The sequence below is a fragment of the Triticum aestivum genome, chromosome 7A (genome assembly GCF_018294505.1).
Source record: "Triticum aestivum cultivar Chinese Spring chromosome 7A, IWGSC CS RefSeq v2.1, whole genome shotgun sequence".
Lineage (NCBI taxonomy): Eukaryota > Viridiplantae > Streptophyta > Magnoliopsida > Poales > Poaceae > Triticum > Triticum aestivum.
The window spans coordinates 621817991-621890079 of NC_057812.1; the positions used below are offsets into that span (position 1 = coordinate 621817991).

The 72089-nt window shown below is 46.1% G+C and overlaps 1 protein-coding gene, 2 non-coding genes and 2 pseudogenes across 3 annotated transcripts; 1 reads left to right on the plus strand and 4 right to left on the minus strand.

Annotated features, from left to right (window-relative positions):
• Positions 1-17754: 17754 nt before the first annotated feature.
• LOC123148718 (uncharacterized) lies at positions 17755-25114 on the plus strand (annotated as a pseudogene).
• A 4290-nt stretch (positions 25115-29404) lies between these two features.
• Positions 29405-29477, minus strand: TRNAE-CUC (transfer RNA glutamic acid (anticodon CUC)). Its single transcript has one exon. It is a non-coding gene; the product is annotated as a tRNA-Glu (tRNA).
• Positions 29478-31008: 1531 nt separating this feature from the next.
• On the minus strand, positions 31009-31081 carry TRNAE-CUC (transfer RNA glutamic acid (anticodon CUC)). The gene has a single exon. It is a non-coding gene; the product is annotated as a tRNA-Glu (tRNA).
• A 4417-nt stretch (positions 31082-35498) lies between these two features.
• On the minus strand, positions 35499-38557 carry LOC123153584 (disease resistance protein RPM1-like; annotated as a pseudogene).
• Positions 38558-40255: 1698 nt separating this feature from the next.
• LOC123148719 (uncharacterized) lies at positions 40256-42259 on the minus strand. The gene has a single exon (XM_044568211.1). It carries the CDS (start codon positions 41828-41830, stop codon positions 40952-40954), a length of 879 nt encoding a protein of 292 aa, XP_044424146.1. The 5' UTR covers positions 41831-42259; the 3' UTR covers positions 40256-40951.
• Between the last annotated feature and the right edge of the window lie 29830 nt (positions 42260-72089).

Sequence of the window (72089 nt, forward strand, 5' to 3'; positions counted from 1 at the left end):
TAAAGATTTGTATATATGAAGTCCAGTTTCGGCCACCGGGAAAGTTTCGGGGTCATCGGTATTGTACCGGGACCACCGGAAGGGTCCCGGGGGTCCACCGGGTGGGGCCACCTCTCCCGGAGGGGCCCCATGGGCTTAAGTAGGAAGGGAACCAGCCCCTGGTGGGCTGGTGCGCCCCCATGGGCCTCCTCCTGTGCCTAGGGTTGGAAACCCTGGGGGTGGGGGGCGCCCCCCCAAACTTGGGGGGCAAGTTCCCCCCCCCTTGGCCGCCGCCCCTCCCTAGATGGGATCTACAAGGGGGCCGACGCCCCCCTGGCCCCTATATATAGTGGAGGGGAGGGAGGGCAGCCGCACCCAAGTCCCTGGCGCCTCCCTCCCTCCCGTGACACCTCTTCCTCCCCGCTTGCGCTTGGCGAAGCCCTGCCGGGATCCCGCTACTTCCACCTGAAGGAAATATGCCCTAGAGGCAATAATAAAGTTATTATTTATTTCCTTATAATCATGATAAATGTTTATTATTCATGCTAGAATTGTATTAACCGGAAACATAACACATGTGTGAATACATAGACAAACTTAGTGTCACTAGTATGCCTCTACTTGACTAGCTCGTTAATCAAAGATGGTTATGTTTCCTAACCATGAACAAAGTGTTGTTATTTGATTAACGGGATCACATCATTAAGAGAATGATCTGATTGACATGACCCATTCCATTAGCTTAGCACCCGATCGTTTAGTATGTTGCTATTGCTTTCTTCATGACATATACATGTTCCTATGACTATGAGATTATGCAACTCCCGTTTGCCGGAGGAACACTTTGGGTGCTACCAAACGTCACAACGTAACTGGGTGATTATAAAGGAGCATTACAGGTGTCTCCAAAGGTAGATGTTGGGTTGGCATATTTCGAGATTAGGATTTGTCACTCCGATTGTCGGAGAGGTATCTCTGGGCCCTCTCGGTAATGCACATCACATAAGCCTTGCAAGCATTGCAACTAATGAGTTAGTTGCGGGATGATGTATTACAGAACGAGTAAAGAGACTTGCCGCTAATGAGATTGAACTAGGTATTGGATACCGACGATCGAATCTCGGGCAAGTAACATACCGATGACAAAGGGAACAACGTATGTTGTTATGCGGTCTGACCGATAAAGATCTTCGTAGAATATGTAGGAGCCAATATGGGCATCCAGATCCCGCTATTGGTTATTGACCGGAGACATGTCTCGGTCATGTCTACATTGATCTCGAACCCGTAGGGTCCGCACGCTTAAGGTTACGATGACAATTATATTATGAGTTTATGCATTTTGATGTACCGAAGGTTGTTCGGAGTCCCGGATGTGATCACGGACATGACGAGGAGTCTCGAAATGGTCGAGACGTAAAGATTGATATATTGGAAGCCTATGTTTGGATATCGGAAGTGTTCCGGGTGAAATCGGGATTTTACCGGAGTACCGGCAAGGTTACCGGAACCCCCTGGGAGCTAAATGGGCCATGATGGGCCTTAGTGGAAAAGAGAAGAGGCAGCCCTACATGGGCTGCGCACCTCCCCCTTCCCCTAGTCCTATTAGGACTAGGAGAGGTGGCCGGCCCCCTCTCTCTCTTTTCCCCCTCCGCGAATCCTATTCCAACTAGGATTGGGGGGGATCCTACTCCCAGAGGGAGTAGGACTCTCCTGGCGCGCCTCCTATGGCCGGCCAGCCTCCCCCCTTTGGTCCTTTATATACTGAGGCAGAGGCACCCCAGAAACAAACAAGTTGATCCACGTGATCTATTCCTTAGCCGTGTGCGGTGCCCCCAGCCACCATAGTCCTCGATAATACTGTAGCGGAGTTTAGGCGAAGCCCTGCTGCTGTAGTGCATCAAGATCGTCACCACGCCGTCGTGCTGATGGAACTCTTCCCCGACACTTTGCTGGATCGGAGTCAGGGGATCGTCATCGAGCTGAACGTGTGCTCGAACTCGGAGGTGCCGTAGTTTCGGTGCTTGATCGGTTGGATCGTGAAGACGTACGACTACTTCCTCTACGTTGCGTCAACGCTTCCGCAGTCGGTCTGCGTGGGTACGTAGATAACACTCTCCCATCTCGTTGCTATGCATCACATGATCTTGTGTGAGCGTAGGAATTTTTTTGAAATTACTACGAAACCCAACAGTGGCATCCGAGCCTAGGTTATTTATGTTGATGTTATATGCACGAGTAGAACACAAGTGAGTTGTGGGCGATATAAGTCATACTGCCTACCAGCATGTCATACTTTGGTTCGGCGGCATTGTTGGACGAGACAACCCGGACCAACATTACGTGTACGCTTACGCGAGACCGGTTCCCCCGACGTGCTTTGCACATAGGTGGCTTGCGGGCGATTGTCTCTCCAACTTTAGTTGAACCAAGTATGGCTACGCCCGGTCCTTGCGAAGGTTAAAACGGAGTCTATTTGACAAACTATCGTTGTGGTTTTGATGCGTAGGTGAGATTGGTTCTTGCTTAAGCCCGTAGCAGCCACGTAAAACTTGCAACAACAAAGTAGAGGACGTCTAACTTGTTTTTGCAGGGCATGTTGTGATGTGATATGGTCAAGACATGATGCTGAATTTTATTGTATGAGATGATCATGTTTTGTAACCAAGTTATCCGCAACTGGCAGGAACCTTATGGTTGTCGTTTTATTGTATGCAATGAAATCGCGATGTAATGCTTTACTTTATTACTAAGCGGTAGTAATAGTCGTGGAAGCACAAGTTTGGCGAGACGACAACGATGCTACAATGGAGATCAAGGTGTCACGCCGGTGACGATGGTGATCACGACGGTGCTTCGGAGATGGAGATCACAAGCACAAGATGATGATGGCCATATCATATCACTTATATTGATTGCATGTGATGTTTATCCTTTTATGCATCTTATCTTGCTTTGATTGACGGTAGCATTATAAGATGATCTCTCACTAAATTATCAAGAAGTGTTCTCCCTGAGTATGCACCGTTGCGAAAGTTCTTCGTGCTGAGACACCACGTGATGATCGGGTGTGATAGGTTCTATGTTCAAATACAACGGGTGCAAAACAGTTGCACACGCGGAATACTCAGGTTATACTTGACGAGCCAAGCATATACAGATATGGCCTCGGAACACAGAGACCGAAAGGTCGAGCATGAATCATATAGTAGATATGATCAACATAACGATGTTCACCATTGAAAACTAGTCCATCTCACGTGATGATCGGTTATGGTTTAGTTGATTTGGATCACGTAATCACTTAGAGGATTAGAGGGATGTCTATCTAAGTGGGAGTTCTTTAATTAATTTGATTAACTGAACTTAAATTTATCATGAAACTTAGTACCTGATTAGTATCTTGCTTGTTTATGTTTGATTGTAGATAGATGGCTCGTGATGTTGTTCCGTTGAATTTTAATGCGTTCCTTGAGAAAACAAAGTTGAAAGATGATGGTAGCAATTACACGGACTGGGTCCGTAACTTGAGGATTATCCTCATTGTTGCACAGAAGAATTACGTCCTAGAAGCACCGCTGGGTGCCAGGCCTGCTGCAGGAGCAACGCCGGATGTTATGAACGTCTGGCAGAGCAAAGCTGATGACTACTCGATAGTTCAGTGTGCCATGCTTTATGGCTTAGAATCGGGACTTCAACGACGTTTTGAATGTCATGGAGCATATGAGATGTTCCAGGAGTTGAAGTTAATATTTCAAGCAAATGCTTGGATTGAGAGATATGAAGTCTCCAATAAGTTCTATAGCTGCAAGATGGAGGAGAACAATTCTGTCAGTGAGCATATACTCAAAATGTCTGGGTATAATAATCACTTGACTCAATTGGGAGTTAATCTTCCAGATGATTGCGTCATTGACAAAATTCTTCAATCACTGCCACCAAGCTACAAGAGCTTCATGATGAACTAATATGCAAGGGATGAACAAGACTATTCCCGAGCTCTTCGCGATGCTGAAAGCTGCGGAGGTAGAAATCAAGAAGGAGCATCAAGTGTTGATGGTCAGCAAGACCACTAGTTTCAAGAAAAAGGGCAAAGGGAAGAAGAAGGGAAACTTCAAAAAGAACGGCAAACAAGTTGCTACTCAAGAGAAGAAACCCAAACCTGGACCTAAGCCTGAAACTGAGTGCTTCTATTGCAAGCAGACTGGTCACTGGAAGCGGAACTGCCCCAAGTATTTGGCGGATAAGAAGGATGGCAAGGTGAACAAAGGTATATGTGATATACATGTTATTGATGTGTACCTTACTAATGCTCGCAGTAGCACCTGGGTATTTGATACTGGTTCTGTTGCTAATATTTGCAACTCGAAACAGGGACTACGGATCAAGCGAAGATTGGTTAAGGACGAGGTGACGATGCGCGTGGGAAACGGTTCCAAAGTCGATGTGATCGCAGTCGGCACGCTACCTCTACATCTACCTTCGGGATTAGTATTAGACCTAAATAATTGTTATTTGGTGCCAGCGTTAAGCATGAACATTATATCTGGATCTTGTTTGATGCGAGACGGTTATTCATTTAAATCAGAGAATAATGGTTGTTCTATTTATATGAGTAATATCTTTTATGGTCATGCACCCTTGAAGAGTGGTCTATTCTTGTTGAATCTCGATAGTAGTAACACACATATTCATAATGTTAAATCCAAAAGATGCAGAGTTGATAATGAGAGTGCAACTTATTTGTGGCACTGCCGTTTAGGTCATATCGGTGTAAAGCGCATGAAGAAACTCCATTCTGATGGACTTTTGGAACACTTGATTATGAATCACTTGGTACTTGCGAACCGTGCCTCGTGGGCAAGATGACCAAAACACCGTTCTCCGGTACTATGGAGAGAGCAACAGATTTGTTGGAAATCATACATACAGATGTATGTGGTCCGATGAATATTGAGGCTCGTGGCGGATATCGTTATTTTCTCACCTTCACAGATGATTTAAGCAGATATGGATATATCTACTTAATGAAACATAAGTCTGAAACATTTGAAAAGTTCAAGGAATTTCAGAGTGAAGTTGAAAATCATCGTAGCAAGAAAATAAAGTTTCTACGATCTGATCGTGGTGGAGAATATTTGAGTTACGAGTTTGGTGTACATTTGAAAAATTGTGGAATAGTTTCGCAACTCACGCCACCCAGAACACCACAACGTAATGGTGTGTCCGAACGTCGTAATCGTACTTTACTAGATATGGTGCGATCTATGATGTCTCTTACTGATTTACCGCTATCGTTTTGGGGATACGCTCTAGAGACGGCCGCATTCACGTTAAATAGGGCACCATCAAAATCCGTTGAGACGACGCCTTATGAACTATGGTTTGGCAAGAAACCAAAGTTGTCGTTTCTGAAAGTTTGGGGCTGCGATGCTTATGTGAAAAAGCTTCAACCTGATAAGCTCGAACCCAAATCGGAGAAATGTGTCTTCATAGGATATCCAAAGGAAACTATTGGATACACCTTCTATCACAGATCCGAAGGCAAGACTTTTGTTGCTAAATTCGGGTACTTTCTAGAGAAGGAGTTTCTCTCGAAAGAAGTGAGTGGGAGGAAAGTAGAACTTGACGAGGTAACTGTACCTGCTCCCTTACTGGAAAGTAGTACATCACAGAAAACTGTTCCAGTGACACCTACACCAGTTAGTGAGGAAACTAATGATAATGATCATGAAATTTCAGATCAAGATACTACTGAACCTCGTAGATCAACCAGAGTGAGATCCGCGCCAGAGTGGTACGGTAATCCTGTTCTGGAAGTCATGCTACTAGATCATGATGAACCTACGAACTATGAAGAAGCAATGGTGAGCCCAGATTCCACAAAATGGCTTGAAGCCATGAAATCTGAGATGGGATCCATGTATGAGAACAAAGTATGGACTTTGGTTGACTTGCCAGATGATCGGCAAGCAATTGAGAATAAATGGATCTTCAAGAAGAAGACTGACGCTGACGGTAATGTTACTGTCTACAAAGCTCGACTTGTCGCAAAAGGTTTTCGACAAGTTCAAGGGATTGACTACGATGAGACTTTCTCACCTGTAGCGATGCTTAAGTCTGTCCGAATCATGTTAGCAATTGCCGCATTTTATGATTATGAAATTTGGCAAATGGATGTCAAAACTGCATTCCTGAATGGATTTCTGGAAGAAGAGTTGTATATGATGCAACCAGAAGGTTTTGTCGATCCAAAGGGAGCTAACAAAGTGTGCAAGCTCCAGCGATCCATTTATGGACTGGTGCAAGCCTCTCGGAGTTGGAATAAACGCTTTGATAGTGTGATCAAAGCATTTGGTTTTATACAGACTTTCGGTGAAGCCTGTATTTACAAGAAAGTGAGTGGGAGCTCTGTAGCATTTCTGATATTATATGTGGATGACATATTACTGATTGGAAATAATATAGAATTTCTGGATAGCATAAAGGGATACATGAATAAGAGTTTTTCAATGAAAGACCTCGGTGAAGCTGCTTACATATTAGGCATAAAGATCTATAGAGATAGATCAAAATGCTTAATTGGACTTTCACAAAGCACATACCTTGACAAGATTTTGAAGAAGTTCAAAATGGATCAAGCAAAGAAAGGATTCTTGCCTGTGTTACAAGGTGTGAAATTGAGTAAGACTCAATGCCTGACCACTGCAGAAGATAGAGAGAATATGAAAGATGTTCCCTATGCATCAGCGATAGGATCTATCATGTATGCAATGCTGTGTACCAGACCTGAAGTGTGCCTTGCTATAAGTCTAGCAGGGAGGTACCAAAGTAATCTAGGAGTGGATCACTGGACAGCGGTCAAGAACATCCTGAAATACCTGAAAAGGACTAAGGATATGTTTCTCGTATATGGAGGTGACAAAGAGCTCGTCATAAAAGGTTACGTTGATGCAAGCTTTGACACTGATCCGGACGATTCTAAATCGCAAACCGGATACGTGTGTACATTAAATGGTGGAGCTGTCAGTTGGTGCAGTTCTAAACAAAGCGTCGTAGCGGGATCTACATGTGAAGCGGAGTACATAGCTGCTTCGGAAGCAGCGAACAAAGGAGTCTGGATGAAGGAGTTCATATCCGATCTAGGTGTCATACCTAGTGCATCGGGTCCAATGACAATCTTTTGTGACAATACTGGTGCAATTGCCTTGGCAAAGGAATCCAGATTTCACAAAAGGACCAAGCACATCAAGAGATGCTTCAACTCCATCCGGGATCTGGTCCAGGTGGGAGACATAGAGATTTGCAAGATACATACGGATCTGAATGTTGCAGACCCGTTGACTAAGCCTCTTCCACGAGCAAAACATGATCGACACCAAGGCTCCATGGGTGTTAGAATCATTACGGTGTAATCTAGATTATTGACTCTAGTGCAAGTGGGAGACTGAAGGAAATATGCCGTAGAGGCAATAATAAAGTTATTATTTATTTCCTTATAATCATGATAAATGTTTATTATTCATGCTAGAATTGTATTAACCGGAAACATAATACATGTGTGAATACATAGACAAACTTAGTGTCACTAGTATGCCTCTACTTGACCAGCTCGTTAATCAAAGATGGTTATGTTTCCTAACCATGAACAAAGTGTTGTTATTTGATTAACGGGATCACATCATTAAGAGAATGATCTGATTGACATGACCCATTCCATTAGCTTAGCACCCGATCGTTTAGTATGTTGCTATTGCTTTCTTCATGACATATACATGTTCCTATGACTATGAGATTATGCAACTCCCGTTTGCCGGAGGAACACTTTGGGTGCTACCAAACGTCACAACGTAACTGGGTGATTATAAAGGAGCATTATAGGTGTCTCCAAAGGTAGATGTTGGGTTGGCGTATTTCGAGATTAGGATTTGTCACTCCGATTGTCGGAGAGGTATCTCTGGGCCCTCTCGGTAATGCACATCACATAAGCCTTGCAAGCATTGCAACTAATGAGTTAGTTGCGGGATGATGTATTACAGAACGAGTAAAGAGACTTGCCGCTAACGAGATTGAACTAGGTATTGGATACCGACGATCGAATCTCGGGCAAGTAACATACCGATGACAAAGGGAACAACGTATGTTGTTATGCGGTCTGACCGATAAAGATCTTCGTAGAATATGTAGGAGCCAATATGGGCATCCAGATCCCGCTATTGGTTATTGACCGGAGACATGTCTCGGTCATGTCTACATTGTTCTCGAACCCGTAGGGTCCGCACGCTTAAGGTTACGATGATAGCTATATTATGAGTTTATGCATTTTGATGTACCGAAGGTTGTTCGGAGTCCCGGATGTGATCACGGACATGACGAGGAGTCTCGAAATGGTCGAGACGTAAAGATTGATATATTGGAAGCCTATGTTTGGATATCGGAAGTGTTCCGGGTGAAATCAGGATTTTACCGGAGTACCGAGAAGGTTATCGGAACCCCCCGGGAGCTAAATGGGCCATGATGGGCCTTAGTGGAAAAGAGAAGAGGCAGCCCTACATGGTCTGTGCGCCTTCCCCTTCCCCTAGTCCTATTAGGACTAGGAGAGGTGGCCGGCCCCCTCTCTCTCTTTTCCCCCTCCGCGAATCCTATTCCAACTAGGATTGGGGGGGGGGAATCCTACTCCCAGAGGGAGTAGGACTCTCCTGGCGCACCCCTTGTGGCTGGCCAGCCTCCCCCCTTTGGTCCTTTATATACTGAGGTAGAGGCACCCTAGAACACACAAGTTGATCCACGTGATCTATTCCTTAGCCGTGTGCGGTGCCCCCAGCCACCATAGTCCTCGATAATACTGTAGCGGAGTTTAGGCGAAGCCCTGCTACTGTAGTGCATCAAGATCGTCACCATGCCGTCGTGCTGACGGAACTCTTCCCCGACACTTTGCTGGATCGGAGTCAGGGGATCGTCATCGAGCTGAACGTGTGCTCGAACTCGGAGGTGCCGTAGTTTCGGTGCTTGATCGGTTGGATCGTGAAGACGTACGACTACTTCCTCTACGTTGCGTCAACGCTTCCGCAGTCAGTCTGCGTGGGTACATAGACAACACTCTCCCATCTCGTTTCTATGCATCACATGATCTTGTGTGAGCGTAGGAATTTTTTTTAAATTACTACGAAACCCAACACCACCACCACGCCGTCGTGCTGCTGGATCTCCATCAACCTCTCCTTCCCTTGCTGGATCAAGAAGGAGGAGACGTCTCTCCCAACTGTACGTGTGTTGAACGCGGAGGTGTCGTCCGTTCGGCACTAGGATCTTTGGTGATTTGGATCACGACGAGTACGACTCCATCAACCCCGTTCTCTTGAACGCTTCCGCTCGCGATCGACAAGGGTATGTAGATGCACTCCTCTCCCCTCGTTGCTAGATGACTCCATATATTGATCTTGGTGATGCGTAGAAAATTTTAAAATTTCTGTTACGTTCCCCAACAGCGGCATCATGAGCTAGGTCTATGCGTAGTTTCTATGCACGAGTAGAACACAAGTTGTTGTGGGCGTCAATTTTGTCAATTTACTTGCCATTACTAGTATTATCTTGATTCGGCGACAGCATGGGATGAAGCGGCCCGGAACGACCTTATACGTACGCTTATGTGAGACTGGTTCCACCGACTGACATGCACTAGTTGCATAAGATGTCTAGCGGGTGTTTGTCTCTCCCACTTTAGTCGGACCGGATTCGATGAAAAGGGTCCTTATGAAGCGTAAATAGAAATTGGCATATCACGTTGTGGTTTTGGCGTAGGTAAGAAACGTTCTTGCTAGAAACCTATAGCAGCCACGTAAAACTTGCAACAACAATTAGAGGACGTCTAACTTGTTTTTGCAGCATATGCCGTGTGATGTGATATGGCCAAAAGGATGTGATGAATGATACATGTGATGTATGAGATTGATCATGTTCTTGTAATAGGAATCACGACTTGCATGTCGATGAGTATGACAACCGGCAGGAGCCATAGGAGTTGTCTTAATTTATTTATGACCTGCGTGTCAACTTATACATCATGTAATTACTTTACTTTATCACTAACCGTTAGCCATAGTAGTAGAAGTAATAGTTGACGAGACAACTTCATGAAGACACGATGATGGAGATCATGATGATGGAGATCATGGTGTCATGCCGGTGACGACGATGATCATGGCGCCCCGAAGATGGAGATCAAAAAGGAGCAAAATGATATTGGCCATATCATGTCACTATTTGATTGCATGTGATGTTTATCATGTTTTACATCTTATTTGCTTAGAAAGACGGTAGCATAAATAAGATGATCCCTCGCAATAATTTCAAGAAAGAGTTCCCCCTAACTATGCACCGTTGCTAAGGTCCATTGTTCCGAAGCACCACGTGATGATCGGGTGTGATAGGTTCAAACGTTCACATACAACGGGTGTAAGCCAGATTTACACACGCAAAACACTTAGGTTGACTTGACGAGCCTAGCATGTACAGACATGGCCTCGGAACACGGAAGACCGAAAGGTCGAACATGAGTCATATGGAAGATACGATCAACATGAAGATGTTCACCGATGATGACTAGTCCGTCTCACGTGATGATCGGACACGGCCTAGTTGAATCGGATCATGTATCACTTAGATGACTAGAGGGATGTCTATCTGAGTGGGAGTTCATTAAATAATTTGATTAGATGAACTTAATTATCATGAACTTAGTCTAAAAGCTTTACAATATGTCTTGTAAATCAAATGGCCCACGCTAATGTTGTCCTCAACTTCAACGCGTTCCTAGAGAAAACCAAGATGAAAGACAATGGTAGCAACTATACGGACTGGGTCCAGAACTTGAGGATCATACTTATAGCTGCCAAGAAAGCATATGTCCTTGAAGCACTGCTAGGTGAAGCACTACCCCCAGCAAACCAAGACGTTATGAACGCTTGGCAGTCCCGTGCTGATGATTACTCCCTGGTTCAGTGCGGCATGCTTTACAGCTTAGAACCAGGGCTCCAGAAGAGTTTTGAGCAACACGGAGCATATGAGATGTTCCAAGAGCTGAAAATGGTTTTCCAAGCTCATGCCCGGGTCGAGAGATATGAAGTCTCCGACAAGTTCTACAATTGTAAGATGGAGGAGAATAGTTCTGTCAGCGAACACATACTCAAAATGTCTGGGTTGCACAACCGCTTGTCTCTGCTGAGAGTTAATCTCCCAGATGATGCGGTCATTGACAGAATCCTTCAGTCGCTTCCACCTAGCTACAAGAGCTTTTTGATGAACTTCAATATGCAGGGGACGGAAAAGACCATTCATGAGGTATATTCAATGCTGAAATCAACGGAGGTGGAAATCAAAAAGGAACATCAAGTGTTGATGGTGAATAAAACCACTAAGTTCAAGAAAGGCAAGGGTAAAAAGAACTTCAAGAAGGACGGCAAGGGAGTTGCCGCGCCCGGTAAGCAAGCTGCCGGGAAGAAGCCAAAGAATGGACCCAAGCCCGAGACTAAGTGTTTTTATTGCAAGGGTAGTGGTCACTGGAAGTGGAACTGCCCCAAGTACTTAGCAGACAAGAAGGCCGGCAACACCAAAGGTATATGTGATATACATGTTATTGATGTGTACCTTACCAGTACTCGTAGTAGCTCCTGGGTATTTGATACCGATGCGGTTTCTCATATTTGTAACTCAAAACAGGAGCTGCGGAATAAGCGGAGACTGGCGAAGGACGAGGTGACGATGCGCGTCAGGAATGGTTCCAAGGTCGATGTGATCGCCGTCGGCACGCTACCTCTACATTTACCTACGGGATTAGTTTTAAACCTCAATAATTGTTATTTAGTGCCAGCTTTGAGCATGAACATTGTATCAGGATCTCGTTTAATATGAGATGGCTACTCATTTAAATCCGAGAATAATGGTTGTTCTATTTATATGAGAGATATGTTTTATGGTCATGACCCGTTAGTCAATGGTTTATTCTTATTTAATCTCGAACATGATGTTACACATATTCATAGTGTGAATACCAAAAGATGTAAGGTTGGTAGTGATAGTCCCACATACTTGTGGCACTGCTGCCTTGGTCACATTGGTGTCAAACGCATGAAGAAACTCCATGCAGATGGACTTTTGGAGTCTCTTGATTATGAATCATTTGACACGTGCGAACCATGCCTCATGGGAAAAATGACCAAGACTCCGTTCTCCGGAACAATGGAGCGAGCAACCAACTTATTGGAAATCATACATACTGATGTGTGCGGTCCAATGAGTGTTGAGGCTCGCGGTGGCTATCGTTATGTTCTCACCCTTACTAATGACTTGAGTAGATATGGGTATGTCTACTTAATGAAACACAAGTCTGAGACCTTTGAAAAGTTCAAGGAATTTCAGAGTGAGGTTGAGAATCAACGTGACAGGAAAATCATGTTCTTACAATCAGATCATGGGGGAGAATATTTGAGTCACGAATTTGGCACGCACTTAAGGAAATGTGGAATAGTTTCAAAACTCACGCCACCTGGAACACCTCAACGTAATGGTGTGTCCAAATGTCGTAATCGCACTCTATTAGATATGGTGCGATCTATGATGTCTCTTACCGATCTACTGCTGTCATTTTGGGGCTATGCTTTAGAGACTGCCGCATTCACTTTAAATAGGGCTCCGTCGAAATCCATTGAGACGACACCGTATGAATTATGGTTTGGAAAGAAACCTAAGCTGTCGTTTCTAAAAGTTTGGGGATGCGATGCTTATGTGAAGAAACTTCAACCTGAAAAGCTCGAACCCAAATCAGAAAAATGCGTCTTCATAGGATACCCTAAAGAAACTATTGGGTATACCTTCTACCTCAGATCCGAAGGCAAGATATTTGTTGCCAAGAATGGATCCTTTCTAGAGAAAGAGTTTCTCTCGAAAGAAGTAAGTGGGAGGAAAGTAGAACTTGATGAAGTATTGCCTCTTGAACCGGAGAGTGGCGCAGCTCAAGAAAATGTTCCTGAGGTACCTGCACCGACTAGAGAGGAAGTTAATGATGATGATCATGAAACTTCAGATCAAGTTGCTACTGAACTTCGTAGGTCCACAAGGACACGTTCCGCACCAGAGTGGTACGGCAAACCTATCCTGGAAATCATGTTGTTGGACAATGGTGAACCTTCGAACTATGAAGAAGTGATGGCGGGCCCAGATTCCGACAAATGGCTGGAAGCCATGAAATCCGAGATAGGATCCATGTATGAAAAGGAAGTATGAACTTTGACAGACTTGGCTGATGATTGGCGAGCCATAGAAAATAAATGGATCTTTAAGAAGAAGATAGACGCAGATGGTAATGTGACCATCTATAAGGCTCGGCTTGTCGCTAAGGGTTATCGACAAGTTCAAGGGGTTGACTACGATGAGACTTTCTCACCCGTAGCGGAGCTGAAGTCCGTCCGAATCATGTTAGCAATTGCCGCATTCTACGATTATGAGATATGGCAAATGGACGTCAAAACGGCATTCCTTAATGGTTTCCTTAAGGAAGAATTGTATATGATGCAGCCGGAAGGTTTTGTCGATCCTAAGAATGCTGATAAGGTGTGCAAGCTCCAATGCTCAATCTATGGGCTGGTGCAAGCATCTCGGAGTTGGAACATTCGATTTGATGAGATGATCAACGCGTTTGGGTTTACGCAGACTTATGGAGAAGTCTGTGTTTACAAGAAAGTGAGTGGGAGCTCTATAGCATTTCTCATATTATATGTGGATGACATACTATTGATGGGAAATGATATAGAATTCTTGGAAAACATAAAGGCCTACTTGAACAAGTGTTTTTCAATGAAGGATCTTGGAGAAGCTGCTTATATATTAGGCATCAAGATCTATAGAGATAGATCGAGATGCCTCATTGGTCTTTCACAGAGTACGTACCTTGACAAGATATTGAAGAAGTTCAATATGGATCAGTCAAAGAAGGGGTTCTTGCCTGTGTTGCAAGGTACGAGATTGAGCACGGCTCAATGCCCGACCACGACAGAAGATAGAGAAAAAATGAATGGCGTCCCCTATGCCTCGACCATAGGGTCTATTATGTATGCCATGCTGTGTACCAGACCTGATGTAAACCTTGCCGTAAGTTTGTTAGGAAGGTACCAAAGTAATCCCGGCATGGAACACTGGACAGCGGTCAAGAATATCCCGAAGTACCTGAAAAGGACTAAGGATATGTTTCTCGTTTATGGAGGTGACAAAGAGCTCGTCGTAAAGGGTTACGTCGATGCTAGCTTCGACACAGATCTGGATGACTCCAAGTCACAAACCGGATACGTGTACATTTTGAATGGTGGGGCAGTCAGCTGGTGCAGTTGCAAGCAAATCGTCGTGGCGGGATCTACATGTGAAGCCGAGTACATGGCAGCCTCGGAGGCAGCACAAGAAGCAATCTGGGTGAAGGAGTTCATTACCGACCTAGGAGTTATTCCCAATGCGTCAGGCCCGATGACTCTCTTCTGTGACAACATTGGAGCTATTTCCCTTGCCAAGGAGCCCAGGTTTCACAGGAAGACCAGGCATATCAAGCGTCGCTTCAACTCCATTCGTGAAAATGTTCAAAATGGAGACATAGATATTTGTAAAGTGCATACGGACCTGAATGTCGCAGATCCATTGACTAAACCTCTTCCTCGAGCAAAACATGATCAACACCAGAACTCTATGGGTGTTCGATTCATCACAATGTAACTAGATTATTGACTGTAGTGCAAGTGGGAGACTGTTGGAAATATGCCCTAGAGGCAATAATAAAATGGTTATTATTATATTTCTTTGTTCATGATAATTGTCTATTGTTCATGATGTGTTATCCGGAAATCGGAATACATGTGTGAATACATAGACCACAACATGTCCCTAGTGAGCCTCTAGTTGACTAGCTCGTTGATCAATAGATGGTTACGGTTTCCTGACCATGGACATTGGATGTCATTGATAACGGGATCACATCATCAGGAGAATGATGTGATGGGCAAGACCCAATCCTAAGCATAGCACAAGATCGTGTAGTTCGTCTGCTAGAGCTTTTCTGAATGCCAAGTATCATTTCCTTAGACCATGAGATTGTGCAACTCCCGGATACCGTAGGAGTGCTTTAGGTGTACCAAACGTCACAACGTAACTGGGTGACTATAAAGGTGCACTACAGGTATCTCCGAAAGTGTCTGTTGGGTTGGCATGAATCGAGACTGGGATTTGTCACTCCGTATGACGGAGAGGTATCTCTGGGCCCACTCGGTAATGCATCATCATAATGAGCTCAGTGTGACTAAGTAGTTGGTCACGGGATCATGCATTACGGCATGAGTAAAGTGACTTGCCGGTAACGAGATTGAACGAGGTATTGGGATACCAACGATCGAATCTCGGGCAAGTAACATACCGATTGACAAAGGGAATTGAATACGGGATTGATTGAATCCTCGACATCGTGGTTCATCCGATGAGATCATCATGGAATATGTGGGAGCCAACATGGGTATCCAGATCCAGCTGTTGGTTATTGGCCGGAGAGTTGTCTCGGTCATGTCTGCATGGTCCCCGAACCCGTAGAGTCTACACACTTAAGGTTCAGTGACGCTGGGGTTGTAGAGATATTAGTATGCGGTAACCCGAAAGTTGTTCGGAGTCCCGGATGATATCTCGGACGTCACGAGGAGTTCCAGAATGGTCTGGAGGTAAAGATTTGTATATATGAAGTCCAGTTTCGGCCACCGGGAAAGCTTCGAGGTCATCGGTATTGTACCGGGACCACCGGAAGGGTCCCGGGGGTCCACCGGGTGGGGCCACCTATCCTGGAGGGCCCCATGGGCTGAAGTAAGAAGGGAACCAGCCCCTGGTGGGCTGGTGCGCCCCCCATGGGCCTCCTCCTGTGCCTAGGGTTGGAAACCCTGGGGGTGGGGGGCGCCCCACCAAACTTGGGGGGCAAGTCCCCCCCCCTTGGCCGCCGCCCCCCCCTAGATGGGATCTACAAAGGGGCCGACGCCCCCTGGCCCCTATATATAGTGGAGGGGAGGGAGGGCAGCCGCACCCAAGTCCCTGGCGCCTCCCTCCCTCCCGTGACACCTCTTCCTCCCTGCTTGCGCTTGGCGAAGCCCTGCCGGGATCCCGCTACTTCCACCACCACGCCATCGTGCTGCTGGATCTCCATCAACCTCTCCTTCCCTTGCTGGATCAAGAAGGAGGAGACGTCTCTCCCAACCGTATGTGTGTTGAACGCGGAGGTGTCGTCCGTTCGGCGCTAGGATCTTCGATGATTTGGATCACGACGAGTACGACTCCATCAACCCCGTTCTCTTGAACGCTTCCGCTCGCGATCTACAAGGGTATGTAGATGCACTCCTCTCCCCTCGTTGCTAGATGACTCCATAGATTGATCTTAGTGATGCATAGAAAATTTTAAATTTCTGTTACGTTCCCCAACAGCGGGGCACTGTGGGGTGGATGGGAGAAAGAGAAAAAGAGGAGAGAGACGGGGGTGGGATGGATGGGTGGCTGACAGATGGGCCAGTGCTCGCATGCAGCAGACGGAGGCGGACGAGGAGGCCACCGAAAGCGTTCGCTTTGTGTCCGCCGCGGACCCAAATGTGTCCCAAATTTGGGATGAAAATGGGTCCGACGGACACGAAACGGACAGCGGGCGGATGCTGTGTCCGTTTGGGTTGCCCCGTTGGGCCAACTTTTGTGTCCGGATGACCCAAACGGACAATAATAGGTCGCCCCATTGGAGTTGCTCTCAAGGGCAGTGAAGATGAGTGTCGTCCCATGGGTTATAGAAAGCCAGGAAGAAATAAATGTCCCACACCCCACGAGATAATAGGCATGTGTGTGCTAGATGCTCATTTATTTCATGCCCAAAATAGGCAAAGTTTCGAGACCTCAACATGTGGATAACCTCGGATGGCCAGACCATCCGCGACAAGTGTCTTACTACGAAGGAGAAGCCACAAAAATATCATACACCGTGGTTTGGCCTTGGACATCCAAATTTCGTGGAAAGGAATGGGATTGTAGCGCTAATAAATTATGGTTGTGTGCGAATAAGGTCGAGTATAACCTCGAGGTTAAAGCAATCTAGACAATGAAATCCTCTAGTGCACGGTCAAAGTGAACATCTTGAAGCAACCAAAGGAATATACTCGAGAATTTATTGCATAGAAGTGACTGCTCAGAGGGATTGTATCCAACGGTTATCGCAGAGCCCATACATCACCGTATTGGCTTGCGCCTAGCAAGCTCGAAAATTGAAGGTGCAGTGTCTTTCAAAGTCTTGACAACTAGCTACCAACTGTCAACGTCTTTCAATTTATTAAGCATGTAGTAGAAAGAAAAAGAAGAAGAAGAAGAAGAAGAAGAAGAAGAAGAAGAAGAAAGTACAAATTTCAGAGTTATAAGAGCCACCGCCCTCAACGACAAAATGATAAAACACAACCAGAAAAGATACACAACTAATAACCTCAAACAAATAAGAACTCGGTATATTTAAAAGCAATGGCGAATCCAAGAAGGAAATGAAGGGCGGGCTGGAAATTAACTGCGAGAAAAAACCAAAGGCCATTTCTGAAAGAAAAAAAATGACATTCTCTCCAAACGCCATTGTCTAATAAGCTCCAAAAAAAATCCAGATTACTACTGAAAACATATGTAAAAAATCATGAGCGTGTGGTGCCTGATCATGATATGAACAAAATTTACTCCAAATACTGTACAAGAAAAAAGGTACCCTTGGTGAGCTTTCTTCTGCCTCCGTGCTCGCGTGTTCCCCATCCTGTACAATCTACTTGTACAGTCAGATCCAACTCCAAGTAAGCGAGCACCAAGTCGAAGCGAGCCATGCGGGACTAGCGGCGGCGCGCCGGAGAGGAGTCGAGGAGGCGGAGGACGAGGTGGTGGGAGCCGGGCCGATCGAGCTTGGCGCTCCCTGCCCATCCAGATCCAGGAGCCGCGGCTGAGGGCGCATCTCAGCGATCGATTCTAGGGTTTCAGGCGACCAATCGGCCTCCGGTTCCGGCCATGGGGTCGCCGCGGCTCAAGCTCAATGTCGGCCGAGATGGGGACAGAATCAGCGCGCTCCACGACGACCTCCTCCTCGGGATCCTCGAGCGCCTCGACCTGCGCGACGCGGTCCGCGCCGGCGCGCTTTCGACGCGGTGGCGGCACCTCCCCTACCGGCTCTCGCGCGTGCACCTCAACGCCGGCCACTTCCACCGCGCCACGCTGCTCGAGGGCATGGGCGCGTTCGAGGACGCGGCGTGCAGGCTGCTGCCCGTGTGTCCTCCTCCGGGCGACTGCAAGAGCCCTCGTGTCATCGAGACCCTCGCCCTCACCTTCTGCGTGTCAGCCCCTCACCTGAGCTCCATCGGCCGCGCCGTTGAGGACGTCGTCAGCCGCGGCCACACCAAATGCTTCCAGTTTGACATATGCTCCCGATGCAAGGACGGCACTAGGCGCACCACCCAGCTGCTCACAGAGTTAGGGAAGCACTTCATGTCATTCTCCAGCGCCTACCCTGTCGCCTTCGGGTGGCTCACGTTTTTTACACTCGAGGACCTCGCATTTGGGGATTCCGATGTCGCAGACCTCATTCGTGGTTGTGATAAGCTCAAGGACCTCAAGCTGAGATCCTGCAGACTGGTTGACCGACACTCTGCGCTCAAGATCGACACGCCGCAATGCCGGGCTTGAGAATCTTTGCTTCACCAGCTTTCATTGCGCACTGATCGAGCTTATCTCCGTCCCTAAGCTTAGGGCATTCTGGTGTTGGAGCTGTAAGAACCCTCCGGTGCGCTTCGGCTATGTTCCTGAGCTTTACATAGTGGAACTCGGTTCTCAGGCCAAGGCATCGCAAGTGCCATTTGCCCTGAGCGAGTGCTTTTCAAGGAGTGCCACAAACCTGTCTAAACTGTATCTCAATTTTGGCTGTCAAATGGTAAGTTAATTTCTCTGCATCTACTATCACATTTTATCCTTTCTACTAATGTCAGCTCTCTATTGTATTCTTGTTCTTGCTGCAGATTTGGATTAAACCAGAACACCCGAAGGAGCTCACTTATATATTCAACAACCTGAATAGTTTGGCGCTTTACAATATCTTTTCTGAGTGTGACCTGAGCTGGACCTTGTTTATCCTTGAAGTTGCACCTGCCCTACAGAAATTCAGAGTATGTCATTACTTTACCTCTTTAAATTTAATCCACATCTTAGTCTTGATGCGACTCACATATTTCCGGAATATTCAGCATTAATAACATAGCAGGAAGTTAAACTAATTTTCAATCGCTCACGGCTCACCAACTCTGATCTATCACAAATATTAAATAGTATTGCTTACATGCCTCATTGTAAGTATTTTTGTAGCGAGACAATGCCGTGTAGACAAAAAAATTCTGCTGAATCGTATTGCATATTAGATTTCTCCGAAAACCCCTCCTTATTTTTTTGGAAGGAGGAAAGGGCTGGCCTCTGCATCGTTTGGTGCACACATCCCTCTATTAAAATTCCTTATTGCAAAGTATCTTGTTGGAAAGAAAACATGTGAGCAGCTGTAATTTCATATAAATCCCTGAAGCACATTGTTAGGTCCCCGCTATCACTTCACTAGAATTCACCGCAGAGTACAGGATTTAGGTAGCAGAATTTAGAGTTCTAGAGGAAGAAATTGGGGATAGAGGAGGAGCCGCCGCCGTCCAGAGTCTAGTTTCTCCACACCCCGCACCCAGCGAGGGGATGCCGTACTTAACCTTACTTGCCGGTGCTCCATTCTGGGCCTCCGTAGCGCTTGCTGGGCTGGGCCTGGCGACGCGGTCGTTCCAGCCCAGCTGCCGTGGTCTTGGCGCTGCCGCCCGGGTCTTCTGCCGTTGGGGCCTGAGGGCCATGGGCCGTAACATCCCTCCCTCCTTCAGACACAGCTTGCCCCCAAGCTGGAGCATTTGGGAAGTGTTGCTGCAGCTCGATACGGTCTTCCCAGGTGGCAAACTCCGCCGGTTGGTCCGTCCAGCGAACAAGGACCTGTGGAACTCCGGAGTTGCCGCGCTGCACCATTCGGCTGTCCAGAACCTCCTCAGGAACGGGGCTTGTCGCTGCTGGTGCTGGAAGTTGCTGGTGGACTTGCTCCGTGGGTGGAAGGGCTTGACGCAGCTGCGAGACGTGGAAGACTGGGTGCACGGTGCTGGTCGGTGGAAGCTGAAGCTTGTAGGCCACCGCACCAATGCGCTGCAACACCTTGTACGGCCCGAAGTACCGGAAAGAGAGCTTCTGGTTGCTCCTTGTCGCCACTGACCGTTGGACATACGGTTGGAGCTTGAGGAAGACCCAATCATCCACCGCAAATGTGCGATCTGAGCGACGTTTGTCCGCCGAGTCCTTCATGTGCTGGCGCGCGCGCAACAGGTGCTGCCGAATGAGCGCCACCATTTGCGCCCTATCTTGGAGCCAATCCGCCAGGTCCGGTGACGCGCACGCCACGGGGTCGATGATGCCGAAGTGTCTTGGCGCATGTCCGTAGAGTACCTCGAAGGGAGTGGTGCCCAGCGCGGAGTGCGGTGAGGTATTGTACCAGAATTCCGCGAGAGGCAGCCAGGCGTACCACTTGGTTGGTGTAGCATTGACGAAACAGCGCAGGAAGGTCTCCATGCCTTGATTCACGCGCTCTGTCTGCCCGTCTGTCTGCGGGTGCCGAGCGGTACTCATGCACAACTTGGTATGAGTCAGCGTGAACAGCTCCTTCCACAAGACGCTAGTGAAGATCGGGTCGCGATCCGATACGATCGACTCCGGCAGCCCATGCAATTTGTAAATGTTAGCCACGAAAGCTTGAGCCACTTGGAAGGCTGTGAAAGGATGGGACATGGCGACGAAGTGGGCGTACCGTGAAAATTTATCGACGACCACCAGGATGGAGTTGTAACCAGCCGAGCGAGGTAACCCATCGACAAAGTCCAACGACACCATCTGCCAAGCTTGAGTGGGAACCGGCAGTGGCTCAAGAAGACCTGGATACCGAACTCGTTCAGGCTTCGCTTGTTTGCAGGTCTGGCATGCGTCCACGAAGAGCTTGATGTGGTGCTTGAGTCCTGGCCATGTAAACAGTCGCCGCACTCGGCGGTAGGTGGCGTTGAACCCCGAGTGACCACCAATTGCTCCGGTGTGGAGAGCCTCGAGAATCTGTTTTTGCAATGCTACGTTGTCACCCAACCATACCCGGCCATGCTGCTTGATTACCCCCTGGCTGAGTTGAAAGCCATCCTGCGCTTCCGGTGCTGCTGCCAGCCTTGCGAGTAACCGTTGCGCTGCTGGGTCCTCAGCGTAGCCTTTCTGCACTTCCTCCAGCCAGGCCGGTATTGCCGATGTGATTGTTGCAAGATCCCCTTGAGGTACAGGAGGCCGCCGCGATAAGGCATCTGCTGCCCGGTTATCTACTCCTTTTTTGTAGACGATGCGGTAGCGGAGCCCGAGCAGCTTGGCCATGATCCTCTGCTGCCACGGCGTCGCTAGCCGCTGGTCCTCCAAGTGAATGAGATTGCGCTGATCTGTGTGCACTATGAACTCATCGTTCTGCAGATATGCCCGCCAGTGGTCGACTGCTAAGAGAATGGCCAGACCTTCCTTTTCATAGGTGTAGAGCATGCGGTTGCGTGGTCCCAATGCGCGACTGAGGAAACCAATAGGGTGCTTCTCTTGTGAGAGTATTGCGCCAATCCCTTGATCGCAAGCGTCAGTTTCCAGCTCGAAGGTTTTAGTGAAATCCGGCAGGGCGAGCACCGGGGCTGTGACCAACGCCTGTTGGAGCTCTCTGAACGAGGCCTCTTCGAGTTGAGTCCACCGGAACACCACGTTCTTCTTCAGGAGATCCGTGAGAGGGCGGCTGATGACTGCAAACCCTCGGACGAACCTCCGATAATAGCCTGCAAGGCCCAAGAACCCTCGCACTTCTTTCACACAAGTAGGTACTGGCCAAGTCTGAACCGCGCTGATGTTTCTGTTGTCTGTCCGCACACCATCCCCGCTGATCTCATGTCCTAGGTATAAGAGCCGGGGGCGAGCAAAAAAGCATTTGCTTCGCTTGAGCTTGAACTGATGTTCTTCCAGACGTTGGAACACTTGGCGTAGCAAGGTCACATGAGTCTTCTTGTCCTTGCTGTGCACTAAGATATCGTCGATGAACACGAGTACGCCATGGCGCAGCAATGGTGACAGTACCGTGTTCATCCCTCCCTGAAAGGTGGCTGGCCCTCCCGTCAAGCCGTATGACAACACCTTGAACTCGAAATGACCATGATGTGTTTTGAAGGCCGTTTTGTGGGCATCTTCTGGTTTCATGCGGATCTGATGATAGCCCGAGCGCAGGTCCAGGGTAGTAAACCAACACGACCCTGCTAGCTCGTCGAGAAGTTCCTCAATCACCGGCAGGGGAAACCTGTTCTTGATTGTGATAGCGTTGAGGTGCCGGTAATCAATGCAGAATCACCAAGTCAAATCCTTCTTTTGAACCAAAAGGTACAGTCCGCTTCGCTTGGTGTTGACTCTGTGGATGGTGTCGGTTGTGATGGGCCTTGCAACATCTCAATCAGCTCTTCCACCACATGGAGCTGCACAGTTGGCGCGCAACGATGCTCGCGACTCCAGCGCTCGCCGCAAGTGAAACAGAGTCCTTTGGCTCGCCGATAAGCCCGCAGGGTCGCTAGCTTGTCGTCGTTCAGTGGAGCTCGAGATGTCTCTGGTGGCCGAGACTCTGAAGCCGTGCCCCCTGGCCGAGCGGTGGATGTTGGTGGTGGAGGTAATGGTAGGGCCATACGAGGAATTGCCCGGCCCCCTTGAGAGCTTGGCGGCGGCGCGGGGTGGCGCCTCTCGTCCCGCCGAAGGGCCTCCACAACTTCTTCCTGCAAACACGCAAGATCCACAGCAGTATCCAGAGTTTGGGGTCGATGCAAAACAACAGCAGCACGAATTTCACGTTGTAATCCATCCATGAACTGGGTGACAAAAAATGCAGGATCCCATGAACTATGATGAGCTAATAAGTTATGCATCAACTGAGTAAATTGCTCAGCATATTCAGTGACAGTGCCCGTTTGTCGCAAGCGATTGAACTGGCGCAGCAAATTCTGAAATTCCTCCCTACCAAACTGTGCACAAATAACTGCTGCAAACTCCCCCCACTCCTGGTAATGCAAGTGAGCTTGCGATGACTGCAGCCATGACAGTGCGCTGTCGGTGAAATACATCGCAGCACAACTAACCCATGTGTCCGCGCTCAAGGTGCACACCCGAAAGTATGCTTCACATTTGAGACGCCAAGCACGCGGATTGGATCCATCGAACAATGGAAAGTCAAACCGCGGCGGTGGTGGCAACCGAAAGTACCCTCGATCCCCCGCAAATGACTGTTCACCGTGGTGGTAGAAATCAGACGTACCAGTGGCCGGAGGCAATCGAGGGGTACGGGTCTCCCCTGACGATTTCCCCCGAAGATCGGTGAGAACGCCGTGGCCATCGGGCCCGTGACTGTTGTCACCACGAGGTAAGGTGTCGACGGCGCGCAGATGGGGTGCGTCGGCCGTCGGTGGCGGCAATCGGGGCCGCGACCCTTCCGCGAGGTGAGGAAGCAGCGGCGGAAGCTCGTTGAGCCGCAGGGAAGGAGGTGGTGGAGCGGTCCCCGCAGCTTTGTCCACCGGCGATGTGAGCGTGGCCTTGTCGATCTGAGTCCGCAAGTGACCCACCTCCGATCGGATCTCCTCCACGGACTGCTCGATCTGGGGCCGCCATCCTTGCAGCTCGTGGACGACGGGGTGGATGTCCTCGATCTTGGTGGTGAGGGCCGCGATCGCCGCGGTCAGATCCGCGATCGCCTTGGTGTGCTCCTCCATCGTCGTGGCCTTACCCTTCCTTGTCTGGAGGATAGAAGGAAATCTCCCCGCCAGATTGGGGAGGGTGGAGAAAAAAAAAAGCTGGATCTAGTGGCTCTGATACCAATTGTTAGGTCCCCGCTATCACTTCACTAGTATTCACCACAGAGTACAGGATTTAGGTAGCAGAATTTAGAGTTCTAGAGGAAGAAATTGGGGATAGAGGAGGAGCCGCCGCCGTCCAGAGTCTAGTTTCTCCACACCCCGCACCCAGCGAGGGGATGCCGTACTTAACCTTACTTGCCGGTGCTCCATTCTGGGCCTCCGTAGCGCTTGCTAGGCTGGGCCTGGCGACGCGGTCGTTCCAGCCCAGCTGCCGTGGTCTTGGCGCTGCCGCCCGGGTCTTCTGCCGTTGGGGCCTGAGGGCCATGGGCCGTAACACACATTTGCATGTCTTACTTTATCTGGGACTCAACTCATGCTGATTCATCCAAAAACTCTACATGGGCCTAAACTTAAATACTACTCCTTCCGTCCCACAATGTAAGACGTTTTTGCAAGCTACATTGTGGGACGGAGGGAGTATTATTGAGCGTATTTCAATATTTTAAGTGACTAAGATATTAAATTGCAATTGTTGTTACATTGTCCTGCATGATTTGGTGGCAAGTTTAATTCTAACATGTGGTGTTTACTTTCCATGTCCATACATGAAGTTATCTCGAACTCAACACCCATGTGCCAAAGTGTCCAAGGACAACCCCGAGAAGACTAACATCGTGTGGGAACCATCCAAGGATTTGAAGCACCTGAACCTGAAGTTATTTATAATGTTTGGGTTCGAGGATGAAGACAAGGCGGCAAACTATATAAGGCTTGTCATGGAACATGCCGTGGGCTTGAAAAGAATCGAGTTGCATGGTAGAAACCCATGCAATGGGTGCGATGCCATCGACCTTGAGTTCCTGAGAAGAAGATCCCAGGCGGATGAAGCTAGCAGGCATCGGATTAAGGAGCAACTCACGCATGGATCTTCCTCGTCCGTGGAGATAGTAATCTGCTGATGGATATGGTGAAGGGATGATAAATCTCATAAAGCTGGTGGAGATAGTAATCTGCTGATGGATATGGTGAAGGGATGATAAATCTCATAAAGCTGCTAGAGCGACGACTGCACGAGGTGCAGGCAGTCGTAATTTTAAGTTCAGTTATTGATAGCCAGAGAATACTTGATTGGCGTGGACCTCGCAGTGTAGATTACTGCAATCTGGATGGATGATTTTGCTTTTGTCCAATTTACGGAGTAATTGCCCATGTTTGTTCTTTGGCATGATTCAAATTCTTGACTTCTTGAGGCTCTCTCTTTCGTGAATGCGTCTTTGGCAACGTTTCCTAGGCTCAGAACGCGACTTGCCTTCTGAATTTCTCTTGTCAATATCAACATCTGACTGAAGCAGCTGTTATGGAAGCCAGCCAGCCAGGTTGACTGAGGCGAGGGTGTAGAGGAAATATTTGTGCACAACTACTGAGAATTTGCCTATTGTATGCTGATTTCGTGCCTGGAGGACTGCCAGAGGCGTTCTCTTTTCAGGATGTGAATTGCCTTTGGGAAACCTTGAGCATCCACCGAACAAGAAAGAAAGTACTCCATGGAGCTCATGGAAGCTGGCCAAATGCGTTTTTTTGCACGCCTCCTGGAAACTTGTAGCTCTAGCAGGAACTTGTAGCGCATCAATGTGCCAACCTGCGCCAGCCAAAAAAAAAATCTCTGAGATGATCTGAGGTTTACACTTACAGGGGAGAAAAATTGGCTAGAACCAGCAGCTAAGGACAGTCTAAGGTGCGGTTCAGAACCAGCAGCTGTTAGTTTTCAAGTTTAGTTAGAAAGCTTGACTAAATACGTCAAAGAAAAGAAAAAGCTGGACTAAATTATAAATACCACTCATTTTGCATTTTTCTACGGGCTGCCGCGGCGACAGTTTCAAGATTAACAAAGAACTGGACAAGTTGTTGGGTGAGTGATCAGAATGTTCGAACCGTTGGAAATTGCACGGGGCAGAAAAAGTTGAACCATGAAACAGCTTTAATTTTGAAAAGACTTCAGAGACTCGATATTTGGACCCATTTTTCTCATAAGGCTCATTTTTCTTCATTGTTTGTACTCATGGAGGATCTAAAAGGGAGTGGAAGGGCGATCGTGGTTTTCGTTTTGAGGCGTGGTGGCTGCAGGAGGAAGGTTGTAGCGAGGAGGTGCGGGGGGGGGGGGGGCGTGGGAAGAGGGTTGCATGGACGGGAGAGGAGATGTTGCCACGGCGATGCGTGCGGTGGCGGGGCGGATGACGAAGTGGGGAAAGGAGGTGGCGGGAGAGCTGGAAGAGAGACTGAAGCAAGCTCGTCGCGACCTGGAGAGGTGTATGCGAGCCCCGGTTAGTGAGGAGAAAATCAGGGAGGAGGCGAAGCTTAGATGCAAAGTGGAGAAGTTAGAGGAGAGGAAGAATATGAAGGCTAAGCAACGGTCGCACGCTACCAAGCTGAAGAAGGGGAATAGAAGCACGAAATACTTCATGGCCGTAGCGTCTGCTAGGAGGAAGGCAAATAGAGTCCGGATGTTGTGGAAGGAGGATGGATCGGAAGTGAAGGAAGGAGGAGATCTCAATAACTATGTTTGTTCGTTTTTTCAGGATCTCTTCACCTCGGCACAAGGAGATCGCTTGGCTGAACTCATTGACAAAGTCCAACCGAGAGTGACTACACCCATGAGGGCTGTTCTGGAGGCGGAGTTCACCCGCGAGGAAATTAAGGCGGCCCTAGATCATATCGGAGACCTCAAGGCGCCGGGGCCGGACGGAATGCCTTCCATTGTCTATAAAAAGCACTGGCACTTTATGGGAGACAAAGTGGTGGATGAAGTCCTGGCGGTTCTCAATGGGGGAGCGATGCCTGAAGGGTGGAATGATAATGTCGTTGTTCTTATCCCTAAGGTGAAGAACCCGTGCAGAATCAAGGATTTGCGCCCCATCAGTTTATGCAACGTGGTATATAAGCTTGTGTCAAAAGTGATTGCAAACCGCCTCAAGTTGATTTTGCCAGAGATTATCTCTGACAACCAGAGTGCCTTCGTGCCAGGCAGGTTGATTACTGACAATGTCCTAATTGCATATGAAATGTCGCACTTCCTGCTAAACAAGAAGGGGAAAGAGGGCATTGTCGCGGTGAAAGCGGACATGAGCAAAGCGTATGACCGCGTTGAGTGGGAATTCTTGAGAGCCATGCTGCATAGCTGCGGTTTGGAGTTCGTTGGGTTGATCTGGTTATGAACTGTGTGACTACGGTCAGATACCAGATCAAGTTAAATGCCGAGCTTACCGAGCAGTTTTCCCCTACCCGCGGGCTACGACAAGGCGATCCTACTTCGCCCTATCTGTTCGTGATCTGCGCGGAGGGTTTGTCGGCGCTGCTTCATGAGGCCGAGGCAACAGGGCGCATCACGGGCGTCAAAATTTGTCGAGCTGCACCTGTTGTCTCGCATCTCTTGTTTGCCGACGACTCGGTGCTCCTGATCAAGGCCAACCACGATGAAGCTCATGCCCTGCGCGAGGTTTTGGACCTCTATGAAAACTGTTTCGGTCAGTGCATAAACCTGGAGAAATCATCCATCATGTTCAGCCCGAACACTCAAGCTATGGAGAAAACAGCAGTGAAAGACGCTCTGCAGATTCAGAGTGATACATGGAATGATAAATACTTGGGATTACCAATTCATGTGGGCAAATCTAGGAAAAAGGCTTTTGCTTTCGTGAAAGGGGCTATGGCCGGCAGGGTGTATGGATGGAAGGAGCGCCTCATCGCTAAGTGTGGTAAAGAGACTCTGGTCACGGCCGTGGCCCAGGCGATTCCTACCTTCGCTATGTCTTGCTTCTACCTCACGAAAACCTTCTATGAGGAGCTGAGTTCACTCCTCGGTGACTACTGGTGGAGCCAGCAGGACAAAGATAGGACCACTCATTGGATTGGCTAGAAGAAACTGACCTTGCCAAAGGCCCAAGGGGGTCTCGGTTTCCAAGACATGTATGCCTTCAACCTGGCGATGCTCTCAAGGCAGATATGGAGGCTCATCCAGTTCCCACAGTCATTGTGTGCTCGAATTTTGCAAGCCCGGTACTTCCCAAACGGCCGACTCCTTGATGCGGTGCCACGAGACGACATCTCTTATGCCTGGAGGAGTTTGTTACATGGCCTCAAGCTTTTCCGCGAGGGTTATATCTGGAGGATCGGTGACAGATCGCAGGTTCAAATCTGGACGGACCCCTGGCTGCCGCGTCCATGGTCCCGGCGTGTGATCACCCCCCCCGGGGGGCTAACTTGTTGGAGAAAGTGAGTGATCTCATTGATCCGATCATAGGGGCTTGGGATGAACAACTCGTGAGAGATATGTTCTGGCCCGATGATGTCAAACATATCCTTCAAATCCCTCTTCGGGATGGTACTCAGGACTTCATCGCTTGGCACTACGATAAGAAAGGGATTCACTCCTTCAAGAGCGCCTACAAACTCCAGAACCAGCTAGAGCGTACAAAGTGTGATGGGGGAGTGGGTGGAAGCTCACTCGAAGCGGGAAACCTGGAGAGTACAAGTGATGACTCGTGGAAAAGATTGTGGAAGCTGCCATGCCCTCGCAATATTCAGATGTTTGCTTGGCGGCTCAAGCATGATTCCCTGGCTCTCCGCACCAACGTGGCGAGGAAGGGGATCCCATTGCCGATACAAAATGTCTTTTATGTGGAAGGGCAGACGAGGATGGCGCCCATCTGTTCATCAAGTGCAAGCACACCAAGGAGGTGTGGTGAGCGCTCGAGCTGGAGGAACAACGAGTCATGTTGCAGAAGTTAGGGCCCGTGCATGCGGTTCTTGATTTTCTTTGGGAGCTTGATGTAAAAAAGCGGCTGTACATCCTCACATTCTGGTGGCTATGGTGGTCCAATCGCAACAAGCTTCGTCAAGGGGAGATGCCTTTGGGTGCTGACACAGTGGCGCGCCGCACGAGGAGCCGTGTGCTCGAATTCATGGAAATCTTTGGGAAGCCAGTCGCCAAGCCTGCACCTGACAAGTGGCGGCCGCCGTCCCATGCAGACTACAAGATTAATGCGGACGGGTCACACGTTCCAGGCCAAGATCATGCAGGATGGGGAGTGGTGGTAAGAACTAAAGATGGCAACCTGGCCTTTGCCCGGGCAGGTAGTGCAAATTTACTATTTCCGTGTGTAGGCGTAGTGCAAATTCAGTTGCTCATGAACTCGCCAATATTGGCCGCTTGTGTGAACCTTACCACTCCTTGCAGTGGGAGCCTGATGTTCCCACCCATGTGGACGTTTGTATCTTGGGCAATCTGCCTAAAAACAGTTAAGTAATAAAGCAAGTGCTTTACTTAAAAAAAACGGAGTCATCAGCTCATCTCCGGTCTGAACTTTCAGTTAAAGTGACTGTAACCATCTAGACTATGCATGAAAAAGGAAAAATTCCGTCGCCGGGACTTGAACCCGGGTCTCTCGGGTGAGAGCCGAGTATCCTAACCACCTAGACTACGACGGATGACTGGCTATAGTCCAACAGTTAGCTTCTTATTACGGATTGCATTACAATAAGGCTTGCAAGTTGCAACAGATTAAATAGTCCGTCCAGCTGCTGTGCATGGAGCCAGGTCACAGATCGATTTCAGTAGCACGATCGCATGCATGCATACTAACACGATTTCCGCTTCTGAAACATAGACTGCCTAGCGCTTAAAGTTTGCATGTATGCGTACTGATATTTTCCTTTTTCTCTCAGATTAAAAGCTTCATCGCGTGCAGAGCATGGCAACGCTGCCCTGTCGAAGAGAAAGGGGCAGCGGCCACAAGTTCAAACTGCCTATGCCTACCAAACTGTAGCCTAATTGTGCAGCCCCTTTGGTTTTATTTGCATGTCCGAGGTACAACCGGGATGAGATGACACACTTGATTGAAAAGGATGGGTCCCAAGTTCTTGACAGGGCTGTAGACTGACGTATCGCAAGGACAATGGCAAAGTGAGTATATCCATAGTCCTACCTTGCCTGGCTCGACCAATTCAGGAGCTGCTGGTGCCGCCTCGCCCTCCTCTGGACAGGAGAGAAAACGTCTAAATCGCATCTGAAAGAGATGAAGAAGGGAGCCAACAGAGCCACCATCATTTTTCGTACATCCCATGTAAACACATCATCGGTTGAGATCGGTACATACCCTTTCATGCAAAACGTCAAGGGGCGGTGGACCGGCATGTCACGGCCTAATACCGCAAAACAGAAGGCGATGGCTACTCTCGCAATGCTTGCCAGTTGGACCATCTGGAGAAGAGGAATGCTAGAGTTTTTAGAAGGAAAAAAAATCGACGCCGCCTTTCTCCATCCTAAAGCTTATTCAAGACGAGGTCAAACTTTGGGTTACCGCGGAGGCTAAGCACTTGAGCAAAATCATACCGCGAGAGTAATTCCATATGTGATTTTCCTTTGACAGTTATGTTGTGGAGCCGTTACTCTGTACTCTAAACACCCTCTTTATTAATGAATGAGGCAAGTCTTTTTCCTTGGCTTTAAAAAAAGGTTAGCGTCATAGTGCAAAGTATCGTAGAAGTAGTATCACAGATGGTTTTCATAAGATGATAATTTTGAGTGATCAGAATGTTCTAACCATTGAAAATTGCACATCGTAGAAGTAGTATCACAGATGGTTTTCATAAGGTGATAATTTTGAGTGATCAGAATGTTCTAACCATTGAAAATTGCACATTGTAGAAGTAGTATCACAGATGGTTTTCATAAGGTGATAATTTTGAGTGATCAGAATGTTCTAACCATTGAAAATTGCACATGGCAGAGGAAAAGTTGAACCATGAAACAACTTTAATTTTGAAAAGACTTCAGAGACTCAATGTTTGGACCCATATTTCTTCTTTCCTAAACGTAGTCATCAGCTCGTCAGTCAAAAGTTAGGCAGACAAGCTCAAGGCCCTCATGAAAGGAGCCGGTTTGAAGGGCAAATCCGGTCTGAACTTTCAGTTAAAGTGACTGTAACCACATAGGAAAAAAGGGCACAAAAATAAAAAATTCCGTCGCCGGGACTTGAACCCGGGTCTCTCGGGTGAGAGCCGAGTATCCTAACCACCTAGACTACGACGGATGGTTGGCTATCTTTTAAGAGTTTACCAACTTAACACTCAATCCTCTATTCTCAGAGGCGCATCATAAGTCTCTGCGGCAAACAGATAGTCCATCCAGCTCCTGGGCATGGAGGCAGGTCATAGATCAATTTCAATACCACGATCCCATGCATGCATACTCCTACTGCAATACAGTATGATTTTCCCTTCTTAAACATAGACTGACAAGTGCTTCAAGCTTGCATGTATGCGTCTCATCGCGTCTAGGGATTCCTGAGTCCTGCGCCTGGGTAGACACTCTGCAAGGGATAAGAACAGTATAGCTATTTCGCGGATATTGGGGTTGCATGGTATCCCTCAAAGATACCTATTGAACTACCAGCCTTCGGTGGCTTATATAAAGGCATAACAGCTCTCCACCGAGGGTGGAGGTCATGGCAAGCATGTGGCCATAATGTACGTTTTGAATAAGGTCAAACTTGTCTGATCAAATCTGGACTTGTACAACCTCGCACCCAGTGGCGGAGCTACGGCAAGGCCGAATGGGCCATGGCCCGCCCAGCCCATGCTATTTTCTGTAGTATATACTTCGTTTTGGGCCATGAAACATATTCCCTGCAGTTATTTTCTACAGTCGGCCCGCCCAGCTTTCTGGGTCAAGCTCCGCCACTGCTCGCACCCCTCGCGTCGCCTCCCCCCGGGCGACGCCAGGGGCCCCAACCCTAGCGCCTCCAGCACCTCTCCCTCCACCCCCTCGTGCCGCCGCTGCCGCCGGCGTGGGCCGCGGTGGCGGTGGGCCCGGTGCCAAAGGTCCTGGGCGGGGGGAGGCGGCGGATCCCATCTGAGGCGGCGGGGGCGGCCCTTCTCATGAGATCCAACGGCGGCGGCTAGGACGGAGTATCCGGGCTGTGCGGTGGGGGGCCGAGCACCATCGTCGGCGGAGCGGCGGCCCTGCATGGACGGCGGCGGTGGCAGTGCCCCATCCGGCGAGGTGGGCTGTCCTGCTCGTGATGGTGACGACGGCTACTGCGGATCCAACGCTCCGTTTGGATTCGTCGCGGGGAGGCCTTTCGCTGACCGGCGGCGCGTGGAGGGACCGGTGAGGAGATGCCGGTTCTCCGCTGGAGTACCGACGGCAACATACGTCTTCGTGGTGAGGTTCCGTTTGGTTCCAGCCAGCCACGAGGTCAGGAAGACGTGGCTTCCGATGAAAATCGCGCCAGACTGTGGTCTTGGCAGACGATGGCGGCGTCTCAGACGTCGTTTCCTTCTGGAGGCATCGTCGTTGCAGGTCTCATCAACCTGATCGGGAAGTTCCGGGGGAAACCCTAGATCTGGGTCTACCGGATCGGACGATGACGGTGCTATCAGTATCGTTCTCCCTCATGGAGGCATCATTTTGGAGTGAGTGCTGGTTGGAGGGGACAAGAGGAGGAGCGGTGTTTCATCTGCTTCATTGATGACGACGGATCTCGGCGGTGTGGCGCAGTGGAGACTCGGCGCCTGATGAGCAGAGATGGACTCGCGCAGGAGGGTGACGCTGCCTGGCGTCATGGTGGCGTCGGCGGCAGTTGGACCGGCCAAGGTTGATGCAGCAGTACAACTCTGAAGATGAATTCGTGGCAGGTGGCTGCGGCGGCCTCATACCCGACAGGGGTCCTGGTTGAGAAGCACGCCGAACTGGTGGGTGCCCATACCCGGCAGGCGTCCTGGGTGGGACCTCAAGTCTTTAGATGTTTAGGTTTGGCTGCATGGTCTGTTTGGTATTAGGCCCAGACTTTCAGCGCCCCTACATCAACTCGATAGGGATAGCGACAGTTGTTGCTTAGTTTGGTGGCTTTAGTCTTATTGTTGTATGACTTTGTACGGTCTTGTGTCAATAATTAATAAAGTGGCCGTATGCATCGTCCAGATGCAGAGGCCGGGGGTCGTCCTCCTTTTCTAAAAAAAAATCTGGACTTGTACAAAATTGAATGACTATTATAACACTACTATTAGTTGGCAACACAACTCATGGTGAATTCATCTCATGATAAAATATATGAATTCTAGTTCTACCAACCTTCACTTGACCAATTAATGTTTCACTCTTTATATATGCGACTCTACCTTCACATGAATAGATAGCAAGCTCAGTTTTACCCGTTGGCAACACTAAGTTAGCATAACAAATAGGTGAACGCTACACACAATGACAAGAAAAGAATGAGAAAACAAGAAAGATATATAAGAAACACTGTGAGAACAGGAGACATCAGTACATTTGGAAGAATAAGAGATAAGTCAGGGATAGGAAGCAACTTTCATAGTTTATTTTGACAAGAGCATCACATTGCAGAGTGCAGACATGTGCCTTCTCCTAGCAAATTCCGAGTATCTTTGAATTTGTTGAGGGCACATCTCAAGTTCTCGAGATTACTAGCAAATTATTTTTTATTTTTTTATTTGATGAATCTTGCTTTATAAGGTGAAAAACAAAATTCTAAAGATCACCGAGAAGACATAAGTTTCACAGCTGGATCAAGATTCGCTACCATGTTCAAGTCTTGTTTTGTAATGAAATTATAGTACTAGCATGAAATTATCATTTTGTGGTTCACCATCTTCTTAATGAATTTATATCTATGCGTGGTGATTTTTCTGTCTACTGACCGAGACGGCGAGACCCTATTATCGTACACACGGATTGCATCTAATCGGTGTCAAACACCTTCTTTGCAATTCATTTACACGTTCCCTCCCTCCTGTCCAAAGGCAGATGAGGCCATCGTGGCTCGGCCGAAGAGAACAGAGCTAGGACTGCAAATCTATCTATTACTATCACATTGTCAATGTACTTGAAGGTCTAAACCCCTGTCAATAACCCGCGGCCCTTCGGAATGTTTTTCACAAGCGACATGCAAATAACTTCAAAGGGGCTGAATAATATCTAGTTTTTCCCTGGCCGGTATTTTTCCATAGTAAGCAGTATTATTTTTAGTGTCAGGCAAAACACCACACTCCGCTGATCAGATCGTCATCCCTGATTTCCTTCTTTAATAGAGTGTTTTCCCCGATTTCATATATCAGAAACCATAGCAATAGAGAAGAGCCTAGCCCGAAGGAAAAGAAAAACACAAACAAGTAGAAATGAGGCTACAACTTTGTCAGCTAAACCACGGAATTAACAACATCCAGGCAAAAAACTGGCCTCTCAGTAAGCACAGAAGTACTGGCGACAACTGAAAAGATCAAGTTCAGATCACCATCTTCATAAGGATCAGCGCAACAGCACTATGTACCTGAAAAGCTCGGGTACCAATCACCATCTTCACAGGATCACCAGTCTTCTTGCAGTGGTGCGCCATGCCTTTGCAGCAATTTGGCTCCCCAGTTGAGAGCATTTTTGATTTGGCTCCTTTATCTGCAAAATTGACCACGCGGTCATCAGATGGCCTGATCAAATTAGAAACAGCAACAGGATTATCAATCCGTATGGAACAAAAGCAGCCGTCATCACGGCGCCTCCATAGGGACAACAAGACTGCTGCCATGCCAACAGATATCATCACTTTGCTTTGTCAATGGAATTTTTTCGACAGGCTACCAAACAAGTGATCAACAGAGACAGGCCTAGTTAAATCAAATGCGTAGCAGGCAACATTCCACACTATATCTAGCTAATGAGCACAAGAACAGGAGGCAATCAGTAGTCTCTTTAGCTCCACAATTGATCCCCCTATGTATAAGCACATCTTTTCTCAAAATAGTTTTCTTAAGAAGCAGGCACAGGAAAACTCGAATTCTCAAAGGGATCTTTATCTTCCACAGAAGTTAACGTGGAAAAGAGATTCAACTGAAAAACCAGCTGGACCCAGCCTCTGTTTCACTGAAACTGCAGCTTCAGATAACACTACAGTGTTGAAAATGTTTTTAATTCTGAACCAACTCTTCAGGTTCTCACCAGCGAGAGTCCTTCTGAACTGAAAGTCATTCCACCCCCTGTTAATAACTTCAGCAATAGTCATTCCAGTTTCAGAACAAATGTTATACAGGGCACTGAATCTGGAAGATAGAGCTTGACCACCATGCCGACTATTCTCTCAGAATCTAGTTCCCCGCCCATCTCCAACCACTCTAGAACAGAAGTGATAAAAGAGGTCCCTCACTTCTAAAAAGCCCTTGCCAAAAAATGAGAATCTCCAGGCTTCGCCTGCACCCAAGAGATAAGTTTCAGAAGCCAAGTATTTCTTTCTCAGTAAATTTTGCCATAAGCCATCCTCAGATTCCAACTTCCAAAGCCATTTTGCAAGTTGAACCACTTTCATACAAGTGTCAGGAATACTGCACCTTCCGCGGCATGCGTGGTCATAGATAAAATGAGGCCACGACTAACTAATTTGCAGTCTATTTCAGCTCTTTATATACATGCATGGTGGAATTTGCAGGTATTTGCACTCTGCTGGCGGTGGCTGTTACATTTCTATGAGATTCAACTTTTGCTAAGACATGCAATCTTCAATTACAGAACACATGCTTCCTCCCCCATGCAGAAGGTTCGGTTAATCTTTGTCGACAATAATCTCATCTTTGAGATTTATGTACAGTAGGTCAAGGGATTGCTCTACACAAGAACTTCAACTATACAAATCTCCTACCTAAAGCTCCCAGCAGTCTGTGCCACAAAAGCCATACTTCTTTGCAAGGTGTGGCAGAAGAACCGACTTGTTCACTGCAATGTTAATAAAAATTAACCATTTACAATCTGGTAAGAAAGATATCAGTGGTAAGAAGAGAGTAGGAAAAAATTGGAAGTATGTGACCACAAAAGCTTACATTCATTCCATTGCAAGAAATCTTTTGTATCATGTTAAAATGAATAGGAAAAAATTAGAAGTATGCTTGTCCTAATATATATTATTAGTGAATAAAAAACTGATCATAACCACAGTTTGCTCAAGGTATTGACACACTGCATATAGAGCCATGGAGGTTACCTACTTCGGATCGAAGGAGTCAAAACTCTGGATGTTCGGTATATGCTCAACTATGTCACTGTCATCTCCTTGTATCCTATCCATGAACTTTGTTGGCATATTTGTTAGAAGCATCTTCTGTAGTGTCTTAATGTGCTTGATGCCTTGGGGCACTAGCTTTAGACCCCTTAGACCAGCAAATTCCAAAGTATGTAGGACCTTCATTTAGATGTTCCATGTCAAGTAATGCAAGAGAGCTGAGCTTGGGAAACCACCCTGTGTGAAATGTTAATCGGTCCCCGTCGTAAGTCCTGTAAAGATTCAGATCAACTAGATTCAGCATGTGAGCAAAGGAGCTAATGGGATCTTTCTTCAGACAGCAATAGTCAATTTTCAGTGTAGTGAGCTTGTCAAAACTTGCAAACATCTTTGGGAGCACTCTCTCATACAACCTTCCTCTCAACCAGAAAAACTTCAGATTTGGTAAGGGCTTTAGCATTATCAAGTTAAGAACCTCATCCTTGCTGCTAGCAAAAATAACCAACCTACTGAGGCTAGGCATCTTGTCCAAGGAGTCCCATAAATCTGCAATATAGTCTTGATGCATTTTTATTATGCACAAACTTCTCATCAGTGTCAGGTTCCCAAGCTGGGTAAGCAGAATTTTATTGGCTGAAACAGACTGTAGGCTCTGCAGATCCTCTAGACGACAAATATTGCACGAAATATTTGCAGCAGAAAAACAGTCGAATATCCTTTCTTGAACATCGTGGAGCATGTATACATACAGATGCCTCAATTTAGTAAGGAGTGTTATTTCACATGGCAGCTGTTCCACGTAGCTGAACCTACGGTCCAGAACCTGTAGGTTCCGAAGTTTCCCGAACGATGCTGGTATATGCTTAACCTTTGCATGAGCTAAATCCAAATAGTGCAAATTAAGTAACTCTGAGACAACACCTGGCATTTGATAAATGTTAGCAAACCTTAGAGACAGGAGTCACAGGACCCGGAACAGTCTGAAATTTGATGAAATGTCATTTATCCAAGATGATGCTACTTGTGTGTCAAACAAAATGAAAGACCGGATCCGAGACACTGCAGCAACCTTTACAAACTGAGCATCTTTCTGGATGCATAAGCGGCGGGCTTCAGAGGTTACTTGGGTGATGCCAGAATTGCCATATACAACTGCAAGCTTCTCTCTTTTTGCAACAATCAGACATGCGTCACGCACAAGGTCATGCATTTGAAATGATCTAGCCCTTCCATGCACATTCATTTCTGTAACTTCAAGAAACCTCTGAAGCAACTTCCTCCATTGTCATGCCAGCTCCTCTTCCTTCCTTGACACAAATCTAGCTAGTTGCCAGCTAAGCTGGTTGTAGAAAGAGCTCCATTCTTGCTCCTCTAATTCTCGGTACGATAACAGGCTCCTCTAATTGTCCTTGGCATTTTTTTTTACAATTTTCTCTGCCCAAAGTCTCAGATTTACTGAACATACTTTGTGTTCTAATCTACGGATTGCCTTTTTGACAGAAGAAGAAATTTAAGCTTCACAACTAATCCATCATCTGCTAACAAAGCAACGTCCTTTTTGCGAGTTGTCACTAGTACCCTACTTCCACGATCGTTTCTTACAAATGAACAGAATAACCAGCCATGTTTATCCCATACATCATCCAAGACAATGAGATATTTCCTGTCACACAGGTAGCTCTGAAGTTCCTCGATTAGTCTTACATGACTCATAGTCTCGATACCACTAGCGATGTAAGCTCTTTGGTCCATCAGCTGCTTCATGATTTGCCTCACTAGGTCTTCAACTTGACAATTCTGAGATAGAGTAACCCATGCAAAACAATCAAACATCCTGCTAATTCTTTTAATTTTGTAGATACTGCTCGCTATGGTTGTTTTGCCTAAACCTCCCATACCAAGGATGGACATGATCGATCGGTCTTGCCGCTCCGACAGTAACCATTGTGTCAACCTTCCAATTTCGTAGGCATTCCCCACTAATTCAGTATCATCAGATAGGCAAGGAGAATCTGATACAGAGAGCTGCCTGGCATATTGCGACGTGCTACTCCTGCCCGGTTCTCCTACGGAAATGCCATAACGATCTTTCACTGTTGATAGATGCTGAATTCGAGTTTCTACTTGATCAATCTGGCTTGACAGGCTCTGCCATGCTGCAAAGCTCTTTGCCTGATGGAATTTCCTCTTGAAGAAGTTGTTTATGACCACGGCTTGCGTAGTAAGGAAACTATACTCGTCAATGATCTCTTCTACCTGATGTGCAACATTTGTAACTTGGTCCAGCCAGGCATCAAATGTCTTGTCACCAGCATTCCGTGTGCGAACCTGGCCAATAAATGCCTGCAGAATCGTGAACTCGCCCACGATCTGTTTCATGCCATGATCGAAATCAGTGGCAGCCGATGCTTCCTCCGCCACCTCTGTTCTCAGCTTCTCTAACGCCCCTTCTCCCAGGATCAGGGCAACTTTTTTGAGAACGAGAAACAGAGAGTCTGCCATTAATGCTCCCCTCAGAATATTAGCACTGCAGTGCAGACTAGCGCTACATCATTGGACAAGCTTCATGTAAATGCATCTCCTCAATCCTGCACAAATTGAAATGATGACACAGTTAGTCGTGGCGCCACATGGCTGTGGTGATAAGTATCACATATCACTGCAAAGTCCAGTCTGAACCAACATTTTAGATCATGGTCGGCATAGTCGCAGCAAAGCTATCGTGAAAACAACTTCCTGTGTAAACAACATAAGACGTTTAGATCTTGACAGGGAGTATTTCTTATCATCTTTTAATACTGAAATGGAAATAAGACTAGCTTTGTCAAGAATAGTTCGTTGGTTGATTTTGTAGATCTAAGCAAGTGACTTAGCTAGTTAGATGAAGTTAGGGATAGGTGTCATGAACATCCACAAGGAAAATGCGATCAAGAAGGGAGAAAACAAGAAAAACTACACATCAGAGCTCACAACAATCTTCTGTTTTTAGACATAAAGAAGTTCAGAAAGATCTTGGAAAGAATGATGCTATGATTCTTTTCAGTAATAGGAGTACTGCATTACTGCTTCATCATCCAACAACCCAACAGAAAAATGCAGCAGAAACTATGATGAGAGAAGCAGCAGCAAAGAATTGACAGCGTCTACAGAACTCCAATCTTTTGTCTGGGATCCAAGCTGTTGTCTTGCATTCAAATGGCGTAATGTTTCTGCAGTCGCATGCCATCTCAGAGTCACAAAAACATCCACTCCAGGGCGCGTCTTCGAGCACAAGACCCTGCAGGAGTCTGCTGTCCTGCAGCTCATTAAGCAAGACCTTCTTCAACCTGCACTCTCAGCTCACTGGCTCTCAGATGTTGAGAACTACCCCCACCTGAACCAGATTAATTTTTCATACTGTTTTGTTTCTTACGGTGAGGGATACACCTAAAAACCAGCTCTGTAACAGACTATCTGTAACTTTCTTTACTCCTTAATATATCGGCAGTACCTGCCATTCCCTCAAAAAAAATGCCATGATAGGTCAGGCTGCAGTATGGGCTGTACCAGTGCTAACTACGAGTACATGATAAACCACCTTGTTCTCTGAAATGTAGACAGAGGATCTTGCTGACGATAGGATATGTAGGAGTGAATTGACAATCTAAATTGGTTTGTCATGTGACATACCATCAGGTACTGATTCGACATGTACGTTCCATGCTAACTAACGCAAGCGATGATTGCCCAATGAGTTTTTGCAACAGGTCTCCCTCTCATCATATTGTCACAAAGTACAGAAAGAATTTTGAGCAACCTTAAAATTGACCAAATAGGGTATGTAAGAGTAGGGAGTCTTAACTGAATATGTAAGACTGAATATCTAAGATTGTTGTTGCATGGTGCAAGAGTAGGGTGTCTTAACTGAATATGTAAGACTGTTGTTGGACATAATTGGAATGACAAGCTAACAAGATATGAAAAAGCCAAACCTATTTGTCAAATAGCTGCACTATGATGGTACCTTTTTCACACTCTTGCCAATTTGATTGCAGTATCTCAATCCAAAAAACCTTCCAACCAATAACTGTCCCAAACATGGTTATGTGGCTCACCACTCAAACGAAGCATTGTGAAATCAGAGATGAATCCATTGGACAGCAGAATGATTTAAGAAGACATAGATGCATACAGCAAACATAGATACATTCAGACAGAAAGTTACTCAAATGCTCTGCAAAATTCAGGCCAACAATTTTCTCATTCATATCCAAAATTGATTACAGTATGACTTGATAGTCTTGATAGTCGGTACATCAAGGACTTGCTTAGCTCAAAGCTTCACCCACACATACACACAAGAGTTCACTAACCAATGTTACTCTTCGGAAAACTGCAACTTTAACTCACTAAGATGCCAATGCCTAAGAATCCAATTCAGCCAAGATTAATTTTACAGGAGAGTCAGCATAGTCTCCAAACGCTAGGCAGCTCACATGATTATGTGTGTATCGACAAGTTCAATTCTACTCCTTTTACCTGCTACAAGCCGGGTAGCAAACAGGCGTTTTGGATTTTGCGGCGAGTGCATTTTACGCTCTGTCTCGTGCCGGAATTGCAGTACATGAGTTTCCCTTTTAGGCTCATCTGCTTTAGTTTGATTTATTGAAAATGCCCTTTATTTACTTAAACCCTTAACTTAGGACCAGGTGTGGATGTAGTGTAACTATGCCGTATACATCTTAACAAGGTTTTTGCTGCCTAGCTAGATGGAGACTCTGCTGACACTCTTGTAAAATTACTAGTGACTGAAAGGGATTCAAAGGACACTAGAAATCTTGGTGATTAAGTGCAGAACCTAGAGATGCAAAGATTAAATGAAACTCATGTGTGCATGGTTTAGGAAGCTATAAAAGACTAGCAAGGGCGTAATACCACTGGACGCAGCCAAGGAATTGGTTGCTTCCTTGGTGCTGCAGCGACGACACGGTTTTGCTTGGGAATCTTGCAGCTGAGCTCCCCCATCCCCCTTCTTGCGCGCAAAGTTGAAGCTGCTGGAGTCGCCTTCTTCACACCGGGCGCAGCAGCAGTGAGAGGCAGTGGTGTAGAGCCGACGAAAGAGCGAGCCTTGGAAGCGACGGGACAAGAGACCTTCTTCACGGGCGCAACAGCAGTGGCAGGCAGGCAGAGTGGAGCCTTGGAAGCCGGGCGCTTGCGGTGGTGGCAAGCGAGCTCCTCGTCTTCAGCCATCTGGCGTCCACGGGCACGGATCGCGCACCGGGCATCCACGGGGTCAGCACCAGCAGCAGCCGGCAAGGTGGTGGCAGGCCCAGGGCGCGCGGCGGAGGCAATATCAGTGGCATCGAAGGAGCCGGGCATCGCCGGCGCATGGCTGCGTTCTCCGTGGTTGACACACCAGACACGGACGGGATCAGCATGGGCCGCCTTGGCAGGAGCAGCGACATCAGATGCGGCCGCGTGGCGATGGGGACGCCCTCCGTGGTCGACGCCGTAGCGGCGGAGTTCTTGGGCGGCTGCGGCGGCCTCCTTGGCGAGGCCGTCTTCCTCGAGACGGCGCTGGAAGTCGGCGTCCCAGCGGGCGAGGGACTCCCGGGACTCACCGGTGGCCTTGGCAAGCCTGTGCTTGGTCCAGTACTGGAGCACCCTCTCGAGGGCGCGCGAGGACACCCGCGTCTCCAGCGGGAGGGCTTGGGCGGCGGCCGGGCGATAGTCCCACGCCGGAGCGACGAGCACCTTGCCGTCGGAGCTACGGAGCTGGAGCACCTTCGCCGCCATCGATGGCGTGTCCTGGATTGGATCTGGGGATCGGGGAGGGAGGCGAACGAATCCAGTTGGAGCTACTGCCCCCACCGCAAGCGCTTTTATTCATCGGAGAGCTCCTGGTTCTTGCCGGACTCGAATTACCAGCTGTCGCCGGCTGAACTGGAAATGAACTCGAACTCGAATTCACAGCGGGCGCTCTTGGCCGTGCACCACCCGAGCGGGGCAGGCGATGCCACCGCGCTGGTCCGACCAGCGTACGGGTCGGCCGGTGGCATCCGCGTCTCGGCGTGCGGCCGTCAGCCGGCGCAGGCGCAGGTACCCGAGCTCCTCCACGAGGCCGTCAGCCGGCGCGCCCACACGGCGCGGCTCTGTTCCTCTGTTCTCCTAGCTTCTTCCTCTGTTCCTTTTCTTGGCTCCGGCCTCTCGGGCTCTGCTGCTGCCGAGGGCATTTTTTTTTCTAACATTATCAAGACTTTTATTCCTCAAATGATCACCATATCGTTTGCAAGAGAGATCGAGAGAGAGAGAGAGAGGCATTTTGACACATAGGAGCATATGCTCCCGGTTTTAAAAATGTGTTTTAAATATATTTTGAAATGTCACAAAATTCTGACAAAATGATTTTCAACTACATTTTGACATTCTACGTGCACAGAATCTCGTTTTGCAGAAACCGATAACTTTTGTGTCACATGTAAAAAAGACAAATTTTAATGTGAAAAAGGCTTTTCATGAGACATTATTTTATGTTTTTTACACAAGGCGTATAGAATGACAGGACTTGGCGTACGTACAAACAATGTTGAGATGTACGTGTCAAATTTGCGTTCGATTTTTTTTGAAATTTTGAAATATATTTTTCAATGGCAGGAGTATATGCTCCCATGTGGCAAAGTGAATTCATTCCAATTTTCAGAAGTTCTAGTAGTAGTGTAGTACTATAAGAATTAAAGAAAAATCACACTCCACTAACCTAATAACCATAAGTATCTCAAAAAATTCACGTCCTTTCATTCAACACGTGGCACCCCATTTATGTTGTCCTTATCCTTCTTCTCACCCTTGTTGATGGTGGCCTCTGTGCTCACACAATCACAATGTGTTTGAATCTTGTCAATTCTTAGGCGTCTCTCTCGTCATAAGATGAGAAATCTATACTTTTTTATGTGAGGTTTTGGCGAGGCGTGCATGCGTGGTTATAGATGGTCCCTTTCGTCTCTGATCCTGATTTTGCTGACTTGTTCATTTTTAATCCGGCTCGGCATCGGTATGAAAAAAGCGAATCATGCGCTATTGATTAAGGTTGCATCCTAAATTATTTTTTTAATGGATAACAGGTAAAACTAGCCCATTCCCGCGCGGCGGCACGCCACGCCTGTCGATACTATGCGGTGATAATTTCCTGTTATCTTGTTTCATTTATAACCAAAATAAGGTTGATCCAACAACCATATATTACATAGAGCACAACTTCATATATATGCTGGTTTGGCTAGTACACGCATGTTGTTTACAGGTTGGTCCACCAAAATCACTACACTACGTAATACATATCGCACTGACTGTCATCTACAGTCTTAGGATAATCTCTCTATAAACTAGATTCCTAGTCCCAAAAGATGGAAATCCATGATCATCCTCAATCAAGAACTTGAGACCACTGCGTGAAGTAACACGTGATACTGCAACATACAGTTGTCCATGCGAAAATACCGGCTCTCGTAAATATACGCATATCTTAGACAAAGTCTGCCCTTGGCTCTTATTGATCGTCATAGCATAGCACAACCTTATTGGAAATTGACACCGTCGAAGTGTAAAAGGCTACTTAGATCCCACCGAGTTTAAAACTATACGGGGAACGCATACGCGTTGCCCTTTGTTAGAACCAGTGATAATTTCTCCTTCCAAAACCCTATCACCCAGTCGAGTAATAATCAATCGTGTTCCATTGCACAAACCCAATGATTGATTAATACTCCTGAGAAGCATAATAGGAACTCCAACTTTGAGAGAGATCTTATAATGAGGAAAATTATTTATAGTAATAGAGTTTAATACTTTGGGAGGATAGAATAGTTCCATTTCATCAACAGGATCCGTAGATTTTGATATAGAATCATAACTTAAGCAATCCGTAGACATTCCAGGTACACGCTTAAAGACAACATCATTTATTTTATCCACAACTAAATTGGTTGGACAAACAATAGCACGGCGTGATAAATAATCACCATCATTATACTTCAAGTAGAACATATCGTATACGTTGTCCACAACAACTTCCATATGATCTATTGTGGAAAACAACAACATATCTTCAGGGATAGAAGTCCATGATGGAGAAGAATCATCGCCTTAGAATCATCGTGCTTGGCAAGATAGCGTAGGATTGCAAGCCGCATATTTGTATGAAGTTTACGAACTTTAATGTATGGCCAAAGTGGAGAAGAAATCAATGATGCATCAATAATATCCTCTTTCGTACCGCCCTCCACGACAGGCAAAATTTGCCTAAAATCACCGCCTAATAGCATTAATTTCCCTCCAAACGGCAACATGCCATTATTTTCATTATGGATAGATAAAACATCTCTCGATGTTCTATCCAAAGCTTCAAAACATAGAAGGCTAGTCATTGGAGCCTCGTCCCATAGAATAAGAGACGCCTGCTGACACAGTCCACCGAGCATCGAGCTTCTAGAAATGGAACGCTGAGAACGCTCATTAACATCGAGCGGAATTTTAAACCTTGAATGACCAGTTCGTCCTCCAGGGAGCAGCAAAGATGCAACACCAGATGAAGCCACAACAAGTACAACATGACGCTCAGACCTAAGTGTAGCAATGATAGAATTCCATAAAAATGTTTTACCAGACCCTCCGCATCCAGAAACAAAGTAAACACCACCCTTATCTCCATAAACTGCAGATACTACTTCATGATGTATACTTCTTTGTTCGTCGTTTAACTTGCAATATAGTGTGTCGGCTTCAATGGCCAACTTAGCAGCATCGTAGCTCAATTTCTCAGCTACCAATCTGTTGAAACATTCGTCATCAGTCGGAATTGTATGGGAGGTCAAGTTGAATGAGGCTAGGCATGACCCATTCTTTGTAAACATGGAAGCTAATTCACAAAGAAGACGGTCTTGAAGGTAATCTAACGGCACGTCATATCTAGAGTCGCCAAGTGCAAGGGAAAGTCTATATGATATATCCTTAGCCATGCTTGGCTAGAATCGTTCAAATAGGGCCCGACCGTTGCCAACTTCGCAGTGAAGAAGGACAGTCATGAAAAGATGGCGTAGCTGAAACGGACTTGCCCACATGATAGCTTCATCAAAGAGTTTAAACCATTCGTTGTCATCTCCTACTAAACCCCTTGACTGACATGCTTCCTTAAATGTATCATAAAGTCGACCATTATGCCTTCTTAAATCCTCAAAGCTAGTTGCACCAGGAACAATCATAAGCAGCATCCGCAGAAAAAAACAGCTCACTGGTTCCTGGATGCACATGATAAATACGTCCAATCTTACTTCCAAGCTTTTGCTTATGCTTTCTCTTTGTCCACACGTTATCACTTTTGTTCCAGACCCACTCACTTGGGAAATCAAGATAAGTCAATGACCTAGCTGATTTATGTTGCTGATTGGTAACAAACCACTCTGTTAACATTGTTTTTAAAGATGATGGATTATTTAAAACATTTGGGACAGAGGTAATAAATATGAAGACCTGCACCAGGTTGCCCTTTAGGTAGTAGATATGAAGAGATAATTACTTAAGACATAATATCTATTGCTTAAGGCATGTACAATGGTTGATAATACAGTCTTATCTTAAGTCTTGCAAGTAATTTAGAGATGACAAAAAAAGTATACAATGGGTCATATCTTAGCCTTATCTTCAATAACTAGCTATTCCTAAAAACATGGTGAGACATATTGTGCTAAGAGATCATCTCTTGTCTTTTCTTAAATAAGAGAAGACAAGCTTTTTCTTATGAGTTTTCTCTCCTCCACCTCATCATTTATCCTACGTGGCACTTCTAAGATAGCACCATTGTACATGCCCTTAACCATCCATGTGTCTTTTTTTCCTGACGGGGAAAACCAATTGAACTGGACAAGCTATTGTGGGTGTTTCCATTCACACCTAGTTAATCTACAACATTTTTATTGGGGGTTCCAGAAGGTATATGTACACCTCACCAGAAGCAGTAACCGGGAATATTCACAAAAATAACTAGTACAAATAAATCATGTAAGAGAAAAGGCGATTATTCCAATGAACTATTAAAAATATATGGAGAAGGGCAGAAGAAAATTTGTGGAATAAAAAAAACACAAAGTTTCCCTAATTACAAAGGGGCTAAAACTTGTAACTACTATTGAACTGCTAAATCCCGACTTTCCAAGGGTTGCTCTGCTTAATAATGATGGATGCAAAGCACATTTGATTTGTTAATATGTGCAAACACAGTTCACTATTTATTGTTCCTTTCTAATACCTCTGGACGTGGGAACTTAACTCAGAAGACTCAAAGTTTGCAGAATTTAATAGTTCAAGGGGAGTAGAAGAGCTTGCGGGCCTATCAAAAGGGCGGTAACTGTTGCATCTGTCTCCATGGTCCTACACAATGGTAAAATGAATCGATGGCCAAATCCACTGCAGAGCCTCATCATTTCAGCCATGCACAACAAAGGAAAAAAGCATATCTCGTAGGTAGTGCAAAAGCAGGGGAGAATAAGAAGGTTGCAGACCATCCTAGTTTCCATAGGCATCCCAAAACAAAATAATTAAGCTACCGAGGAACATTTCCAGCCTTAAAAGAGCATGACAGTTGAACAATAATAATTGAACTGTACTTAAGCAGGATAAGAAATAGTGAAAATTATTGATGCTTTGCTAAAGTAGAGCGATCATGTGTTTTAAGTGGTCTACCTGATGTTATGCATATAGTGCAATAAATTTGTTTTTGTGTGCCGTCACGAATACAATGCAATAATTTTGTTTGTTTGTGTTGTGCGTTTGATTAGTTGTTCAGAAGAAAATTGCACGGTTGAGAACACAAACACTCATTTGCTGCACAAGTTGATAGTTATATTTTACGTTACATAGTAGGAGTTTTTACTCACAAACCTGAAGAGTACATTATTTTGATCGGAAAACGTACTGCATTATTTCGATAAGAAAATTCTATTGATCATATGCAAAGCTCATTATTTAGTCCGTTGAGTGCTTCATAGTTTTATTTCTGAACTGAAAACCTTACGGTGTTCTTGTCCGACCGCCTGCTGGATTAGTGATCATGATGAAGTAGTAGATGGCTCGTGCAAATTCTTGACATGGGTTGGTGTAAGTGCTCAAATGGCAAGAAGAATCTCAGAATTAAAGATCCTATAGCCTGGCTAGGTGGTCACCTTAAAAGCAAACCACAGTCAATGAAAACAGAAGAAGATTATAGTGCCCAGTCAATCAGAAAGGGCATATCTCACAAAAAGCAAAAAGGTAAACCTCCGCCTAATTTATTTTGATCACACCATATCCTACAGAAAAATTAATTATCCCTTTGTATCAAAATATAAGACGTTTTTATAGTCCTTTTGTACCAGAAAAGGTCTTATATTTTGATATGGAGGGAGTACTGTTGATCCTCATATTATCCACCTTGTAGATGAAATACTAACGGTATGAATCAGTCAAAAACGTATCCTTGTGAAAATAACAGAAGCGCTCCGAAACAAAAGACCAAGAATCACATCAATGATCTGTCAAATTCAACTGGCCAAAGAGAAATGTGTACCAAAAAAGGAAACAAATGCCATTCCATAGAAGAAGAGGAAGAAGTTGCCGCACAAGGAATGATCAAAACACTCAGCAATTAATTCAACATAGAAGTTTAAAATGGAAACCGTCGTGACAGAATTTCTAAAGTGCAGCAGCTCAAAAGAAAGAAAAAACAAATACACAAACAACAAAATGAATTACTGATGCAAGACGGGAGGCTCACAATAATGATTGTTCGGACAACACACAAGTTATTAAACATGGCAAGATCCTTTGTCTTCAAGATGTACTGCTCTGAAGGAGGCGTCCAATACCAGATCAATATTTTGCTCGATATCGTTCACGCATAAGAAAAACTATGATTATGAAATGTACCAAGTTGTTTACACGAAGAAGGGTACACTTGGTAGCAATTATACATGGTCAGATTTTTTTTCTGTATTTCGTATAACCAGCTCACAAAATTTTCTGTACTTCATATCAGCTAGCAAGGGGGAGATGATCCATAACCTAAAGATTGAGAAATCGAAAGGAAGAACTTTCCAGCTTGCAGTCTTTAATCTGGCCATGGTGATTCTAGTCAAGGACAGTGATGCTTCTGGTTTCCATCTGAAAAAAAACTAAAAAAGCCTAGACATGTAGATGTGTGATACATCATGCTCATGCATTCAATAAAAATATAATACTGTATTATTTTCACACACACCAAAATCATATTTAAGCACTATAACTGAACATGACTTTGTCTATTAGTTGTGGATCAGATAGTTGTAAGTGACTAAGTTAAACTGCACTTCAAATATGATGTTCATTGACTCGATGTGAAGATTCTTTGAAAGAACACACCTTGATGTCTGTTGCCACACTGTTCGATCCTCCCCCATATGATCTCCACAAAAGTATGCGGATACTGCTAGCAATTTATCAATTAGATCCTAAGTTACATAGGTTTAGTAACTAAGTAACATGTATAGATAGTATCATTATCTCCGTCCGGACACATAGGGGAGAATGCTCTTGCTTGGGCCACAGATAGGATCCAGCGGACAACGAGGCGTGCATGCGCCTTCTTCCTCTCGCTAAACTGACGACGCACCACGCTGGCGGCAGGAGCCGGAGCAACGCCGGTGGGCGTCGAGGCAACCACCAGGAGCTTGGGGAGGCCAACGTTGCAGAACGGGTCTCCAGTGCCTTTGAGCTCCATGGGGCGCTTGTGAGCTGCACTGGCGGGGCTGTCGGTGTCAAAACCGGCGGATCTCGGGTAGGGGGTCCCGAACTGTGCGTCTAAGACGGATGGTAACAAGAGGCAGGGGACACGATGTTTACCCAAGTTTGGGCCCTCTTGATGGAGGTAATACCCTACGCCCTGCTTGATTGTTCTTGATGATATGAGTATTACAAGAGTTGATCTACCACGATATCGTAGAGGCTAAACCCTAGAAGCTAGCCTATGGTATGATTGTATGTTGTCCTACGGACTAAACCCTCCGGTTTATATAGACATCGGAGGGGGCTAGGGTTACACAGAGTCGGTTACAAGGGAGGAGATCTACATATCCGTATTTCCAAGCTTGCCTTCTACGCCAAGGAAAGTCCCATCCGGACACGGGACGAAGTCTTCAATCTTGTATCTTCATAGTCCAACAGTTCGGCCAAAGGATATAGTCCGGCTGTCCGGAGACCCCCTAATCCAGGACTCCCTCAGTAGCCCCTGAACCAGGCTTCAATGATGATGAGTCCGGCACGCAGTTTTTTCTTCGGCATTGCAAGGAGGGTTCCTCCTCCGAATACTCCATAGAAGATTTTGAACCCAAGGATAGTGTCCGGCTCTGCAAAACAATTTCCACATACCACCGTAGAGAGAATAATATTTCCACAAATCTAATCTGCTGACACGTTTTGACAGCACGACATCATGTCATGGCCCGGTCATTATCCGAACCGTTCTTCCCAACCAGCACTGCACATATTGCGAGGCAGTTTTCTTGACACGTCTTGTCGAAGCAAAGATCGTGTCCCCCTTATTACGGGATTCTCATCAATACGGACGTGGGTAACCCACTCGTGCCCATTGGTATGACTCCTCGATTTTAGGCAAGTCCAAAATGGCCACGAGGAGGACGCTTGATATTCACCCTCTTTATAAAGAGGCCAAGGCCTGTCCTTTTTTCCTCTCATGCTCAATCGAATCCTTCCCCCGCCTCGAGTTCCAACACCCAAGACTCAGGTCAGGCGCTTCGGACCTTCAACCATGTCCGGATCCAACCTCCAAGGTCGGTGGATGCCTTCCTCTGTCACAGAGGAGGACATCAAGAAGATGAGAGAGGCCAGGTATCTGACCGCCGAAATCTCACACAGGCTGCCCGCCCGAGGGCAGGTCATCCCCACTCCCGAACCAAACGAGAGTGTTGTGTTCATCTCTCACTTCCTCCGAGGGCTAGGCCTCGCTCTGGATCCCTTTGTTAGGGGGCTCATGTTCTATTATGGGCTGTATTTCCATGATCTGGCCCCGGATTCCCTCCTTCACATCTCGTCGTTTATCGTCGTATGTGAGGCCTTCCTCCGCATTACCCCACACTTCGGCCTGTGGCTCAAGACCTTCAATGTGAAGCCGAAGATGATCGAGGGGCGGCATGCAGAGTGCAGAGGTGTCGTAATAAGCAAAAACGCTGATGCTCCATGGCCAGAGGGTTCCTTCCCCAAGGTGTCCAGTTTGTGGCAGCGGGAGTGATTTTATATCATAGCTCCCCGAAGTGCCAAGTGGGTAGCCGCCCCTGCCTTTCGCTCGGGCCCCCACCATAACTAACGTCATGGATCAGCAAGGGGCTGAACTGGGGTCCAGTAAATGATGTGCCGTTATTGCAGAGTCGCATCCGAGATCTCCTTGAGAGAGATGTCAGCCTGGTTATGGTAATGCAAGTCATGCTAGTTCGTCGAGTCCAGCCTTGCAAACGTCAACCCCTCCGTATGTGGGAATGCAACCCGGAAGGACCGTGAACTATTCAACACTTCCTCGGCATGATGCTCGAAGAGATGTGCAAATTGTTCTTCGGACCCCAAATAGAGTGTTTGGACACCACCAAGGATGCGGGTCTGAGCTATAACTGCCCTGATACCCAAGTAAGTAATTCTGAAAAGTCGGTCTTTGACCAGGACTAGATAACAAAGGCGAAGATGAGCAGGTGTTTGGCCCCCCTTCCCGAAGGCTTGGCCAATCCAGTACTAGACAGAATGCTCGAGCCGGCGCCTTATCAGGCGCCCTCAAAGGAAGATAAAGGGGAAAATAAAGAGGCCGAAAGCGGGCCTCACTCACTACTCGTCCAAACCCAGGGAATTAGCGCCTCCGCAATGGAGGATAACCAGGGAGAAGAATCTGACATTCCCTCTCACCGAGGAAGGAAGAGGACCACCTCTGAAGATCCAGAAACAAAGGTTTCCAAACGGGGGAAGAAATCTTCGCCAGAGGGTCCTGCCTCGGAGGGTACTCTTGCCGCACAATGTCCGCAAGGGAATCAGCCATCTACCGAGCTGTAAGTAATCAAAAAGTACTTAATAGTGAAAATATCCTACCTTACTTCTGAAGACAATAACCGAAGCTTATATCTTGTAGTTCGGATCGTAGCCCTTCTCGACAGAGTTCGTCTTCGGGGGATCTTCTTCCGGAGATGATGGAGCGAAACACCTCCCCCTGCCACCCCGCCTCATGAGGCGGGCGACCCTGAAGTGTCGCCACGGAGGGTTTCTCCTGATCCGCCAAGGCCAGAGGGTAATCCTTCGGCCACCCGGAGTTCTCAATATTCGGCTCCTAAAGAGAGCAACAGAAAGAGTCCAGAACCGTACAGTGTGCGGTCGGATGCACTGAAGGATCTTCTGGAGCAAGCGGCCATCTCAGAAGTGCATCATACGCTAATGGGTACAGTAATTGAAAGGATTTCATCCACCGAAAGCGGGTTGCATGAAGCTTTTATGAGTCTGCTAAAAGGCTTTGAGGTACGTGAAATAGTGTATGTTTTTGATAGTACCGCACACATTAGGTGTGCCCTATGCAGATAGTAGCCCCTGAGACTCTGGTTGCCGTCGAGAACGGCGGCAAACAGAGGATCATAGTCCTAGGTAATAACCAGACCGCCTTTATGTGCAGGTGGATGAAGGTCCGGTGGCTTGCCGGATTGATGAGTGTGTCGAGCTAAAGCGGCAACTTGATGCGGCAGATGCCGACATCGTGCTTGTCAACAAGCGGCTTGACGAGGCACAGGGTAAGTGATTTCTCCAATGATCAACACATAGTAAGAGGAGCATGATGCCGGTATCTTTAATATGTTGTGACTGCAGATGGAGCTGCCACCATGGAGACCCTTCGGGTGGAGCTTGCCCGAGCCAAGGAACAAGCAAGGAATAGCGATGCGGCCGCTCTAAAGGTGGTCGAAGAGATGAGGGCCGAACAGGCCGCGCATTGCCAGAGCAAGGAAAGAATAGCCAAGGTGGCCGTTGAGTTGAAAGATGCCGCTGACCGTTACCAGCTTCTTGAAAAAGAAAGCCGAGCGAAGGCGGCGGACCTGGAGATGGCCATGGTAGCAGCCAAAGAAGCCCGCTCCAAAATCAGAGCGACGAAGGAGGAGCTGCGTCAAGCTGCGGATATCGTGGCTGGGAAGCCCTTCTTATTGCGGACTAAGTTCAGAGATCCGAAGTATGCTCCTCTTGATCAACTATGGAGTTCTGCAGATGCTTATGTGGATTTGGCAGCAAGTGCTGCTGATGCGGCCGAGTACTTCAAGGATCAAAAAGATCATGAAGTGGAAAAGCTGTTCTGGTCACAGTTCCATGCTCCAGTGCGTCCGCTGCTGTTGAATGAGCGAATGGTCGAGTGGGCCGAGCTCCATAGGTTGTCCGGACTTGCCATGAGGTCTGTTGTGGATCATCTGTGGCCGGGAGGGCCAAGGCCGAATAGTTACTTTAGTTTAGTGCAACAATTCCTTGGTGTTGTGCCGCACATCGACGCTATGAAGAGGTCGACGTGCATAGAGGGTGCGCGGATGGCACTTTCCCGTGTCAAGACATACTGGGCAAAGATGGAGGCCACCACTATTGCAACACGGGGTTCGGCCGTGGGCCGAGTGGCTGCCGAGCACTACTTTGAAGAAGTCCTTGAGGGCGCTCGTTCGATAGAGGCTCAGTGCTAGAAGAATATTATGTTCTAGTGACATGTATTTCCATTGTAAAAACAATGTTTTATTAAATTATAAAGGCTGTGTTTATACTTTTGCCTGAAAGTATTATGATGCCTCCTGTGCATCCGTTTATGTATATAACCTAAAAGTTTGCAGTCGTCGGCTTCAGCCCCTACGCATATAATGCGGGGGTGTTCGCAAAAAACGCGTATTCACACTTGATCCAACGTCTTGGTCCATGAAGGAGGTGGTAGCGCGGCGAACGAGGCAATCAGACTATATTGCTTTAACACTTTCACTTAGCCATAGGAGTTTGACGGTGGGACTACTATATAGCCCTTGGTACTTCTGTGCTCGTCCGAATACGGGGTGCATGCGTACATGACTGGGAAACGGCCCTTCGTTAATGCGGAGGAATCCTGAAGATTCCGCTAAGTCATCGAGTGGTTGACCAGTCTCACGCTTTATCATGACAGTCAGTTTTCGGCTTTCTCTACTAAGGTGCTCATCGGATGAACCAGGGCACAATCGCAGTAGTTCTCCCAGTGCTACCTTAGCCGATATAGCGAAATGTAAGGTACCAAAACATGGGAGCCGGGCAAACCCAACATTTGACCAAAGACATGATTCGGAGCTGATGCATATAAGGCCAAACTCGCGACGCCGAACACTCCCTAAGCTATTCGGTCTTTTTAACATATGCCGGGCTGAACAATGCCCTTAATAATAAACCCCGAGTGTCCAGGTACGTGCAATATCCTGACATGGCCACATGCCAATAACGTTAGCATCATTCTCGGTTGTATTGAGTATCCAGAGGATGTGAACAACAAGAGACAGTAAAAAAGGTTTATGCAGGGTCTTAATCTGAAAAGAAACCTTTGAGCGGGTCCCTGCTGCACGTCTGCGCCTGTATCTCCGTTGTGCCGTGTCCTGGACGGGTGTAGCACCATTGTCATCTGTAAAAGAGAAGAACTTAGGTGAAAGTTGCCGTGCCAGAAAATTGGTTATTATCAATAAACCATTAAAATTCAAGAGAAGTCAAGTTGAGCCGGACTAGCCCTGATTACACGCGGGAAGCCCCTGGTACTGTCTATGAGGTTTTGACCATCAAACCAATCTCATGTATATGTAGTGGTGCACCGGACTCGTCTAACCATGTCCGTGGTCTTGACGACCTGGCATTTTTTCTGGTTGGTGAGGCCGTCTAGTGCTCGGCTATTAAAGCCGCCATACATTCTTCCACGCGTAGAGAATGCTCAGTATTTCCACTAACTGTGATGGTGCCACGTGGACCGGGCATCTTGAGCTTGAGAGAAGCGTAATGCGGTATTGCATTAAAACGAGCGAAAGCCGTTCTTCCGAGTAGTGCTTGATGGCCACTTCGGAATGGAGCGATGTAGAAAGTTAACTTTTCGCTTCGGAAGTTGTCGGGAGAACCGAATACAACCTCTAGTAATAGAGAGCCCGTATAGCGGGCCTCTGGGGCTGGTATTACTCCCTTGAAGGTAGTATTACTATGGCTTATTTTTGTTGGGTCTATCCCCATTTTGCGTACTGTGTCCTGATATATCAGATTTAGACCACTGCCGCCGTCCATGAGGACTCGTGTGAGATGGTATCCGTTTATTATTGGGTCTAACACCAAGGCAGCCAATCCTTCGTGCCGGATGCTTGTCGCGTGATCCCCGTGATCAAAAGTGATTGGGCAGGCCAACCAGGGGTTGGACCTAGGGGTGACGGGCTCTATGACACGTGTGTCTCGGATTGCATGTTTGGTTCTCCTCTTCGTCACATGTATCGTGTTTACTATTTTCACCTCTGGTGGGAATTTTTTCTATCGTCCAGTGCTTTGCTAGTGAGGTTCGTCCTCGTCTTCGCTTGGTGTCTCCCCCCTTGTGTTCGGCGTTTAGCTTACCGACCTGCTTGAAGACCCAGCATTCTCCGTGGGTGTGATTGCAGGTTTATCGGGGGTGCCATGAATCTGACATAGTTTGTCAAGAATCCTGTTTAGGCCAGACGGTCCATCTCTGCTGCCTTTGAAAGGCTTTTTCCGCTGACCTGGTCGAGAGCCCCTGAATCCGGCGTTTACCATCGTATTATCTGGGCTATCTTCTTTATTTCGACGCTTGTTTTTGTTGCGTCATGGTTTTCCATTGCCATCCCTGACTTCGGATGTGCTTGGGTCGCTGGTGCTACTGCGGGCTAACCAGCTATCTTCGCCCGCGCAAAAGTGGGTCATGAGGCTTGTCAGGGCTGCCATTGTTCTCGGTTTTTCTTGGCCGAGGTGTCTGGCGAGCCATTCGTCTCGAACACTGTGTTTGAAAGCTGCTAAGGCTTCTGCTTCCGGACAGTCGATGATTTGGTTCTTCTTAGTGAGAAACCTATTCCAAAGCTTTCGGGCTGACTCTCCGGGCTGTTGAATTATATGACTTAAATCGTCTGCATCCGGAGGTCGGACATAGGTCCCTTGAAAATTAGCCCGAAAAGCGTCCTCGAGCTCCTCCCAACTTCCAATCTAGATTTCGGGGAGGCTTTTCAGCTAGTGCCGAGCTGGTCCTTTAATCTTGAGGGGCAAGTATTTGATGGCATGGAGATCATCTCCGCGAGCCATATGGATATGGAGGATAAAGTCCTCAATCCAGACCCTAGGGTCTGTGGTCCCGTTGTACGCCTCTATGTTCACTGGTTTGAATCCTTCTAGGAATTCGTGGTCCAGCACCTCATCGGTGAAACATAGGGGGTGTGCGGCACCCCTGTATTTGGATGTACCATGGCGTTCGGACGGTTGTAGTATTCAGTTTTGATTTTGTGCTGGAGCGCGCTTCCTAGATCCATAGATGGATCTGGTTGTACCGGATTTTTGGCACAAGTCCTCACGTAGATCGTGTGTTGAATTATGTGCGACCTTGTTAGCCGCTCTATCGCGGTCACAAGGTGGTTGATCTGGCCGGTTGGCCGTTTCATTTTTCGGCTGTGTGGGCTCTAAGGCCTCATCGTCGAATTTAGGTAATAGCTTGCGCTTTGGATAGCTCTTTGTGTGGTAACTTCCACCATACTTTTCTTTGTTGTCGATCACTTTGTTCCACCTGCTGTTGAGCGTATTTTGTGCGGCCTTAAGCCTTTGCTTCTGCTTCTTCAGACTCCTCGCTGTGGCAATAAGCCTTCTGCGGAGGTTCTCTTGCTCCAAGTGCGTTTCTGGGATGATGTGTGCATCTTCGTCCGGACTATTTTCCTCCCCAGAGGGGGTTTGATGAGGTTTATCCTTGGCGTCGCCGTGTTCGGACGTTGGATCCGTACTATGTTCGCCGTTTGCAGCTTCATCGTGCTCTGCCGCCGGGGCAATGTGGTCGTCGTTTCCTCTGGAGTCGACTAGAGTGTTATTTTCTCTTGCGCTGTTATCGCTGTTTTTGCTATGGCAGGACTTAGAGCGGCGCCGCTGACGTTGGTGCTTGGGTTGCTTCTTGGAGGGACCATCCTCCGCTGTCTCTTCGCCATTGCCTTCTTTGGGTGTATCCACCATGTATATGTCATGTGATGAAGTGGCGTCCGGCGCCCTGTGGGCACTGGTTCCTGTTCGTCTCCCGCATCTTCGTCCATGCCGTTGATGTCTTCAGAGTCGAAATCGAGCATGTCGGTTAAATCGTCGACAGAGGCTACTAAGTGGGTGGTGGGTGGGCAGCGAATTTCTTCGTCGTCCGCATCCCACTCTAGCCGGACATAGTTCGGCCAAGGTTCCCCTGACAAGGAGAGAGACCTTAATGAATTTAGCACATCGCCGAAAGGCGAGTGCTGAAAGATATCCGCGGAGGTGAACTCCATGATCGGCGCCCAATTGGATTCGATAGGCACGGATGCAGGCGGCTCGGAGTCCGTGGCTGTAGACGAATCCCGTGGTTCAGCAACATGACTCTCGTAAGGGGTGAAGTCAGTATCCGGCTCCATCGCCACTGAGAATGCGGCCTCCATGGCGGGGGTCTATCCCTTCGTCATCGGATGGCGCAATTTGCTCCGGATTGAAGGCCAGAGTAGTTGCAGATGCAATCTCCCGAACACTGTCCGACGACAGAGTTACGTCATGCTCGTCGTGATTGTGCGCCGCACCTGACATGGGCTTGAATTCATCGAAGATCGAGTCTCCATGGATGTCGGCAGTGTAGTTTAGGTTTCCGAACCTGACCTGATGGCCAGGGGCGTAGCTCTCGATCTACTCCAGATGGCCAAGCGAATTGGCCCGCAGTGCGAAGCCGCCGAATACGAAGATCTGTCCGTGGAGGAAAACCTCACCCTGGAACGCATTATTACCGATGATCGAAGGGGCCATTGAGCCTTATGGTGACGACACAGTGGAACTCTCAATGAAAGCACCAATGTCGGTGTCAAAACCGGCGGATCTCGGGTAGGGGGTCCCGAACTGTGCGTGTAAGGCGGATGGTAACAGGAGGCAGGGGACACGATGTTTACCCAGGTTCGGGCCCTCTTGATGGAGGTAATACCCTACGTCCTGCTTGATTGTTCTTGATGATATGAGTATTACAAGAGTTGATCTACCACGAGATCGTGGAGGCTAAACCCTAGAAGCTAGCCTATGGTATGATTGTATGTTGTCCTACGGACTAAACCCTCCGGTTTATATAGACACCGGAGGGGGCTAGGGTTACACAGAGTCGGTTACAAGGGAGGAGATCTACATATCCGTATTTCCAAGCTTGCCTTCTACGCCAAGGAAAGTCACATCCGAACACGGGACGAAGTCTTCAATCTTGTATCTTCATAGTCCAAGAGTCCGGCCAAAGGATATAGTCCAGTTGTCCGGAGACCCCCTAATCCAGGACTACCTCAGGGGCGGTGCATACGGGGGCTTGCCGGGGGCTGAAGTGAGGAGGAGGATGCCGCCGACGGCAGCTAGACCTGATGCAGGAGAGAGAGGTGGCTGAACTTACACCCCGGCCAGCTGGTCGTCCATCGCGGCGGCCTTCTCCCTGTACGTGGTACGCCATGACCGTCGCGAACATCACCGCCAGCAGCCTCGCCTTCGATTTCTCCTCAAGGGATGAAGGAGCTCCTCAACGAGATCTCGACAGTTGGGTCTCCGGCAAGGCATGGGCCAGCGGCAGCGAGGTCAGGGAGGACGGACGGCCCCAGTGGCGGGCACCACCTCGACATGAATCACCATTCACCATGACCCGCTCTATAAGGCAGAGGAAACAGAGAGACGGCAAACCCGTATTTATAGCAATCCAGCCCATCCAAAGTATCGAGCACAACAACGACCAGAAGTATCGACTGCGCCAAGAAACATCGATGCACAAAGCCATCGTAAAAACAACGGACACCGCCTAACCGCCACGTAGATTATGTAGAACCCACCAAAATAGGGACATGTACACATCAGGATCAGGCTGGACGCATGCAAATCACAACACCGGGACACCGCATGCAAGCCTCAAAACAGGAAACTACCAAATCAATCTAAATTGCAACGACCAGAAGTACCGACTCTGCTGCTACTGCAATGAAAAGGCATGATAAGCTACAAGGCGAAGCGGCAAGGAATGACAAGGTCAGGCCCAGGAGGATCCAAAAGTAGCCTGCTCAGTCATTTGGGCCGGAATGGGTCCAGTAGATAAGTGTATAAGTAACCCAGTGACACTTGTAACGGGTGGGCAGATGGAACGACTTCGGCCGGCTGGATAGGATAGGAGTGACTGGCGTGTGTAGTTCCTCTGTTCTTCCCCTCCTCTGATTTGAATCTCGAATCTGTAAGCAACTAGACACTAACTGGAAGAGAGAGTTAATTGGTGCTTACAATTGGCATCAGAGCTACAGATCCTGGCGCAACAAGTTCTGAGCCACCACCCGCACGCGACAAGATTCGCGGTGCGTCGTCGCCGAGAAATCATGGAGAGCTTGTCGCCGTCGACGAAGGCGGTGTACGAGTTCCTCAAGGCCGACTTGGCGGAGTCCCTTGACGTGGAGTTCAAGCGGCAGGATGAGGAGGCATCCAAGTCGATGTGCTCCATCATGGGCGATCTGACGAAGCGGATCCGTGCCGGAATGGAGCGACCGCCGACCGCTACCTCGTCGTCCATGGGCAGCCGCCAGCAAGCCAGTCCGGTCCAGGTGGGCGGTATCGAGGGAGGTGCGGAGGGCAGCCGCTCAGCTCCACCTGTTAAGGGAAAGGATCATGCTCCTTACGTTCCTCCCCCAGCTAGAGGTATGAGATCGGAGCTCAACGCAGTCCAGTCATCTCGCTACTCTGAATTCCATCGAGAGAATACCGAGCAATTCGGTTTTGGTCCTCGCATTGATTTGCCTCGGTTCAATGGTACCAATCCGAGACTATGGCAAACAAGATGTGAGGATTATTTCAGCATATGTGGAACGCCCCGTCAGTTATGGATACAGTTTGCCTCCACCATGTTTGAAGGGCCGGAAGCTCGATGGCTGGAATCTGTGCAACACAGGGTTCCGGATGCATTGTGGGAGGAATTTTGCAGGTTGTTGCAGTGCCGTTTTGGTCGCAATCAGCATCAGGTGCTGGTGCGCAAATTTCATAGTATATCTTAAGTTGGCACAGTAGAGGAGTATGTGGAGCAGTTCGCTGAATTATATGACCAATTGTCAGCTTATGAAGCGGTACCCGAGTCTGTTCATTATGTTACCAAGTTCATTGATGGGTTAAATTCTACAGCCAGAGTGATGGTTGCTCTACATCAGCCCCAAGACTTGGATGCAGCGTACGATCTGGCACTTCTGCATGAATCACTGATGAGCTCTTCTCCACAAGTGAGTCAGGCTGTCAGGGGACAATAGTCAACCTCGGCAGTGACTCAACAAAAGGCATTGCCCACCAAATCCTCAGAAACACATAATCAAACTGTTGGAGAAGATAAATGGGCTGCTCTTCGAGCATATCGTAAGGCAAAGGGTATGTGCTTCATGTGTGAAGAAAAGTGGAGCAGAGATCATCAATGTAAACAAGCAGTTTCATTACATGTTGTGCAGGAAATGGTGGAATTTTTCCAATGCACTAGCAGTAATGGTTCAGAAACTGACGATGAGGAAGTAAATCTTATGGCCTTATCAGAAGCTGCAGAAGGAAAATCATCCAAGAGCAAGGCATTCCAACTGATGTTTGATATTAATGGATAGCAGAAAACTTTTTTAGTTGACTCTGGTAGTACTCACTCATTTGTAGATACTGCCACTGCTGCAAAACTACCAGGCCTGCAGAAATGTACAGCAATCAAGGTCAGAGTTGCAAATGGAGGAATTATGAGCTGCTGCAGTTACATTCCCCAGTGTCAGTGGTCAGTGCAGGGAAATCTGTTTGAACATGATCTCAGAGTTTTACCCCTCAGTTGTTATGATGGAATTTTGGGAATGGACTGGTTATCAAAGTATAGTCCAATGATAGTTGACTGGGAACAAAAGTGGATGACATTTGCTGTAAATGGAAAAACAGTAACATTGCAAGGAATAGCACCAGTAGAATTTGCTTACACCATCATTGAACTGTCAGTAGTAACCGAGGAAAATGCATCTAAGATACTACCAGAAATTCAGGAGTTGGTTGAGGAATATAAAGATGTTTTTTCAATTCCAGTTGGACTTCCACCAGAAAGAGCATGTGATCATTCTATTCATCTATACCAGGTGCTAGGCCATTTTCTCTCAAACCATATAGATTGGCCCCTGAATTAAAGGATGAAGTTGAAAAACAAATTCAGGAAATGCTTGACTCTGGAGTGATTAGAAGAAGTAACAACCCCTTCTCTTCTCCCATTCCGTTGGTCAAAAAGAAGGATCATACTTGGAGATTGGTTGTGGACTACAGACATCTGAATGTAATCACTATTAAAGGAAATTTTCCTATGCCAGTAATTGATGAGTTGCTGGATGAACTGCATGGAGCTCAATAGTTCACCAAGCTTGATCTTAGGGCTGGATATCATCAAATCAGACTAGCTCCTGGTGAAGAATATAAGACTGCCTTTAAAACACATCATGGTCACTTTGAATTCAGAGTGGTGGGCTATGGTCTTACTGGTGCACCTAACACATTCCAGGGAGCAATGAATGTCACATTATCTCAGGAACCAGAAATGTTGAGATATTTTGTGCTAGTATTCTTCGATAATATTTTTATTTTCAGTGTGACTCTGAAACAACATCTCTAGCATGTCAGAAGAGTACTGCAGGTGCTAAGGAGAGATCAGTGGTATGTCAAAATGTCCAAGTGTGAGTTTCCATCTAAAAAATTACTCTACCTGGGCCACATCATTAGCAAAGATGGTGTGTCAACAAACCCAGAAAAGATCAGTACTATTGAACAATGGCCAACACCTGTTTCTGTTAAGGAAGTCAGAAGTTTCTTGGGATTGGCAGGATACTACAGAAAATTTATTCGCCATTTTGGTGTGATTGCAAAACCCCTGACCAATCTTCTGCGCAAGGGTACCATCTGTGTGTGGACTAGCATAGAAGAAACAACTTTCCAAACTCTTAAAGATGCATTAGTAACTACCCCAGTCTTGGCCTTGCTAGATTTCCAAAAAGTGTTCATCATTGAGATAGATGCTAGTGACTGTGGTATTGGAGCAGTTTTAATGCAGGAAGGGCATCCTCTTGCTTTTGTCAGCAAGGCATTGGGCCCACGCAATCAGACTCTCTCAGTGTATGAAAAGGAGTTCTTGGCCATCTTGCTAGCTATAGAACAGTGGCGCTCATATTTGCAACTCAAAGAATTTCAGATAATCACTGATCAGAGAGCCTTGGTCATCTTGACAGAACAACGGTTGCATACAGCCTGGTGATACGTCTCCAACGTATCTATAATTTTTGATTGCTCCATGCTATATTATCTTCTGTTTTGGATGTTTATGGGCTTTATTATACACTTTTATATTATTTTTGAGACTAACCTATTAACCCAGAGCCCAGTGCCAGTTTCTGTTTTTTTCCTTGTTTTAGAGTATCGTAGAAAAGTAAAATCAAACGGTGTCCAATTGACCTGAAACTTCACGGAACTTATTTTTGGAAGGAAAGTAACCTGGGAGACTTGGAGTCCACGTAAGGGAAGCAACAAGAAAGCCACGAGGCAGGGGGGCGCGCCCTCCACCCTCGTGGCCCCCTAACGTACTTCTTCCGCCTATATATCTCCATATACCCTAAAACGATCGGGGAGCACAATAGATCGGGAGTTCCGCTGCCAGAAGCCTCCGTAGCCACCGAAAGCCAATCTAGACCCATTCCGGCACCCTGTCGGAGGGGGAATCCCTCTCCGATGGCTATCTTCATCATCCCGATGCTCTCCATGACGAGGAGGGAGTAGTTCTTCCTCGGGGCTGAGGGTATGTACCAGTAGCTATGTGTTTGATCTCTCTCTCTCTCTCGTGTTCTTGATTTGGTACAATCTTGATGTATCGCGAGCTTTGCTATTATAGTTGGATCTTATGTTTCTCCTTCCCCTCTACTCTCTTGTAATGGATTGAGTTTCCCCTTTGAAGTTATCTTATCAGATTGAGTCTTTAAAGATTTGAGAACACTTGATGTATGTCTTGCCGTGCATATCTGTGGTGACAATGGGATATCACGTGATTCACTTGATGTATGTTTTGGTGACCAACTTACGGGTTCCGCCCATGAACTTATGATGAAGCATGGACTAGCAAGACGTTAATTCGCGCGTGTAGATGGCCCGATCTTTCACAACGATGCTTGATCAACAGTTCATCCCCCTGTTCCTCCTCGCAACCTCTAGGATAATTTTCACCCACGTACAAAAATACACGAATGAAAATAATGATCCCCTTGGATCAGCACGTAGGCGTCGATGTAATGATCAACCCTCCGTCGCTAGTAAATTTCCATGATGGGAAAATCACTGATGGTACACAAGATATGGCCGTCCAAAACCTGGACGTTTTAATGTGTTATTCATAACTCATCAATAAACTCCAAACTCATCTCCCTGTTACATGGTCGCCATCCACTTTTATATAACCAACGCATGGCCTAAGGCCCACACCACCTAGACTCCTAAGTAGTACGTAACTAGTACAACTTGCCATCACGATTTATATGGCACGCAATTAGCACAAGGAAAACTACTAGCTAAAAAGAAGATATACTTCCTATTTTTAAAATAAAACACTATTCTCCATGTAATTAGGACCCAACGTGCAACTCTATCGTCCCTTTTTTAATCCATCGGGGAGGTGTACGAAAGTTGGGCTGCACCTTGCCACGTATGGGTTCCTCCATAATCTCAAGTTTGTTGCCGTGATGAGCATATACTTCTTGGAAAGGATCTGACTTCCTTTTATTTATCAAACCAAATTGATATATTGGCTTAATATATGGACATGGCTCACATGGCTTCTGCGATTCTCTTATATCTCCTTGTGTATGTGCATGTACAAGATTTATACAAGCACGTCTACACATCAATTTGTTGTCCAAATTACCAGCTTGACGTGCACCCATCTTCGCGGCACGAATACCTGGACCGCATAGCAAACGTTCCTTGCCATCTCTGCCGGTGTGCAATATATCTGGACAACTTATAATTGTACCAGCATCCTCGAATAGACTCTCCTTGCTCACCATAGTTGGTTCGAGTTTAGTAGCAGCCGCACTTGATAATATTCTAGACGTTGCAATGTGCGTATCAACTTATGCATAGGGGTTGGCACACGTTTTCGTCGTGATTCTCCGGTAGAAACTTTGGGGCACTCTTTGAGGTTCTATGTGTTGGTTGAATAGATGAATCTGAGATTGTGTGATGCATATCGTATAATCATACCCACGGATACTTGAGGTGACATTAGGGTTTTGGTTGATTTGTGTCTTAAGGTGTTATTCTAGTACGAACTCTAGGGCTGTTTGTGACACTTATAGGAATAGCCCAACGGATTGATTGGAAAGAATAACTTTGAGGTGGTTTCGTACCCTACCATAATCTCTTCATTTGTTCTCCGCTATTAGTGACTTTGGAGTGACTTTTGTTGCATGTTGAGGGATAGTTATGTGATCCAATTATGCTATTATTGTTGAGAGAACTTCCACTAGTGAAAGTACGAACCCTGGGCCTTATTTCAACGCATTGCAATACCGTTTATGCTCACTTTTATCATTAGTTACCTTGCTGTTTTTATATTTTCAGATTACAAAAACCTTTATCTACCATCCATATACCACTTGTATCACCATCTCTTCGCCGAACTAGTGCACCTATACAATTTACCATTGTATTGGGTGTGTTGGGGACACAAGAGACTCTTTGTTATTTGGTTGCAGGGTTGCTTGAGAGAGACCATCTTCATCCTACACCTCCCACGGATGATAAACCTTAGGTCATCCACTTGAGGGAAATTTTCTACTATCCTACAAACCTCTGCACTTGGAGGCCCAACGACGTCTACAAGAAGAAGGTTGTGTAGTAGACATCAAGCTCTTTTCTGGCGCCGTTGCCGGGGAGGTGAGTGCTTGAAGGTGCATCTTTAGATCATGCAATCGAATCTTTTTGTTTCTTGTTTTAGCACTAGTTTAGTTTATAAAAGAAAACTATAAAAAATGGAATTGAGTTTGTCTCATACGCTTCATCTTTTTAATATCTTTCGTGAGTATGATGGAAAGGAAAATTGTGCCAAAGTGTTAGAAGAAGAATGCATTAAAATGTTTGGCACTAAATCTTTGAATGATGAGCATGATTGCAATGTTGTTAGTATGAACTCCTTGAATATCCATGGTACTAATGATGATTGCACTAGTTATGATGAAAATGTCTCCTATAAACATGTCAACTTTTGTGGAGTGCATTGGGTTTGCAAGTATACACCAAATAGGGAAGATAGATACTGCAAGAGGCATAAGCATTTAGAAACTAAATGGTTGCAAGAAAGGCTAGAAGTTTGTGCTGAAAATTTGAATTTTCTTAGTCGTACTTGTGAACTTTGCAATGAACATGATCATTTCAGTACCCAATGCAAATTGTTTCATGATCGTATCGCATCCAAAAATTGTGATGACTTGATTTCTGTTGCACATCATAATGAACTTAGTTTGCTCTTGGGTTATGAAGAAATGAAACGTATAACTAAGGATATTCCAAAATTTTCCCTTGATAGAGTTCTTCAATTTGATCTAGAGGAAATTTATATGTATTGTGCGGTGAATTGCATTGAAAATCCTTATATTGCCAACTACATAAAGAGAAGAAAAGAAATAGAAGATGAAGAGAATACTAATTAAAGGGAAGAGACTTCCCAATACCCTCCTATTATTTCTTATGATGAATTAGGTAACAAGGAGGAGCCTCCTATTCAACCAATCTCATTAATAAGGAGCTTCAAAAAGAGGATTGAACCCACACATGATGTGGTGAAGAAGAAGAAAAGAAAAAGGAAGAGAGGTAAAAAGACATATCTCCCAAATAATGTTGCTCCTATTACTATTGTGCCTCATGAAAATATAATTGTGGAAGATAATGATAGTTCTTATGATCTTGAAAATCTTTTTGGCACTTGCTTGGAAGAATATGATAATTGCTATACTATTGGTGCTATCCATACTATTAATGATGAGAGTGATTATGCTTATGATATGAAAAGGCCCAAGCTTGGGGATGCTATGTTTGATGAAGATGATGTTTTTGAGAATATATTTGCTGCAATTAATGTTTGTCCCAAGCTTGGGGATGCTAGGTTTAATGAAGATGATATTTTTAGTCTCCCAAGTTTTGATATGCAAATTTATAATGATGATAGCATGCCTCCTACCTATGATGATTATTGCGATGATACTTATGCTATAAAAAGTAGTGATTATATTTATAAAACTTGTCATGATTATGATTACCCCTTCTCTGAACATTACTCTTTTAATGTGGAAACAATTTATAGTATTCGAGTCTCTTATGACGCTCCCACTATTCCGAATGAGAAGAATTTTGCTTATGTGGAGAGTAATAAAAATTCTATGCTTGTAGATCATGAAAATAATGCTTTAGGTGCTGTTTATATTGTTGAATTCATTCATGATGCTACTGAAAATTATTATGAGGGAGGAATATATGCTCGTAGGAATTGTAATAATATCAAGTTTCCTCTCTATGTGCTTAAAGTTTTGAAGTTATGCTTGTTTTACCTTCCTATGCAAGTTGATTCTTGTTCCCACAAGTTGTTTGCTCACAAAATCCCTATGCATAGGAAGTGAGTTAGACTTAAATGTCCTATTCATATTCTTCATGATGCTCTCTTTATGTTTCAATTCTTATCATTTATGTGAGCATCATTGAAATCATCATGCCTAGCTAGGGGCGCTAAACGATAGCGCTTGTTGGGAGGCAACCCAATTTTATTTTTGTTCCTTGCTTTTTGTTACTGTTTAATAATAAATAATTCATCTAGCCTCTGTTTAGATGTGGTTTTATGCTTTTAATTAGTGTTTGTGCCAAGTAAAACCTTTGGGAAGACTTGGGGAAAGTCTTGTTGATCATGCTGTAAAAAACAGAAACTTTAGCGCTCACGAGAATTGCTGCCATTTTTATTTGGAAAGTGATATTTAGTTAATTATTTTTTCAGATGATTAATAGATAAATTACTCAGGTCCATCAATTTATTTGAGAATTTTATGGGTTCCATAAGTTTGCGTTAGTTACAGATTACTACAGACTGTTCTGTTTTTGACAGATTCTGTTTTTGTGTGTTGTTTGCTTATTTTAATGAATCTATGGCTAGTAAAAGAGTTTATAAACCATAGATAAGTTGTAATACATTAGGTTTAACACCAATATAAATAAAGAACAAGTTCATTACAGTACCTTGAAGCGGTGTTTTGTTTTCTTTCGCTAACGGAGCTTACGAGTTTTCTGTTAAGTTTTGTGTTGTGAAGTTTTCAATTTTGGGTAAAGATTCGATGGACTATGGAATAAGGAGTGGCAAGAGCCTAAGCTTGGGGATGCCCAAGTCACCCCAAGGTAATATTAAAGGACAACTAAGAGCCTAAGCTTGGGGATGCCCTGGAAGGCATCCCCTCTTTCATCTTCGTTCATCGGTAACTTTACTTGGAGCTATATTTTTATTTACCACATGATATGTGTTTTGCTTGGAGCGTCTTTTTATTTTTATTTAGTTTTGCTTGATATTTGAATAAAATACCAAGATCTGAAATTATTAAATGTTAGAGAGTCTTCACATAGTTGCATAATTATTTGACTACTCATTGATCTTCACTTATATCTTTCGAAGTAGTTTGTCATTTGCTCTAATGCTTCACTTATATCTTTTTAGAGCATGGTGGTGGTTTTATTAATAGAAACTATTGATCTCTCATGCTTCACTTAGATTATTTTGAGAGTCTTAAATAGCATGGTAATTTTCTTAAATAAATCCTAATATGCTAGGTATTCAAGATTAGTAAAATTTTCTTAGGAGTGTTTTGAATACTAAGAGAAGTTTGATGCTTGATGATTGTTTTGAGATATGGAGGTAATAATATCAAAGTCATGCTAGTTGAGTAGTTGTGAAATTGAGAAATGCTTGTGTTGAAGTTTGCAAGTCCCGTAGCATGCATGTATGGTAAACGTTATGTGACAAATTTGAAATATGAGGTGTTATTTGATTGTCTTCCTTATGAGTGGCGGTAGGGGACGAGCGATGGTCTTTTCCTTCCAATCTATCCCCCTAGGAGCATGCGCGTAGTGATGAGGTTTTTGATGACTTGTAGATTTTTGCAATAAGTATGTGAGTTCTTTATGACTAATGTTGAGTCCATGGATTATACACACTCTCACCCTTCCATCCTTGCTAGCCTCTTCGGTACCGTGCATTGCCCTTTCTCACATTGAGAGTGGTGCAAACTTCGCCGGTGCATCCAAACCCCGTGATATGATACGCTCTTTCACACATAAACCTCCTTATATCTTCCTCAAAACATCCACCATACCTACCTATTATGGCATTTCCATAGCCATTCCGAGATATATTGCCATGCAACTTTCCACCATTCCGTTTATCATGACACATTCATCATTGTCATATTGCTTAGCATGATAATGTAGTTGACATAGTATTTGTGGCAAAGCCACCATTCATAATTCTTTCATACATGTCACTCTTGGTTCATTGCATATCCCGGTACACTGCCGGAGGCATTCATATAGAGTCATCTTTGTTCTAGTATCGAGTTGTAATCATTGAGTTGTAAATAAATAGAAGTGTGATGATCATCATTTTCTAGAGCATTGTCCCAAGTGAGTAATATATAAAAAAAGAGAAGGCCAAAAAAAGAGAAAGGCCATAAAAAAAGGGAGAAGGCCCAAAAAAGAAGAAGAGAAAGGCCATAAAAAAAGAGAAGGCCCCCAAAAAATGAGAGAAAAAGAGAGAAGGGCAATGCTACTATCCTTTGCCACACTTGTGCTTCAAAGTAGCACCATAATCTTCATGATAGAGAGTCTCTTGTTTTGTCACTTTCTTATACTAGTGGGAATTTTTCATTATAGAACTTGGCTTGTATATTCCACCAATGGGCCTCCTCAAGTGCCCTAGGACTTCGTGAGCAAGCAAGTTGGATGCACACCCACTTAGTTTCTTTTGTTGAGGTTTCATACATTTATAGCTCTAGTGCATCTGTTGCATGGCAATCCCTACTTCTTGCATTAACATCAATTGATGGGCATCTCCATAGCTCATTGATTAGCCTCGTTGATGTGTGACTTTCTCCTTTTTGTCTTCTCCACATAACCCCCATCATCATATTCTATTCCACCCATAGTGCTATATCCATGGCTCGCGCTCATGTATTGCGTGAAAGTTTATGAGTTTGAGATTACTAAAGTATGAAACAATTGCTTGGCTTGTCATCGGGTTTGTGCATGATGAGAGCATTCTTGTGTGACTAAAATGGAGCATGACTAAACTATATGATTTTGTAGGGATGAACTTTCTTTGGCCATGTTATTTTGAGAAGACATGATTGCTTAGTTAGTATGCTTGAAGTATTATTATTTTTATGTCAATATGAACTTCTATCTTGAATCTTTCAGATCTGAATATTCATACCACAATTAAGAAGAATTACATTGAAATTATGCCAAGTAGCACTCCACATCAAAAATTCTGTTTTTATCATTTACCTACTCGAGGACGAGCAGGAATTAAGATTGGGGATGCTGATATGTCTCCAACGTATCTATAATTTTTGATTGCTCCATGCTATATTATCTTCTGTTTTGGATGTTTATGGGCTTTATTATACACTTTTATATTATTTTTGGGACTAACCTATTAACCCAGAGCCCAGTGCCAGTTTCTGTTTTTTCCTTGTTTTAGAGTATCGCAGAAAAGGAAAATCAAACGGAGTCCAATTGACCTGAAACTTCACGGAACTTATATTTGGAAGGAAAGCAACCTAGGAGACTTGGAGTCGACGTAAGGGAAGCAATGAGGAAGCCACGAGGCAGGGGGCGCGCCCACCCCCTGGGTGCGCCCTCCACCCACGTGGGCCCCTCGTGGCTCCCCTGACGTACTTCTTCCGCCTATATATCTCCATATACCCTAAAATGATCGAGGAGCACAATAGATCGGGAGTTACACCGCCAGAAGCCTCCGTAGCCACCGAAAGCGAATCTAGACCCATTCCGGCACCCTACCGGAGGGGGAATCCCTCTCCGGTGGCTATCTTCATCATCTCGATGCTCTCCATGACGAGGAGGGAGTAGTTCTCCCTCGGGGCTGAGGGTATGTACCAGTAGCTATGTGTTTGATCTCTCTCTCTCTCTCATGTTCTTGATTTGGCACGATCTTGATGTATCGCGAGCTTTGGTATTATAGTTGGATCTTATGTTTCTCCCCCCTCTACTCTCTTGTAATGGATTGAGTTTCCCCTTTGAAGTTATCTTATCGGATTGAGTCTTTAAAGATTTGAGAACACTTGATGTATGTCTTGCCGTGCATATCTGTGGTGACAATGGGATATCACATGATTCACTTGATGTATGTTTTGGTGAACAACTTGCGGGTTCCGCCCATGAACTTATGCATAGGGGTTGGCACACGTTTTCGTCGTGATTCTCTGGTAGAAACTTTGGGGCACTCTTTGAGGTTCTATGTGTTGGTTGAATAGATGAATCTGAGATTGTGTGATGCATATCATATAATCATACCCACGGATACTTGAGGTGACATTGGAGTTTCTAGGTGACATTAGGGTTTTGGTTGATTTGTGTCTTAAGGTGTTATTCTAGTATGAACTCTAGGGCTGTTTGTGACACTTATAGGAATAGCCCAACAGATTGATTGGAAAGAATAACTTTGAGGTGGTTTCGTACCCTACCATAATCTCTTCGTTTGTTCTCCGCTATTAGTGACTTTGGAGTGACTCTTTGTTGCATGTTGAGGGATAGTTATGTGATCCAATTATGCTATTATTGTTGAGAGAACTTGCACTAGTGAAAGTATGAACCCTAGGCCTTGTTTCAATGCATTGCAATACCGTTTACGCTCACTTTTATCATTACTTACCTTGCTGTTTTTATATTTTCAGATTACAAAAACCTTTATCTACCATCCATATACCACTTGTATCACCATCTCTTCGCCGAACTAGTGCACCTATACAATTTACCATTGTATTGGGTGTGTTGGGGACACAAGAGACTCTTTGTTATTTGGTTGCAGGGTTGCTTGAGAGAGACCATCTTCATCCTACGCCTCCCACGGATTGATAAACCTTAGGTCATCCACTTGAGGGAAATTTGCTACTATCCTACAAACCTCTGCACTTGGAGGCCCAACAACGTCTAGAAGAAGAAGGTTGTGTAGTAGACATCACCTGGCAGCAAAAAGCACTTACCAAATTGATGGGGTTAAACTATAAGACTGTATACAGGAAGGGAGCTGATAATCGAGCTGCAGATGCTCTTTCTCGTAGACCTCACCCAACAGCTGACTGTTACATTATATCTTCAGTTCAACCAGCTTGGATACAAGAGATCATACAAAGCTACTCAACTGACACGGCCACTCAGGCAATTCTGTAGAAACTAGCTATCGATCCTAATGCTAATCCGAAGTTTACATTACATGATGGGCTCTTGAGATATAAGAAGAGGATCTGGATTGGTCCAGACGAACAGTTGCAGCATAGAATCATTGTTAACTTTCATGCTAGCTCAGCTGGTGGCCACTCTGGTTTCCCTGTAACATTCATAAGAATTTCTCAACTCTTTTACTGGAAGAATATGAAAACCGTGATCAGATCTGTTCTGCAACAGTGTGAAACTTGCCAGCTGGCTAAACCTGAGTGAGTACCATACCCGGGATTATTGCAACCACTACCAATACCCTCCAAACCATGGGAAATGATGACGATGGATTTCATTGAAGGGATGCCTCCGTCTCGACAATTCAACTGTATCCTGGTGGTCATCGACAAATTATCCAAGTATGGTCATTTTATTGCCCTGAAACACCCTTACACTGCCAGCACAGTAGCAGAGGCCTTCTTGGATCGTGTGTATCGTCTTCATGGATTGCCAGTGTCCTTGGTGTCGGACCGCGATCCAATTTTCACTAGCTCTTTCTGGAAGGAATTCGGTAACAGAACAGGAATCAAGCTTCGCATGAGTTCAGGCCAGCATCCACAGACAGATGGGCAAACAGAGCATGTCAATCAACAGGTCGAAGGATATCTTCGCTGTTTTATCAGCGCTCACCCTCATCGTTGGTTGCAGTGGCTCCCGCTTTGCGAGCTGTGGTACAATTCCAATTGGCACTCATCCACAGGGCATTCTCCATTTGAAGTGGTCTATGGGCATGCACTTCGTTACTTTGGCATTTCTCCTGCAGATGCAATTGCCAGCTCTGATATTCATCAGTGGTTGGAAGACCGTCATGTGGGCATGGAGTCAGTTAAAAAACAATCCCTACGAGCCTAGCAATGCATGAAAGTACAAGCTGACAAGCATTGTACTGAAAGGTCGTTCAAAGTGGGTGACTCTGTTTTTCTAAAGATGCAACCCTACATTCAATCTTCTATTGCTCCACGGGCGAATCATAAATTGGCCTTCAAGTACTTTGGTCCATTTCCAATTACAGAGAAGATTGGCACAGTGGCTTATAAACTAGCTCTGCCTGAAAACTGCCGCGTTCATCCGATCTTCCATGTTTCCTTGCTTAAAAAGCACATCAAAGCTGATCAAGAGGTATTTCCTATGTTGTCGTCCCCTAATGCACTTTTGCAGGTCCCAGCTAGAATCCTTGATCGCCGCCTGGTCCAGCAGGGAAACAAGTCGATCGCTC

Bases quoted from the DNA above. Each gene is read 5' to 3' on its own strand.
- LOC123148719 (XM_044568211.1), bottom strand. From the start codon at position 41,830: ATGGCGGCGAAGGTGCTCCAGCTCCGTAGCTCCGACGGCAAGGTGCTC.